The following is a 68,137-nucleotide window of genomic DNA, read 5'->3' as shown; positions in this document are numbered from 1 at the left end:
TTCAATGCTGCAGAAAAGTTTCTGAACCCTTTCCCCGATCTGTGGCTCGATACAATCCTGTCTCAGAGGTCTACAGAGGTCTACAGAAAATTCCTTCATGGCTTGGTTTGTGCTCCGACATGTACTGTCAACTATGGGACTTTATATAAACAGCTGTGTACCTTTCCAAATCATATTCAATCAATTGGACTTCAGTCAAGTTATCGAAACAACTGAAGGATGATCAGTGTGACATTTGCGGCGTGGAAGAAGCAAGAGGCGGGGTCGCAACAAAGTGCTCTTTATTTTCCATTGGCATCTAGCGATGATGACACTTAAACCAAAACTCAAACGGTAGGTCTCCTTTTGGTGAGCACAGATCTCAGACTGGCATCCTATGTTCTATAATGTGCAGCTCAGTCTCTTGGGATCTGTGAGTTTAAATAAGCAGATTATAATTACAAACAGGTGAGTTCAGTCAGTACTCCGGTGATTGGTGAGGGGTGTGATCCCTAGCAGGAGCGGGCATGTCCCTCCTGCTATTCAGCCGACCAACCGTGACAGAACCCCACCACCCCGAAAACCCCGCCAGCTTCCTGGTGCGCAGCCTTCCGAGGAGCAGGCTTCTGAGGGGCAGGCTTCTGAGGCTCTGGTTCCCATCTTAGCGCCGCCTCGGGTTCCCATCTTAGCCTCTTGGCTGTTCTGCAGAGTAGGTCTGTAAGAGGTCTAGCCACTGTACTAAAGGACTTAATGAAATACCTATAAAAGTTAGTAAATCCCAGGAAGCGCTGTAGCTCCCTGCGAGTTTGAGGTCTAGGCCAACCCTTTCTTGTTTCTACATTGCACGGTTGCATGTATACACTGCCCTCGCGGATGATATACTACAGGAAACTCACCTCTTTTTGATGGAACTTGCATTTCTTCAGTTTGCAGTACAGGTGGTTCTGCAGGAGGGTGTGGAGGACAGCCCGTACGTCACGCACGTTGGTCCCGGGAGGAGGAATAGATCAGGATGTCATCTATATATGCGACAACAGATCTACCCAGGTATTCCCATAGAACCTCATTGATATAGGCCTGGAAAACAGAAGGGGCAGTGGCTAGACCATACGTGAGCACCAAGTATTCGTAATGCCCCGAAACCGTGCTAAAGGTGGTTTTTCACTCATCGCCCTCCTTGATCCAGATGAGGTTGTATGCGCTGCGGAGGTGCAACTTTGTGAATATCCGGGCTCCCCTCAATTGCTCAAGCACTGCGGGGACAAGGGGGAGGGGCTACAGATAGTGCACCAACAGTTTATTGAGTCCCCGATAGTCCACACAAGGCCTCAACCCTCCGTCCCTCTTCTTAAAAAAGAAGACACTTTTAGATGCCGCGGAGGTGGGGGGTTGGACGAAGCCTTGCTGGAGGGCTTCCTTCATGTATTGCCCCATTGCTCATCCCTCCTCTTGGGAGAGGGGGTAAACCATACATTGGGGAGGAACCGCGTCCTCCTTCAGCGTGATGGCGTAGTCCCAGTCCCGACACGGAGGCAGCTGTGCGGCTCTCATGGGGGTAAATACCTGCACCAGGTCGCTGTATTCCTGGGGCACGGTGAGGTTGATCTTGGCTTCAGGACTCTCGATAGACGTGGACTGTAGAGACACCATCTGGTGTCTCCATCCACTGCATGTGGGGATTGTGTGTCTCTAGCCATGGGAGCCCTAGCGTAATCGACTGAGAGAGGGAAGGAAGGAGGTAAAAAGCATTCCACATGCTACCTTCACGAGGAGTAATATGTTATGAACCCTGACCCGACGAGTCCCCCGTTAAGTGTCTGCATGCTTAACTGAGTGGGGAGGGTAATAGCTCTTATTCCCAACCTCTTGTCTGCACCAGAGTCCACCATAGCCGACGTGGAGAGTCAACGACTCCGATATACCACTGCAACTGACACTTTGAACATAGAAAGGGTCAGAGAACGATTCACCAATTTGCGGTTCTTCCCTTGGTTCCCCGGTTTGTCTTTTACCCTGGCCTCACCTAGCTGTATGGGCTCTACCGGAGCTTCCACTTGCACCACCTCTGGTGCAATCTTTGCTCCTGTAGGAGATGGTCATAGGTGATAGCCAGATGAACCACCTCATTCAGCAAGGCGGCTTCCTGCTTACATGCCAGTTCCGCCTGTAGATCAGCACTTAGTCCATTGACGGACATGTCTACCAAGGCGGACTCGTTCCAACGAGCTCCTGCAGCTAGCGTCCGGAATTTCATTGCGGAATCCACCGCTGTTCGGATTCCTTGCCTTAGGCGGAGCAAGGAGTGCCCACAAAGACTCCCCTGACCTGGATGAAAAAACACAGCCTTGTGAGCCGGGAGATTACAAAAGCAACCTTGGCGTGGTCGGGCAGTCGGGGTTGGTATCCAAAGAAAAGCTCACACTGCACAACGAAGCCCTCACATTCCTCTGGGTCTCCTCCATACATCTCGGGGGTAGCGATGAGGCATTTTATCCCTTCCGGTACAGGAGGGGTAATGGGAGGAGTTGCTCGCTGTTCGGGACTATTAGCCAGGGGATTAAGAAATTGCCCGAGGTGCATAACAAGTGAGCGTAACTCCCCCATCTCCTGCGTCTGTTGCTCCATTGCTACCTTCTGGGCAGCCAGCAGTTGAGCCCAGTCAGGGCTACCTGCGTCCCTTCCAGGTGGCTGCACATTTTGTGATGTTTGCGGCACGGAAGAAGCGATAGGCGGGGTTGCAACAAAGTGCTCTTTATTTTCCATCAGCATCTAGCGATGATAACACTTAAACCAAAACTCAAACGGTAGGTCTCCTTTCAGTGAACACAGATCTCAGATGAGACTGGCGTCCTATGTCTTATAATGTGCAGCCCAGTCTCTTGGGATCTGTGAGTTTAAATAAGTAGATTATAACTACGAACAGGTGAGTTCAGTCAATACTCCGGTGATTGTGAGCGGGGCAGGTGAGGGGTGTGATCCCTAGCAGGAGTGGGCATGTCCCTCCTGCTAGCCAGCCAACCACCCGTGACAATCAGTGGAAACAGGATGCACCTGAGCTCAATTTTGAGTGTCATGGCAAAGGCTGTGATTTTTTGTGTTTTTTATTTTTAATACATTTGCAACAATTCCAAACAAACCTTTTCCACTTTGTCATTATTGGGTATTGTGTGTAGAATTTTTAGAGAAAAAAATGAATTTAATCCATTTTGGAATAAGGCTGTAATATAACAAAATGTGGAAAAAGTGAAGCGCTGTGAATACTTTCCGGATGCACTGTATAAACGTCACGGTAATCATGTCCCGTGTGAAGGACGGCACAGGAACAAAAGTCCTGTTTCTTTGGAAACTGTGTACTACACTGCAACTGTCAATATCTCTATACAGTTACTCACCTAGAATCTTTATATATATGTGTGTCATGGTTAGTCCCTCCCTGCTTCCATGTTCCATGTTTTCTCTGTCTTGTGTATTTTAATTCCATGCCATAGTTTCGTTTTCCCCGCCCCTCGTTTGATTGCTTACACCTGTCCCTCGTTTCTACCTTGTTACGTTCACGTATTTATACCCTGTTGTGTTTCCTGTGTCTGAGCTGTTCATTGTTTATTTGAATGGTTGTGTTTCTTGGAACACAGTGCGTTTGATGGTTGCATTTGTGTTAGGTTCATTGTGTTTGGTTTAATGTCTGGATTTTTGAAAGCCTGTGTATGCATGTGTTTAAGTTTGTACTCTGAGACTTTGCATTTCCTAGCTTTTGTTATAGCCTGCTTCCCCTGTTTGCCATGTGTTTTGTTTGTTTAATTAATCATGTATCCCCATGCTCTCCATGTTGGCTCTATGACCCTGGACTGCTACAATGACTCTGATTTTGAATTTGCCCATAATAAATATCGCTCTTCTCCGCACATGCATCCGCCTCCTGGGTACAGGAGTGGGTACACGGGAATCTTGTCGTTCCCAGAAAAAGCAGGATCACGTCCTGATCCAGCTCCTCTTCCCGGCGTGAGAGACAATGACCGTCCTGATCCAGTTCCTGTTCCCGGCATAGTGGATGCCGCCTGTCCTGTTACCAGGTCTGTTCCTGTGGTCAAACATCTGGATCCCCTGGACCCTTCAGCTCCAGTTCATGGAATGGAAGAAGCCTCTCCACGATCCCCCGTGCCTTATGCCAGGCCTGTCCCCATGCCTCGTGCTAGACTTGTCCAACTGGTTGTTCCTCGAAGCTCTCCTGTGCCTCAAAGGTCTGCCATTGCCATTTCTCCAGTCTCTTCCATGTCCTCAGACCTGCCTCCTGTCTTGAAGGCTTCATGTTCCCTGCCAGTCCCAACTCAACCTGCGTCTCCGATGTTGCCTGCTCCTGCTGCCCTGTTGTTTTTTGCCTTGTCTATTGCCTGGTTTTGTTTTTGCTTCTGTTGTGTTGTCTGTCCCTGTGCTAGAGAGCATAAAGATTAGACTTTGGAGCAATGGAAGAAGGTCATGTGGTCTGATGAGTCCAGATTGACCCTGTTCCAGAGTGATGGGAGCATCAGGGTAAGAAGAGAGGCGGCTGAAGTGATGCACCCATCATGCCTAGTGCCTACCGCACAAGCCTGTGGGAGCAGTCCTATGATCTGGGGTTGCTGCAGTTGGTCAGGTCTAGGTTCAGCAACGTTATGCGCCCAAAGAATGAGGTCAGCTGACTACTTGAATATGCTGAACGACCAGGTTATTCCATCAATGGATTTTTTCTTCCCTGATGGCACGGAACTATTCCAAGATGACATTGCCAGGATTCATGGGGCTCAAATTGTGAAAGAGTGGTTCAGGGAGCATGAGACATCATTTTCACACATGGATTGGCCACCACAGAGTCCAGACCTGAACCCCATTGAGAATCTTTGGGATGTGCTGGAGAAGACTTTGTGCAGTGGTCCAAATCTCCCATCATCAATACAAGAATTTTTCTTGGGGGAAAAATTAATGCAACCCTGGACAGAAATAAATGTTCTGAAGCTTGTGGAAACGATGCCACAACGAATGCGTGCCGTAATCAAAGCTAAAGGTGGTCCAACGAAATATTAGAATGTGTGAATATTAGACTTTTTTTTTTTTTTGCCAGGCAGTGTATATCTCAATTTTTTTTCTCACTGCTTTTTTTGTTACATTTTTTATATATATTTTTTGTATTATTAAAAAGTTTTGTATAGGTTTTATGATAACTCCACCCCAGATGTTTGACAATGTCAAACTAGTTATTGTAGTTTCCTTCTCCCTGCTGGCTATGAAGAAGGCGGAGCCACAACTCCCAGACCACAACACACCCAGGACACAGTGCAGTGACACAGTTTGTGTGTGTGTGTGTGTGTGTGTGTGTGTGTGTGTGAGAGACGTGAGCACACTCACAGTGGCACAACATAAACAACTCCACCATATGGGTTAGACTATCATACACAGAAGCACACGCACACACATACGTTGTTGTTGTTTGGCGGTTGAGTGCGGATTAAAAAAATGTACCGCAGAGCTAAAAATATATTCGGTAATTACAACAAGCTGAGAGAGAGAGAGAGAGAGAGAGAGAGAGAGAGAGAGAGAGAGAGAGAGTGAAAGGGCAAGAGATATAAACACCATCATTTGAAAGGAAGTTTACAGGGACCGAGAAAACACACCATGGGCAGAGAAAGGAAGAGCAAGCAGATGAAGGCGGAGGCTTCAGAGCGCGATAGCATGCGACACTGAGGATAAAGACAGTCCAGACCTCCGTCTGGGACACCGGGACGCTCACGGCCCTCCCTTATGGTAAAATCATTATCTGACGTCGGGCTGTTGTGAGGGCAGACAGGCACGGCGTGTTTACGTACAGTTACGTGACTGGACCACATGCTTATGACCAGAACCCGGGTGTCTGCGCCTGCGCACAAACCTCAGCACTGCTGGGTGTTCATCCTTCTATTCAAGTCGGCGTGGCCCCAACGGAACCACGATGACAGCGTGCTGGAGAGATCAGCTCCGGGCACCGCACCGCAGAGTGAGAGGGCGCCCTCTAGTGCTACATGCGCAGAGGGACATGCGACATTGTCACAGTGACTCAAACAAACAAACACAAACACACTAGCAGGATCGCCACAGGAGACGAGACCACCCACACACGCCTCACTCTGACATTTACCTCTCTACCAGCCCAGACAAAGAGACCCTGTCACCAAACACTTTAAATACAAACACTTAATAATAGATATATGAGGTCCTCATATAAGACAAACATGTATGTCTGTTAGTGCGGTGTGTGTGTATATGCAGTGATGGTTATTGCTCTGTGTATGTATGTCCAGTGGTGGTTGGTGCTGTGTGTGCGTGTGTATATGCAGTGGTGGTTGGTGCTGTGTGTGGTTCTCTAGCTTGGTCTTAACCTCCTCCCCTGTGGTTTCTGATAGAGAGTACGCTGTGTGGAAATTGGTTGCTGCTTCTCATGTGTGTGAGTAATTTGACTGTAAAAGCTGATTTCTGTCTGTAAAGTGTTCTTGAGTTTTAGAAAGATGCTATATAAATGTGACTAACAATACTACTACTACCACTAATAAAAAAAAATATTATTAATAATAATGTTTGATTTAAACAGCACTATTATATAAATTATATAAATACATTTAAGAATATTTACATTAACAGTGTGTGTTAACAGTTAACAGAGTGTTAACATTGTTACGTGTGTTAACAGTATGTGTATTAACAGTGTGTGTTAATAGTGTGTGTTAACAGTGTGTATTAACAGTGTGTGTTAATAGTGTGTGTTAACAGTGTGTTAATAGTGTGTGTTAACAGTGTGTGTATTAACAGTGTGTGTTAATAGTGTATGTGTTAACAGTGTATATTAAAGTGTGTGTTAACATTGTTACATGTGTTAACAGTATGTGTATTAACAGTGTGTGTTAATAGTGTGTGTTAACAGTGTGTGTTAATAGTGTGTGTATTAACAGTGTGTGTATTAACAGTGTGTGTGTTAACAGTGTGTGTTAGTGTGTGTATTAACAGTGTGTGTGTTAACAGTGTGTGTTAATAGTGTGTGTTAACATTGTTACATGTGTTAACAGTATGTGTATTAACAGTGTGTGTTAATAGTGTGTGTTAACAGTGTGTTAATAGTGTGTGTTAACAGTGTGTGTATTAACAGTGTGTGTTAATAGTGTATGTGTTAACAGTGTATATTAAAGTGTGTGTTAACATTGTTACATGTGTTAACAGTATGTGTATTAACAGTGTGTGTTAATAGTGTGTGTTAACAGTGTGTGTTAATAGTGTGTGTATTAACAGTGTGTGTATTAACAGTGTGTGTGTTAAGTGTGTGTTAGTGTGTGTATTAACAGTGTGTGTGTTAACAGTGTGTGTTAATAGTGTGTGTTAACATTGTTACATGTGTTAACAGTATGTGTATTAACAGTGTGTGTTAATAGTGTGTTAACAGTGTGTGTTAATAGTGTGTGTATTAACAGTGTGTGTGTTAACAGTGTGTGTATTAAGTGTGTGTGTTAACAGTGTGTGTTAATAGTGTGTGTGTTAACAGTGTGTGTTAACAGTGTGTGTGTTAACAGTGTGTGTTAATAGTGTGTGTTAACAGACCGCTATGAGTGATGGTGAGATGGTTATGAGTGAGACGGTTATGAGTGAGACTGTTAAGAGTGAGACGGTTAAGAGTGAGACGGTTATGAGTGAGATTGTTAAGAGTGAGACGGTTAAGAGTGCGACTGTTAAGAGTGAGACGGTTAAGAGTGAGACTGTTAAGAGTGAGGGGACAGTCTCTGGGACACCATTTCTGTTCTAGAAAAGCCAACAGTCTTGGCTGCTTAGAGAGCGAAGTAGCAACACCTTCTTCAGTGGCTCCATATCTTAGTTGACATCATTTATTAGAGAGAGAGAGAGTGCCAGTTTGCCTATAGTGTTGATATGGAAGATTAATTACTTTATTTTCAGTTCAAAATGACACATTGTTACAAAGGAAAGCTGACATCAAAAATGTTCAAGACAAGTTATATGCAAAGTTGCTACAAGATAATTACAGTATAGCCTTGGTGCCTTGGTCCCATGGACAGGTTTTACCTAATCCAAATTAAATTATCTGTATTCTTAAATAAATATTTACTGAAACTCTAGTCTTATTCAGTGAGACATCTTGAAAACTGTTATAGTGAACATGTAAAGGTTTTTCACCATATTCACACCTGATAGTGTGTTTCGATAATGCCCACTCAGTGTTCAGAGACTTGATAAAGAAAAGATATGCAAGAATTGTCTGTGAGAGAGAGAGAGAGATTTGTGGGATTAAGACTTGAATAGAGTATCACTCAAGTGTTTACTCCAACTGCGTGTGCTCCTGGCAGTTTGGAAAAGGCTCAAATCAACCTGATCATGATGTTCACAGCACATCTCATTTAAATATTTTAGCTATAGTTTGGCCGTGGAGAAAAAAAAAAGTTTCTAATTTGTAGTTTATGCAGTCTACGACAGTGTTGTGATTGTGTATATATATATATATATATACATACATACATACACACTTTAAATACAAATTAAAAGCACCCAGTATGAATGTGCTTATTAAAATATATAAAAGAGAAACTGTCATCATTTAAAAAAACAAAACAAAACAAAAAAACAAAAACAAACAGCTGAAGGGCAGCAGATATGTGGAGGTTTTAGTCTGGATTTAGTGACTTGTGTTCTGGCCCGTCTGAGAACTCTCAGAACTGGGTCTCAGCTGTGGTGTTTGTGACAGTGAAATACAGTGACAGTGTTACGCGCTTTGGGGGGTGGCGGGGGGTACCCTCACATTCAGTCCCTTCCATCTTCCATGTTTTCCCCGTCTTGTGTTTAGTTCCGTTCCTTAATTTTGTTTTGTCCTCAACTTGTTTGATTGCTTACACCGCTCCCTCGTTTCTAGTTTTATGAAGTTGATGTATTTAAACACTGTTGTGTGCCTTGGTCACGGCTGTTGATTGAATGAATTATTGTATGTGTTTAGTTCATTGCGTTTGTATGTTTATTCTTATGGTTGTTGGTTTGTAATTTGCGTTTCCTAGCCTTTAGTTAGAGCCTGCTTTCCCATTTCCCTTGTTTGTTTTTGTTTTGTTTACTCATGTATCCCTATCTGCATACCAAGCGTTTCTGTTTCTTCTGATTACCCAGCTTTTGACCTCTGCTTCTCATCACACTACGCCTCGTTCCTAGCCCCTTGGATTTTTCGTACCTACGAACGTGCAGTGGGAACAGTAACCACGGCTCTCCTCATTCAGACTCCCCCTGCGTCGAGAGCTGCTCAGATCTGCCACAGACCCATTCCTGTCAGTCTTAATAAACTCATGCTATTGGATCCTCACTTACCTGTGTCTGGGACTTCGTTACAGAGACATACCCAACTGGTTAGGTGTGAATTGAGGGGCGGGCTCAGCACTTATTGAACTGAGTTAAATTAGGACGACTCCACATCAACATCTGGAGAAGGTTTGGTGGTGCTCTCAATCAGTTCATCTACATCTCACCTACAGGACTTCCCAAACTCAGCTAAGTATTTTCCCATATTATCTCAATCTTTTATCTCATACATCCACAAATCAAGCATCTGAAATGCGTTTCTCAATTCCTGTCCACATATCCCACAGATCTCCGCGACGCTATCATAGACGTCGCAATCTCAGCAACCTCACTGACTCACAACGCTTCACACCATCACATATGGTGGTGGCAGGAGGGCTCTGGAACTGCCAATCTTCTGTCCAGAAGTCTGACTTCATCTCAGCATTAGCATCCCTCACTTCCTGGCTCTAACAGAAACATGGATCACCCCTGAGAACTCAGCGACTCCGGCTGTCCTGTCCTCTGCCTTTCCATCCACATGTTCTCCGAGGCGTCTCGGCGACTCCGGCTGTCCTGTCCTCTGCCTTTTCACCCACACGTTCTCCGAGGCGTCTCGGCGACTCCGGCTGTCCTGTCCTCTGCCTTTCCATCCACACGTTCTCCGAGGCGTCTCAGCGACTCCGGCTGCCCTGTCCTCTGCCTTTCCATCCACATGTTCTCCGAGGCGTCTCGGCGACTCCGGCTGTCCTGTCCTCTGCCTTTTCATCCACACGTTCTCCGAGGCGTCTCAGCAGGGGTGGTGGCTCAGGTTTACTAATGTCTCCAGAGTGGCGTTTCACTCCTTACCTTCTCTACTCTTTCCATTTCCTCTTCTGAATTTCATGCCATTAGCGTCTTTCTCCACCAAACTTCTCATCATTGTCATCTACCGGCCTCCAGGTTCCCTGGATCACTTCATTGATGAGCTTGACATCCTCCTGAATCAATTCCCCATTGACGGAAATCCACTCATTCTCCTTGGAGACTTCAACCTTCCATCAGACAAGCTGCATTCCTCCTGCATCTTTCCGCTGTTGACAGCATTTGACCTCACCCTCAACCACTCTCCTCCGACTCACAAAGCGTGCAATGTTCTGGACCTGATCTTCACCCGCACCACCACAACATCGGACATCACAGTCATCCCCCTCCACCGGCCTCCAGGTTCCCTGGATCACTTCATTGATGAGCTTGACATCCTCCTGAATCAATTCCCCATTGACGGAAATCCACTCATTCTCCTTGGAGACTTCAACCTTCCATCAGACAAGCTGCATTCCTCCTGCATCTTTCCGCTGTTGACAGCATTTGACCTCACCCTCAACCACTCTCCTCCGACTCACAAAGCGTGCAATGTTCTGGACCTGATCTTCACCCGCACCACCACAACATCGGACATCACAGTCATCCCCCTCCACCTCTCGGACCATCACTTTCTATCCTTCTCTCTCTCCCTTCTTTCTCTTTCCATCCAGTCCTCTCCAACATGTTCCTCCTCCCTCCATAACTCCTTCTTCCCTTACTTCCATTTTGTCCACCCTTCCTCACCCTGACTATCTTCTCTCTCTTTGGATAGTTACAAATACTTTCATTTCTACACTCTCCTCATCAATGAATCTTCTGTGCCCTCTCTCCTCTAGACCCGCTAAGTCCTCCCCACCTGCCCCTTGACTATCAGAAACACTTCGCTGCCATGGGAGAGAACTAAGGACTGCAGAGAGGTGGTGGAGGAAATCTCACGTAGATTCAGACCTCAGCTCATGCAAGGCTTTCCTTTCCAAGTTCTCCCTGGAAGTAACATCTGCAAAGTCATCCTACTACAGAGAGAAGTTTGAATCATCAACATCTGATCCATGCAATGCCGTAAACATAAACAGTTAGTGGCAGGATTAGAGTATTATCCTGACTAGGAAATTACTGCATATCAAGATTATTTTTCTGTTGAACAGAATGTGAACCAGAAGCTTTTAGCTACTATTAAAACTTAAATGTTAAGCAGAAAAGTGACTTTTAGCTGTCAAGAGGAAAAATACTGTTTCCTAAATATTGGACAATATTGCTGTACAAAATTATCAATATAAAAAACTTAGCAAATATTTTTATTTTGGCTTTTCCTAAATCTTCATATTCAGCACAGACACCCCTCTACCTTCCCCTGCAGACTTGGGGGCTTTCAGGACAAGTTCATGGTCGAGTTCAGCTGGGGAGCCCACAGTCTCCCACACCCTGCTCACTGCTGTGTGGTGTTGCTCTGAGGGTTCACTGGATTAGAGCACATGTTCTCCCAGGGGTCAAGACTCAAAGGAGGAGGCGTTGCTGATCAGGCGTCTTCCTTCTCTAGTGGTCTGTCCTACATAAATATCTTCCTGTACCAGTTTTTGACGAAAGTGTTTTCTAGAAACTGGCAGAGATGACAATTTTTGTCTGCAACCCAAAAAGGTCCAATGAGCTTTTTAATGAGAGCTGTGCAAACCATTACAGCTTACTGGTGTCGGACTGGAACCAGTCCTCCATGTGGAGCAAGGTTTTCTAAAATAAAGCATTAGTAAGTCAAACTATAAGCAAATACTAATGCACATATTCCTACATATTACTTTAAGATTGTAAACAGCTTTGCCATGTGTAACCACTACAAAACATATTGTGTGTGTAAGACGGTGTTTAAATACAGCTCCCTTTACTGCATGTACAGGCAGAAACAGAACAGCATTGCAAGAAAGCAGACAGTACACCCCATATGAAAAGATTAAATATTTATTTCCATTCTAAAGGACTAAAAAAAAATTTTTTTAAAAAGACATTTTAAATAGAACTCGAACGCTGCCATGAGTGAATGCCGCTGTGAATTTCCAGCCGTCAACAACAATACAAACACATGCAGTGACGTAGCTAAAGGAACAGTGCCGATGGAGCCTGTAAAGCTTTCATCAGGTGTGGAAGTTAAAACAACAACAACAACAACAAAACAGCCCATCCAATCAATCACTCATAAGAAATACTACAAAAAGGGGGGAAAAAAAAAACCAAAAATATTGGCCCAGCATCCATTTTCAGGGTCCATATGCCCGAACAGGTTCGGAACAGTGGCGACAGCACACTGAACTGCTGGGTCAGAACAAAGTGAAAGGGAGAACTCGGGGGAAGAACTTGGGTCAGAACTCAGCCCACTGCTAGCCAGGCAGTCATACCTCCTGATGGTTTCTGATTGGGTAACGGGACAGCACAGAGTCCAAAGCCTGGAGCAGAAGGCCCTTACAGCCTATGCAGACAGCCTGACTGTGCCAGCCCCTCATAGCCAGGCTGTGTGGACCGGCGGATGTGGGAACAGGAGACTCTAGAACCAGAGGGACCCTGAACACCAGAGACACACGCACCATGAATGAAGGTGACTGAGCAGACGAGTCAAACACTACTACCAATCAAACTATTCAGTAGTCGTGTGTATTTAGTAATCAGAAGGTTGCCAGTTCAAGTCCCACCACGTTGCCACTGTTGGGCCCCTGAACAAAACCCTTAACCCTCAATTACTCGAGTTGTGTTCAGTCAGAACTAAAGTCACTTTGATAAAAGTGCCAGCTAAATGCTTAAGTGTAAATGGTAGGAAATGCTTGGGGCTCAGATATGCAAGAGCCTCCACAATAAACATGGTTCCTCACGTCACCGGCCGGTCACCCTCACAGCTCTGAGTAGGAGCGGGAGTTTAAATACACCACATCCTCTTCATGGACATTGGTAATTGTGTGCCACGTCATCTTACAACCCCAGACATGCATAAGGGGTGTGTATGGACATTTGTAATGGTAACTCACCACAAGGGGTCCCAGGACCAGCGCTCGTTCCAGAACTTTCTCTGGCTACGTTTGCTTTCTTTATTCAACACAATCTTCTTAAAGAAGCTTAAAGGAAGGTTCACGCACCATTTAAACGGCAAACGCATCTTTGGAGGAGAAGAGAGGTGCATGAATATTCATACGAGGACATCAAATTAATCATTCGTGCTGACATCTAGTCTTCCTCCATGATCTGTTAAGTGAAACTGATTAAACCAAAACAACTTACCTCCACACAGCACTCTGGACACACAATCCTATCAACAAAACAGGCCATAAATAGCTTTGCATGCACCAAGCTCGGCACATCTGGTTTAAACAGAGATGGACTCATACCTACTGCAGAGAGAACACACCATGTGCCAGGTGAAATACACACTCTTTTTCTTACAACATGAACAAACCTAGGGAAAGAAGAGAGGCCATTAATTTATTTTACAGGCAAAAGTTGCCATCAGTCATGCAGCCATACACCACATACAGAAGCATTCCACTTGAGCTCAACTTTTCTGCAAACTCCGATCGTGAACGGAAAGGTTGCTACTATGCCACACCTCCTGAGGGCCAAGAGATTTGGGACACTGTGGAACCTGCAGCTCATATCGTGAAACAAACCCTTGCATTTCATTAACCACAGGTGACCAACCCCAAAACCTGGTCATGGATTTTGTGAGGTTCATGTGTGAACACCTCTGGTGCCGTACTGCACCGTCAGCCATTCATGGGGAGACCAGACACACTAGTGTCTTCCCTAAATGTTCGTGCTGGAGTCACTTCAAGGGTTTGAGCGTTAGCCAAGCAAAAAGCACTGGAGCTTACAGGACTGAACGATGTTCATAAAATAAGTCAGAGAGGGTCTGGACTAGACTGGAGTTTCCCGTTTATTGACAGTGAACCGAAAGCATTCTAGTACTTCTCATGGAGTTTCAGGACCTTTTTGGCAATGAAAGGTTAGCCACGCTACACGAGGAAGCCTTCAGATGCTGCATGTTTCCATCTGAACATCCAGTATAACACCTTGTCCAGTGAGGCCCCACCCATTGCACCCACTTACCCGCCAGTTCACCTCGCAAGCCATGGTCTTCAACTTTCCTTCCTTGGCGTAGTGCATGTTAATGACATCAGCAATCGTCATGGGGACACAAGCCCTGCTTTTCGGAGCCTTTCAACAAGAATGACCAACATCACAGCTCAATAACCTCACAGTCTGAACACACAAACTCTAAGCACGTGCAGAGCAGTCACTGGGAGGTCAAGATACCCAGAGACACTGAAAATACCCAGTGGAAACAGACACCTGAAAATACCCCAAAGAACAAAAAGACAAACAAGGAGAACACACGAGCTGGCAAAGGTCCCGGCAACTTGCGAAGGATCTTGCCCGGCGCTTTCTGTGGGAAAGCCTGCATCCCAGAGACGGATTCTGCGGAGTTGAAGACAGGGCAGGGAAGAACTTCAGATATCCATCAGCAGAACCTAGAAGGTGGACAGACAGATGTGCGTGCCCACACACCCCAAGACAGCATCCACACGTCATGTGGTGAATCTTACACCTCCATACTGGCATGCTTATTTCAGTCCAAGGTGAACTTTTACAAAACTGTGACCATTACCTGTAAAACTGTCTTGTTGGGGAATAACACCTTTACACTCTCCACCCTGTAGAAACCAGCCACGTTGGAGACCTTCCACAACTTTAATACTTTCTTGAATAACTGGCCCAAATGTCAACAGCTATACACGTCTGACATCGAAAGTCAATCATTCCATCCATGTCATTAGTCATGATTGCTCGGCCTTACCTGGGCCGGCACCCCCTGGTGGCTGGGGTGGGGAACAGGATTCAGAATGAACGAAGCCTCTTCGTTTGTAGAGTCTTCGCAGATGGTCATGAGGGAGTTCACATGTGAGCAGCTGTGCACTAACCACACACACCGAGACAGAAGGAGCCACTTACTACCGTTCCAGATGATCCTCAAACACGGTCACACTCCTACATCCAATTGCTGACCACAAACGCCTCTGGGTTTTCGTTCAACAGAACGCACCATATTGTCACTTCAAGCCCTTCTTGGGCTTGGTGAAGGGAGTCTGACATTGCGGATATTGTACAGAGCGTTGGATCCCCAGGGCTGGAACTAGGGAAGACATCAGTATAGCTGTGTACCTTTGCAGGACTGCCGTCTCTTGTGCGAGGACAGTAGCTTCACCGGGTCCACTGAGCGAATCTCACGCATGAGCAGCTCATGCAGACTTGTCTCCTGTTCAGGGTTTTGGGTTCTGGGTTTAAGGCTTCGCTCAGAGACCTAAGAGAAAGAGAGGCAAAAAGATTCATCTTCTAAAACGAGCTCCATCTGCAGCAGCTTGCAAATTTAAAGAAACCGATATTACTTTACCACTTTTTAGACTTAGAATACTTGACCTACAGAACGCAGCAAGTGTTGAGCAAGCACTGAGGGTTCAGAACCAAGCGTCACAGAAATCGCGAGGCGTGCAACGCCCAGTAACGCACCGGCCGCAGCTTGGGGCCCGAGCGTATGACCTCCAGAAGAGCCTGGTGGGGGTCGACTCTCCGTTGGCCGTGCCCCACTGCCTGTTGGCAAGAGCAGTCTCACATCTCCATTTTTACAAACCAAAACCGTTCCACGGCCACCCGAGGCCGCAGTCAAGCTCATGCACGGTTTATACACCGTCCTAGTAAATGTTACACCCATGTGTTAATCAACATAAAGGCTTGCGAGACCGTTGAAACAGAACTGGATATTGAGAAACTGGTGAACATTCCAAGACACGAGGCATTTTTCCAAGTCATGCAGTTTGAACCACCCCACAGTTCATCTCCAGACAGACAGGTGGCACTACTCACCGGGACCTTGCGGAGACTGTAGCGTCTGCGCTGGATGTCCTGCAGCAGCTGGTTAAAGGGGGACCGGTCTGCTGGCGGACGGGCGCTAGTGCTTAGCGAGGCCTTAAGGGGGCGCAAGACAACACCCCTGCTGAACTCCTCTACCAGATTCTTCCATGCAAATTCCTAGATGCCAGTCAGTCAAGGTATACAGGGAGAAGAACCCCAATATTTCTAAATTAAAAGATATCTGCATTTCCTAAATTATTGCTCTGCATGTTTATATAAATGTCATTAACTTGTACCCCATCACATGTAAACCAGCTCTCGCAAAATTGGTTTCTTTACAGTTATGCAAATGCAGCACAGGTCAGTGCCTGATAGCTGTAAAGCACCATGATCCTTGTTCAACTTTGTGTGAAGTAAACTTTGAAATTTACTCTAAAAGTACAAGAACAAGGCACTTGGGCCCTAGAAACAAAACTAACAAGAAATTTTCAGAATTCATGAATCAGACTTGTTGACTCAGGAAACAGTCCAATTGCTTACCCACTTAGTGGTCGTAAAAGGCAAGAGGCTGGTCTCTGATTCCAGGATCATTTTCTGCACACTCTGTTTACAGCAAATAAATGTCAACAATTCCCTCCAAATCCAAAAAGACAGACACCCCTAAATGTAATTGCTTCTAGATGCGATGCGCAGTATGACGGTTTTGAAACAGGTAAACAGGGTTAGAACATCCAGCACCTTCCCGGACGGTAATGGGACGTCCCACAAGCTTGTCCCCTTACACGAGCCCAGGCAGAATTAGGTTGTTTATAGTTTAGTCTTCGTCTACAGACCAAATTCAGGAACAGCAGTCAAACGTGCCCTCACCTCTCTGGTCTGCTGAATAATCTGGAGACAGTGGCACAGCTCAACGGTGTGCGAGTACAACATGGCGCACACTTGTTGGTAGTGTTGAGCTGCATGGCTCGGTTTATAAAGACGCTCTTCGCACACCTACAAGAGCATCAAATCAAAGCTTACTCCGTTTTTGCATTTTTTGTACACGCAACACCAGCGTGAGGTCATTTGTTTGGGTCCTGGAACTAAACACGTGTCTGCAGACTCGTGGCGTACCTGCAGGACCTCGGAGATGCTGCACACGGGCTGCAGGCAGTGCTCTGCGCCCAGGCTGATGTTTACTTTGGTCATCTGACACACGAGCAGCTCCAGTGTCTCATTTAGCTCCCTCTCTACGTCTGCTCCAAGGCCCCAGTCCAGACAGGAGTAGACCAGACGGCCCACGTAGTCCACAGTCTGTCAAAACAACACCCAGTTTCCCCCGGTTCCACGAGCTCCTCGGGTGCCTGAGAACCGCGAGCGGCGGCTTACCTGATCCTCAGTCTCGATCACGAACTGCTCGCCTGTTGCGAAAAGAACAAACGAGAATGTCAGCACGCCGAGCGCGGCGGGGACACGCGCACCGTTGAGCGAGCTCACCGGTCTCGCCGCCGTCCGTCCTGAGCGTGACTCTGCCGTCGCTGGAGAATAAAACCCCATCAGGTCCCGGCACGCGCAGAGTCTTCCACGAGCCGGGCTCCAGGAGCGAGCAGAGTTGGTAGCACAGCGCCCACGCCTCCTCCTCGCACGCGGGCCTGCCCTGCAGCGCGAGGATGTCGCTCAACGAGATCTGACACGCGCCGGGTGCCGAACCGTTCCGCTCCATTATAGTAGGCGCGCGGCCGCTTTAGATAATAACCACACCTGCGTCTCGAGTAAGAAATATTTCAGGCTGTGTGCGTGAATACGCAGCGATCTAAAGATCTCATGAATCCGGAGGCCACGAACCAAATAAAGGCGGAAAACGCGCCCTCTTACGCAACAGGCCGTTATAAGCGTAACCGCCGCCACCTGCTACGAGCTCTAATTAAGCGCGCGCAGACCCGCCAGCTCACGCCCACTCACCCGTTCACGGAAGCCCGGTGGACCGGAGACACGCGTGTAGCCCGGTTAGCACGCGCGACACCACTTTCTGCCTTCGCGACGGTAAACGCCCCCTTCATGACGCGACGGCGCTCTCCACGTGCAAGCGTGTCCGTTTTTAAAACCAACCCAGCGCTGCGCTTTTCCGTTATCCTCCGTCTTTACGTGCGCCTGTCCCTTCCGTACCCCTTGAACACATGCATGGGCTGGAGCCATCCTAACGTTGAGTGTGAGCTGCATGAGGCGGAGCGCTGAGCTGGGATCCCACCCTGGGATGAGGACAGCACGGCAGCGAAGCCTGAGCAAGAAGCTCAAGGAACAGTGGCGTTATCCCAAGTACTTCTGAGGATGTGGGAGAGCAATGTGATGAAAGTAATGAGCAGCACTTAGCACCCCTCTACGGGAAAAGTGCAGGGATAAAAGGAAGACCCCAGACACAGACCCTTTATTGTAACACTTTTGGTGTTCTTCTGATCTTTTGTTTTCTCCACCACCCCTGGATCTGGTCCCTGTGGAGACCCTTTTGTTTTGGGTTTTTTATTATTATTTACATGATACACGTGTGGCAGCCTGCATCAAACTCTCCGTCCGACAAGGATTAAAACATGGTTCAGGCTGATTTAAGATCTTTTAAAACTGTACCTGAACGTAGGTTAGATCGAACTGCAATCAAACAAGTGAGTGAGTGTGGCAGATCTTAGCTATAACTACATATGAAACGTCCAACCTTGCGACATCAGCATTTTATATGCAAGCGCGATTATTCACTACAAAACAAAACATTCAGATTATAGCAACTGTGACCACTTATGAAATCAAGCTTTTATTTTCCGTTTCTGGTTCATAACTGAGATTCTTGTTAGAAGGGTGTGTGAAAGATTATAGCCTACACAAGAAAAAAAACAAACACTTAGCTACCGGACATTATGATCAAAATATAGCATTATAATAGGGAGATGAGAAGTGTGCAGTCAATTACTGAACCGTGTAAAGGGACGAGAAGTAGAAAATTTAATCCAATTCTGCAATATTATTATACAATGGACATAATTGTATTATCAGGGTTCATGATTAATCCAGCATACAATAAAAACATGACACACACCATACACACAATTCTAAATAGATTACTTAGTAGCAAGGGACAAAAACATTATTTTTTAAAAACAGGTTTCTGTACATGGTTATCAGACATGATTACCAGGAGAAACAGCAGATAAAACAGTTCAAAGAAGAAAAACAAAAGTACGTTTCACAGGTGTGTTAAGCTTCATTCATTTGGACTTCCTCCTCTTTGCCTGTGTGGGAGGGGCACCAGTGTTCGATTCTAAAAAACACGAGAGAGGAAGTCAGGGTCTGATCATCTGGGTTAAACACAATTGGCTGCATTTCTTTGCATGCAGTCTGAACGTGGCAATCAGTTTGTTTGCGTTTGTGGTTCCAAAAACCAACCGCAACACACTCCAACCTTTAAAAAAAAAGCCAGCCGAGTGTGCTGGCCGGACACCTCACCTGCGACTTTCCCTGTGTTGGAAGATGCCGACCCAGGTCTGGCCGCCCTCTTTCTCTGCCCGTTGTCGGACATTTCCTCCTCGGCGTCCTTCTCTGCCCGCGAGCTCCGACGGCTGGGCCCTTTCGCCTTTTCGGTGCTGGCCCTCGTATCCCTGAAAGAGCACTGCAGTGGTGAGGCAGAGTCGCGCGAGTCTGCCCGAGGCGTGGTCTTTCAAGCTAGAGTACAGTGCGCGCTGTACTCTTAGGTAGCAGTCAACACGCAGCGCCTGGTCATCGGTATCAGTGGGTCTAAGGCTGGACATGGATTATACTAGCAAAAGGGGCCCCTTTACAAGAGAGTACTGATACTTGCTGTTTTTCCTCATCTAGCACAGATCATGTCCGTCCTCTTCACGGCCGTGTTTGCTCCCGGGCCACTGGCCCGAGCACACACTCTTGTGATCACACACTCTTGTGATCTACAGGTGTGGTATATACATACCTTGGGACTAAGTCGATGGGCGTCTTTCTTTTCTTTGCCCATCTGTTATAGAAGTGGAAAAACAGCGGTAAACTGCTTTGATGCTGGACAACAATGGTTTTTTTTCCTTAATCCCCAAATTTGAGTTGTGATTCGGTCAAAGAATGAGCTCAATGATTGTGACACCAAAGTTAGTGATTCCCATGAAATAAGATCGGCCAATCAGAGTGAATAACAACATACGGACTGAAGTTCAAGAATTAGACAAAAAGACAAGTTACAGAAACGGTTAGACATTAGAGTGTGAACACAAAAGTGAGACGGTGGTTATTGTGAAAGGGTGAAAGCAGACGATTATGACATTAGAATGAAAGGTTAATGCCTGATAGATTTTTAGCTGTTTAAAATTTGAGATTTTGTCTTACCCCTGTTCTGCCACAGACGTGGCTGCCTCTCCTTAAAGAAAAAATATACATACACAGATTACTGCCTTCAGCTACCACAGCTTCAGGTAAGCAAAAGCAGGATCTTTACACAATTGTGCAAATATTATTTGTTATTGTGGTGACTGTGTGATCATGTTAACTGTGTTTAGATGTTTATGCTGTTTACCAGGCTGGTCACTCAAACGCTGTTCTTCCTGGGTAACATCAGGCTCGGCTGGATTTAGAAGATACAACCAAAGTCTTTAAAACTTTAAAAAGTATTACAACACTGCACACACAACAAAACGATGGCCAACACAAACAACGGTTAGGCTACATACTCTTACATTTATGGCATTTAGCTGATGCCTTTATCCAAAGCGACTTACAATTATGACTCAGTACAACTTGAGTAATTGAGGGTTAAGGGTCTTGCTCAGGGCCCCAACAGTGGGAACATGCCAGTGAAGCTTGAACCAGCAACCATCCAATTACAAGTCAAGTAACTTAACCACTGTGCTACCACTGCCCACTCTTACTCACTGACTCTTAACCGTACACCTACAAGACTGTCCGGTGGCTGCTGTGTGAACAGGACTTCTACAGGAACGAAGGAAAAATATTTTCCATCCCAGAAAAATGTAAATACCTGAGAGATTTGACACTTCTGCAGAGGCCTCCACAGACTCTACTGGGCCAGGCAATGTCATCTCCATTGCTGCAGTAGGTGTCTGCTCCATGACAGGGAGCGGTGGAGACGACACTACTGAAGGGCCGGTGGAAGGTGCAATGTTCCCCGGGACAGTAGGAGGTGGTGGAAGTGCTGCTGCAGACTCACTAGTGGGGGGTGAAGTGGTAATAGGACTGGCCAGAGGTACCGTGACAGTACCGGTGGACCCAGAAGGCTTAGGTGTGGGAGAAGAGGAACAAACTTGTGCAGGGATCTGTGCAGGTGCAGGGGAAGGAACTGGGGGTGCTGGTGCTATTTGCTGAAGTGTTGTTTGTGCAGAAGAGACGGTTGTGGGAGGAGGCTGTTGACAGGAAAGGGATTCGGTTGTAATCACACGAGAAGAGACCTGCGACGTGATGTCTGCGTTTTTTCCTGCCTGGGTTGTACCCTGCTGTTGCATCTGATGGTTGTCACCACTTTGGGGAATGGACGTCTTGCTCAAAACTGTCTGGACTTGACCACTCTTGGTGATGGTTACTGTTGGTGAGAGGGGACTCCTGCGAGCAATGGATGCAGCGCCTGGGCTAGAGCAGACAGGCGGAGAGGACAGTGATATCTGAAAGGACGAAGACACGCACGTGGACGAGCCGGACTGGAGAGACGGTTGTCCCATGGCGCTCGGTTTTGAGGCAGAAGCATCAGAAGTGCTCTCTTGCATCGGAATTCCAGGGATTGTTTGCTGAGGGAGCGCGACTGTGGTTATTGGGGAAGCCTGACTTGCAGACATTTGCACTTGTATTTGTCCAATCATAGTGCGGCCCTGCTGACTAGTAGCAATGCTTACAGCAGAAGGCGGTGTTGCCATAGCGACAGGTGCTGGAACAGAAGCCGTAGCTGAAACTGGAGCAGTAGCGAGCTGAATATTTGCAGGCACTTGTATGGGCCTTACCACAGTGACAGATGGAGACACCACATTGGGGCTTGATGAGACAGAAGCAGTTGAGACTTGAAATATCGGGTTGATGAACACGGGTGCGGTAATGAACTGGGGAGGTCGGGTTTGAGTGGGAGTGGATTGGCGCATTTCTGGGGTTCTTATGTTCTTACTGGGCACTGTAGAGGCTGTGACTGGGGGCACTGCAGATGCAGTGCTGGCAGCAGAACTAATAGCATTGGATGTCACAAAGACCGTTATCTTATTTTGAGTGGGTCCAGATGATGTGGGTCTCTGCAGGACTGTCTGTGACATATTTGCCATAGACTTAGCATTGGGACTTGGACTAACAGAAGGGTTGGGATGTGGGCAAGAACTTGTGGCAGGACTAATAAGCAAAGTGGAACTAACGCTGGATACTACACAGGGTGACTGACAGCTGGGACTACTACTTTGGACCAAATTTGGACTTGGCATAGAGGCAACCTTGGGCTTTTGTTCAGGTTCACCAACAGGTAAAGTATGCCCACTTTCAATGTTCTGCAGGTTACCAGGCTTATGTTGGCATTCTTGATCTGCTAAAGATCGAGGGCTCTCTTTTTGCACCAGTTCTCCACCTCCTGTAGGAGTGACTTTGGGTGGTTTCATGGACAAGGATGGAGGGTTTGTCTTGTCCAACAACTGATTGAGGGATGTTGGGGCATCCGTGAAGCCTGGTGAAATTACAGAGCCAAGCTCCTGTGGTGGTGGATTCTGAGGTTGGTGCATCTCGTCAGATAACGGAGGCTCAAGCACATTACCGGGCTCTTGACTTTTTAGTTCCTGAGATGGTACCCGCGGACTTGCCATTCTGAGAGCGGATTGATCCCTTGGCGCCTGGACTATTTGACGCTGTTCTGGCTGTGTTGCTTGGCCCTGGCTGTCCCTCACTGCATCAGAATTACTAGCCAGCGTCTGCAGAGGATTTAGGCTCTGTTGTTGCTCTAGAGTGCCTACAGATGGCATGGGTGCACTGGTACTGGGCGGCACCGAAGAACCAGTCGTCGTCGTTTGGGACCCGGTCATTTGTTGTTGATGTGATGGTGAAGTTAGAGGGTTCTTTGTCCCCTTTTGCCTTCCTGGGCTCGGAGTGGCCGTTTTCCGGTTTGAGGCAGGACTAGATCGTCGACTGTTACTGGGACTGGCCCGCTTAGCCTGAGCCCCTCCAGGCGGCTTTTCTTGCTTCCCACCTACATTTGCTACACCACCACCTGTAATAAATGGCTGCTGGATGTTATTATTGCCACTGGTAGCAGTGTTGTTTGTAAGGGACGTTAGGCTTGGTGGAGCCTGTCCAATAGCTTTTAGAGTGGTGGGATTTAGACCCTGCTGATCAAAACCTCGATTTAGGTTAGGCTGTCGGGGTGGCAGAGGGATGTTAATCTTAGGAGGGAAAAGGCCAGCGATCGATGCATTCAGTCTCTCCGGAGAGAGATTTATCTCTGAAGGCTCAGTACTGGGCGGACGGTTGGTGGGGGTCAGAGGATGGTGATAAGGTCTAGGACTTGCTCGGTTTGGGGTCTTGGGGCGAGAGGTTTGCGAAGTTGAAGGGGCACTGGGAAAGTGAAGATTATGTGAGCTGGCGATTGGTGCTACTTGCTGGGACTGCTGCTGCTGTGCATTAGCTCCTGGTTGCTGAGGCATCGATGAAGGCACAGACTTTAACAAGTGAGTATTAGGACCTTGGCTAACAACATTTTGTTGGCTGCCATTCCCAGCTTGAGATGGTGTCATTTCTACTGATGCCCTGTCCTGCAAGTTAGGAGCCCCTGATGTTTCCTCTGTTGCCATTCCTGGGTTCCCTTGTCCAATGTCTGGATGGGGCATTCTCCTTCCTGCTCCAGCTAGCTGCGAGTTCACCATTGGCTGCATCCCCCTAGCTTTATCTGGAGAAGGAGGGACACCACCATGTCCTTGTAAATTAATCATCACTGGCATGCTGCTGTGTTGGGACACAGGCATTCTCTGTGCGGGATCACTAGGATTCACCAGATTTCTGGCGGGATGTCCGCCTTGTTGAAGAGGAACTCTGTTCTTTGCTTGTTCCTGTTGCATTTTAAGCATCATCATTTGTTGTTGCTGTTGCTGTGTTGTTGGTGGTGCTTGTTGTTGTGGCTGTTGCTGTGGTTGCTGGTGCTGCTGCAGGTGCTGTGGTGGCTGTAGTTGATGTGGATGGATTTGATGCTGTCCTTGTTGTGGTCCTTGTGGGGTTCCAGACTGACCTGTGGCAATCTGCATACCCTGCATATGCAGCTGCTGCTGTTGATGCAGCTGCTGCTGTTGTAACTGCTGCTGCATCTGCTGCTGCTGCTGCTGTTGTTGTTGTTGTTGTTGTTGTTGTTGTTGTTGTTGTTGTTGGGACATGAACTGAATAGGCATTTGTTGTAATACCCTTTGGTCTCCTGGCTGGCCAGAGAATCCTAAAATGGGAATAGATTATTAATCATTTAATAGTACAGAACATAATGAATATTAAGTGAAAATAAGATAAAATGTACCAGGCATGGGGATTAACATGGCAAAAAGCCTGTTCATCACATGCACCACATGAAATACACACTTGTGTGTTCTTTCATAAGATACTACCCAAGTGCACTTTACATGTAATAATTCCTAGATAACAATAAAGGGTGATCACTATTAGCCTGCATGCTGACAATTTTGCAGGAATATCATGAACATTGTGATGGTTAAAGCCAAAAAATCAGCATATAGTCATGAGCTCAAAACTTGAAAATTCTCAAACAATTTCACAAGAGATTAAGAAGCCCAGCAAGGTTATCATGACCTGACATTATTACTGGCCAGCATCCGTGGACTCTCTTACCTGGTCTATTGGTGAATTCTGGATGTTTTGAGTTGGAAGAGTCTATACTGACTCCTTGATCAGTGCCTGTCCCTTGCATATCTAACTCCTCAATTCCTTGAGGAACTGAATCCAGACCACTATAGAAGTGGAGAGAAAAGGATAAGTTATTTGAACATCATGACAGGAATCATTAAAATATGTCCCATAAAAGTTTCTTGCATACGAAGTGTACAGGATGCACTGGACTCTTACCCATGTCCTTCAACAGATTGCTGTCCTTCACCTACTTTGGGTTTCTTCTTACGAGGTGGTTTCTTCTTTTTTGGTTTGGCTTGGTTAACACCAACCCCACTGGCTCCTTGTTTTCCACCTGGACCAAACTGACTGGCAGAAATGTCACTCTGGAGAAGGTTGACTAACAAGGGGCTAGTCAGAGTCACATCTTTACTCACTGGAAAGACACCTGTTTGCCCACAGGGTCCACCCATTGGCATCTGGCCACCAAACTGAGGATTAAAGGGCATACCATGACCAAGAAAATGGCCATTGCCCACCTGCATGTGTTGAGGTCCTCCAATCATGCCCTGCTGCTGCTGCTGCTGCTGTTGCTGCTGCATTTGCATGTCAGGAAGGATTTGTTGTTGACCTATGTCACCTGTGCCTCCACTGCCATCTACCAGCGGATGTGGGTGTTGCTGGCCAGGCGCCTGCTGTTGCTGCTGCTGTAAGTGTTGCATCACATGCTGCTGCTGTTTCTGCTGAAGCTGTTGTTGCTGCTGCTGTTGCTGTAGCTGCTGCTGGACCAGATGATGTCCTGGAAGTCGTATCTGAGGGCCATGCATGCCCAACGTTTGGCCGGGATTGCCGTTCATTGGGATTTGTTGCGACTGCTGAGCCATTTGCTGATGCTGCTGTTGAAGCTGTTGCTGTGGCAACTGCTGTTGCTGTGGCTGCTGGTGCTGCAGCTGTATTTGTTGTTGCTGTATCTGTTGCTGTTGTTGTATCTGTTGTTGCTGCTGCTGTATCTGCTGCTGTTGTATCTGTTGCTGTTGCTGTATCTGCTGCTGTTGCTGCTGTAGTTGAGCCATTTGCTGCTGTTGTTGTGGAGTCATTTGTTGCTGAGATTGAAACTGCACCATGTTACCTTGCAAATTTGGCGATGGGCCTCGCATCATTGGACTCTGCATGACCCCAGGCTGACCTTTGGGTACAAAAGCCTGCTTGTTACCTTGCATATGGCTGGCTGTCATCTGCTCCATTGTCACATTTTGCTGCTGCTGCTGCTGCTGCTGTTGGTGGTGTTGTTGTTGGTGCTGTTGTTGTTGCTGTATCAATAAAGCCTGGTGCCCCTGCCCCTGCACCAACCCCTGCCCCTGCGGGGGCATCATTTGTTTAGGGGGGGTCATTCCTCGCTGACCTTGGCTCATGGGTCGAGACAAAACAGTCTGACCCCCAACCTGGCCTTGCACCATCTGAGCTTGGGAAGACACTGCAGGCGGAGTCTGAAGCTGTGACTGCATGCCCATCACTTGGGTTTGCAAGCCTGACTGAGACGGCCCCATGGTGCCGCATGAGGTGGCTGGCGTCTGGGGAGCCATTCCGCTGTGGTGGCCAATTCCACCAGGGTGGAGGGAACTGGACTGCATGTGGTTTGGTGTTGAGACTGAAGGTTGAACTCCTGTAACAAATAAGAGTTAGACTCTTTCTAGAACATTTTAAACTTACAAAAAACAAGACATTACGATGTCTTAATCTGCTTAACCTATAAACCAAAAAGAGATCAAGATCAATGATGACTAAATGATGGCTTTCTATGGTCTATCACAACTGACATTACAATTTAGCCCAAAGCCAAACATAAAGGAAACTGGTCCAAAGCATTATACATATTCCCACCTGGGTGTGCCACATTCTGAGTGTTCTGTAGCTGTGGTGCTGGAGCGGTCTGGGTTCCTGCTCCACTAGCCGTACCCTGTCCTTGCACAAAGCTCTGACTTACAGGAACATTTGGAAAACCCATTGGCATACGCTTCTGCATACCTGGAACAGCAGCAACAAAAATCCCTTATAGTGCTTTTCACTACACACTACAGTTATACCTTTAATTACAAAAGCAATAGGGTAGTTTTCATATTAAGAATAAGGTAGCATACCTCCCATGCCACCTTGGGGAACCTGTCCATGCTGGGGCATACCCATGAATCCTGGCTGAACATTAACCTGCTGTCCCAACACAGCCCTACCTGGGGATCCCACTCCCTGTGGGAACCCCTGTGGAGTTGTGGGACGTGGACCCAGCTGACCTGGGCCCTGTCCCATCATAGGGGGTGTTCCGGGTGAGCCCTGCTGAAAGGGAGAGGACGAGGACCCAGGGGACTTGGAAGCAAGGTTGCTTTGTGGAGCAGACACAGGAGGCAAGGGAGGAGGTGCCCTCTGACCAACCACTCCTGGCACTCCCTGGGGACCTTTGGGTTGAGGGGCTGCGAACTGGTTCGGCCCGGTTTGCTGCTGCTGTTGCTGAGCCATGGTGTTGAAGACCTGCCCAGCCTGCTGGCTGCCAAAGGGATACGGAGGTGGCGGATGGCTTGGGGTTTGTACAGAGGCCAAGGAAGGAGGGCGCTGACCCATAGGGGCCTGAGGGGGACCTTTCCTCCAGTTTGGTCCCATTGCACCCTGGGCAGGCGGTGGCTGAAGCATACCAGGGGGCATCTGGTTCCAGCCAGCAGGGCCAGACATCTGACTAGAGGGGTTAAAAGGGCCCCGAGCAACGCCTAGTTGTGCCAGCTGGGCTTGCTGCTGCTGCTGCTGTTGTTGAAGTTGTTGTATGGCAGCTGGGTTGAGCTGCCGATTTGCTTGGATGGTCTGGAGGTGGTGACCTTGTGGGCCCATGGCACTGGGGGGACCGTGGGGTACCTGCGGGCCCATGGCACTGGGGGGACCGTGAGGTACCTGCGGGCCCATGGCACTGGGGGGACCGTGGGGCACCTGCGCGTGCTGGAGCTGTTGCTGTTGCAGAGCTAGCCCTGACAGCATGGGATCCATCGAGTCTGGTAGAGGAGAAAAATGTTCAGCTGAATGGCTCAGTCTGACGTGGTTAGGGTCATAGTTCAAACTTCTGTCACCCTCTCACCTGTTTGGTTTGGTGGTCTTGGCACTCTTGGATGCATCTGCCCACTGCTACCTGGCACCATACCCTGTGCAGCCATGCCAGGTCCAGATGGCACCATCGAGGGGTTGCTCATCCTTATCCCCCCTAAAACATTTAAAACCGTAATGGAATATGATTACAGAACTTCAGTGAGTAAAACACAGTATTGTCAATCAAGGTCCCCAACCTCATTCAGCAAGGTCAGGACACACATCAACCTACTGAAAACATGATTACCATTTGCCAGAAGACAAAGTTACACATTTGAAAGCATTGTGCAGTGCCTCCTTCAGTTACCTGGTCTTTAACAAACAGATCTAACACTGTGGCAGCAGACCAATCTTAAACACTCTGACAGAAGTATGCATTTTGACCACTGCATAACTGTGGTAGTAAGTATAAAATAATAACAGAAGGTTTTTATTTTTATATTAAGGTTGGAACTTGAATATATAACTGGATACAGTTTGGAAAACTAAAATAACTAAAAGCTATAAAATAAACAAACAAATTACATAATATACATATATACATTTCAATTATTAAAGTTTTCCCCCCTTAATATTCTCCTAAGTAAAATTACCAGGGCCTTGTTGTATGGGGAAGCCCACATCCATTCTCATCTGACCAGGTGTGCCAGGTGCGCCAGGTGCAACAAGTGGCCCGTTCACCCTCATTTCTTGACCTCTGTTCTGCCCAGCTGCGACGTTGATGGGTCCTTCACCTATGTAGATAAACCAAAGACCCATCAACTTCTGCGGCAGTTTGCAGACATCACGCTAAAAATGCAACATGACTTCATAAGCAAAGTGTTAACTGTAAACAAACTAACTAAACAAACAAACAAACAAACAAAAAAAACCCAGATCTAAAACATTTTTTCACATTAAGGTTTAAAAGAAAGTATCACCACTTATACTTTGACACAGACACTTTCATTTTAAAGAGTTCCACAGCCAGCATGCATGGGCTGGCAAATACATGATGTACTGAGGACAGTGTGTTTACACAGTTCTTCATCTAGACACTGTTGAAGCTACCAGCAAATACCACAGCGCACCTTCTATCTGCACAGAGAGGATGCCCAGGTCTCGCAGCTGCTGCTGGTTGTTTTGTGCGAGGAGGCGGAGCCGTTCAGCAGCCTCCCGGGGCAAGTTGAAGGTGACGCGCACACTGTTCCATGGCTCCACTCGCTGAAGTGACAGCCTCTCAGGACCTTCTCCAAAAACCAAACAGAGCAGTATGAGTAGATGAAGAGTCCCAGGGTGAAAGGCACGCGAGCGGCAGAGCCATCTTAATGGGGGGTGTAATCAGGACAGGAACTACATATTAGAAACAGACAGGATGTGTCCTGGACACTTCTGAGATCTGGACTTCAGTTAATCCCACAAACAAATCTCTTGTTGTAGAGTAGAAAAGTGGTGCTAACTCATTGGACATCATAAATGTTAGCATTTCAGAGATCTACATATGTATATGCTGACAAAATGTTTTGAGGCCTTAAGAACCCTGAAGTGTTCTCACCCAAGGAAAGCAACTCAGGCATCCCATTCAAGATGATGTCAAGCTTCTCCTGAAAGTCACTGTCATTCAAGTTCCCCTTGAAAGCAACAAAAATAGTGGTGGCATCCTCTACATGTGGACTCGGAGGCCAAGACGGGCAGGTCTCGCCATTGCGACTGCAGAAGTCATCTCCGTCCTCTACTCCAGAGTCCTGCTCCGAGGGTAAGTGGACCCCACGAGATCCTGTGCACCAGGAGGTCTCAGACGGGCCAGGCTGCTGTGCCATCGACCTTACGTAGAGCTCTGCGGTCTCCTGAGACTCTGCTGCGGCTAGAAAAACAACCCCTTTCAGAACCAACCAGGAAAAAGGAGGAGTTCACGTTGCTTTATGATTTACCAGTAAACACAATAACATGACTCGTTACTACCAGAACTGAGCAGTAACAGAATAAGCCCGCCTTTGAAGAAGAAACAGCAATCAACTCGATTCTGATCACACAGCCTTAATTATACTCCCCTCCTTTGAACAGCCAGTGAGAATCTTAGTGCCCAAACACAAACATCCAATATTTTCACTGAATGAACCATTCAATTGATAGACAAAAACTCAAATGGTAGCACATGGGTTCCTCAGCCACACATCAAAAAAAGGGGTTAAAAAACTCTTATATAACCACTAGGTTTTAGTTAGCATATGTGCATTAAAACCATATGACAAAAATAAGGCCTGAAAATTAAAAAAATAAAAAAATAAAAATAAAATAAAGATTATCCTGTGGCTAAGGAAAAGAGATGATCAGATTTTAAAAGATGGAAATTCTGCATCTAAACAGGAATGTAGACTATATTACAAGGAGGTGCCCCATTTGTGCATGTCTTTTTAAGGTTCAGAAGCAGGCACCACTGTTTAAACTGCTACGTAAAAAGCACAGAGCAGTCGTTTCGTTGAGAGAAAACTCCCATCTTGTGGTTAAAACCTCCAAGCTACTAACCTATTCCTCAGCACGGACGACAGCCTCTTCCAAAAGTACAATACAGGAATTGGCAACAGTACTGCAAACAGGTGGTAACTACTTTAGATGCAGCCGCAAGCCAAAGAGGCATCGTGTGACTTGACAGCTAGCATTTGCTACGCAGTCTGATTAGGTTAGCTACCCAGTCTGACGGTGAAGTAACGTTAGCCAACCAGTCCGATGGTGAGGTGACGTTAGCCAACCAGTCCGATGGTGAAATAGTGTTAGTCAACCAGTCCGATGGTGAAATAGGCCGCCAGCCTTCTCGGGTGCATGTAGCTGCTGAAGCGCAGTAACCAAGCAGGTGGAGTGCGAAGACTTTAAATTAGCCAGCCATCACCGACCGGCACAAGCTAACTGCCGTATAGTCTGAGGAGAGCTTTCATCTCAGGTAGGTTAGGTTAGCGGGCTACACGACGGTTTCACAAATAATGACAAAGCTGTTCAGAAACGGAGAACAAATCCTCTCACAGTCATAGAGCAGGCTAACTAGTGCTAGGACGCATATTAGAGTGGTTTAGCTAGCGAGCAACATTAGCCAAGTTGTTTATTTAACTAGTTCTTCGTGAGAACGACTTATGCTCCGTAACGTTAGCTGGTTTAATCTCGCTAGCTGACTTGCTATCTAAACAGATATCTTAGCGTTAGCAGCGCTGGCTAACGGGGCTGAGCTCGGTCACTGTGCAGGACTGAGTTAGCCCGCTAGCGTTAGCTCGTAGCGTTGGCCACCGAAACGTCTGACGAGGCTCTCATTCCCACGGTAACCGGGAACTAACCGTAACGGTAAGCGAGTCAAAACATGGCTGCGTGGACCTTACCTTATCAGTCCATTTGGAAAGTGACTCCAAGAAAGCCGTCTATGCTAACTAGCGCTAGCGACGCGGCAGCTCGCCAACGGGAGAGATTTACAAATCGCAGTCTGAGCGAGTGGGTTTCTTTCTGAATCGAGATGCATCCGTATTCACGAAATGACTTGCGGAGTGTACGACCGTTTGTGATTTACTGTGAATACATATGAGGACCCTGTACCGTAACGCCCTATTCGCCTCGGCAACGCTACGAATACGCCGTATCTTACGGAACTGGCGGCTGCGTATGCGTAGAAATGTCGCCGTGCCACCTAGTGTAAAGGAAGGCAATTGGCTGTAGTCTTTTCTGTGACCGTTTCGTGAATCAAGGGCGTTTGAGTACGTACTGCAGATTTCACAAAGATCTGCGCGGATTTGTTTTTCTACAAATGATGGCTTCCAACATTCTGCACGTAGTCTGCTCTTATGTAACGTAGCTAGCTCGCAAAATGCCCCCAAATTGGCCTAATGGTAGAGGCTCTCGGAGCTGTCCTATAAAGGTGAGCTCAGCGCGCTGACTCCCAGCCACACACACACACAAAAAGTCCACTTGGTGGGGAAGCCGTAGGCTGTTTTAACTGTAGTCCAAAGCGTACCAACTATAGCGAGATTTACACGGCCACGAATGGGCTATAGTCACTAAACGTTTGTTAAAAGTGCGTGAATATGTTTTTCACACTCCCATCTCAAGTGAACAGGTCAGATGTTTGTTTTTTTCCTAACTAGTGAAATATTCTCTACAGGTGTGAGTGACCGTTCATTTTAATTCAGGTAAAGCGTTTATTTCTCTTTGTTCATGATCCTTACCAAGAAATTCAAGCTTTACAAATATCGCACAATCATAAATTTTAAAACACTGGCGTACAGTTGCAAATATGAGGCAATACTCTTTCAGGCATACTGGGATGGCAGAACAAGGATGTTGTAATGACTGTGACATTTTAAAAAAAGCACATTTTAATTTAAACATTTATATTGTTGATTTGGGGACCTCTCTCCCACTGTGTAAATACATCACCAGTTTAATCAGGCAGGCAGGATTCAAGCCAAAGTACCGATTACCAAGCCAAACAATTGCCCAAGTGCAACTCACATTATCAACTGACTCACTAAAAAATAATACATGATACAATCTTAAACACTACACACTTTACTAAATCTGTATACAAAAATGTAACATTTTGCCTTTTATAGTATGGTTAGTTGAATGAGGATCCCCAGACAGAGGGAAAAAAAAAACTATATAAAAAAAAATCTTTAGTGCAAATATCTACAAAAATAAAACAAGAACAAGTCATGCCAACAGTCACAAAGGTGTTAAAAGACTAATTCAATCATTTAATGGGAAAAGCAGCTGCTTTCTTTATTCAACCGTAAAGATTTCGATCTTTCCTGAGGAAAAACTTGACATTTCAGCCAGCAATACCATGACACACCCACTAAAATGACCAGCACATAATGTTTAGCATTCTGAGTGAGAACTAGCCATCACTACAAGTATTTTTACAGTGTTACAGCCATAGGAATCTTTACATGGGCTTAACTGAATGTCACTTTTTACTCCCAGCCCAGTCCTCCAAGATATTCAAATATTCCATATAACTGGTTCATGCTGAGCACAGCACACCAGTGTAGTTTGAACAAACGAATCATTTTGGTCACTATCTGTCCAGTTTCACAGGGTGTTAGTGCTCAGATCACAGAGATCATTAGAAAATGAAAAAAGTAAGCTAATATTAAATATTTCTTGATGTACACATTAAGTATTTTGAACTTGTGTGCAGTAGGTAAGGTGAACAGCATGTTAAGGGTGTGACTGTGGAGAACCATAATGTAAACACATCTGTGGCCTGGACCACACACTGATTAGCACTCAAGTGTATACACACACACACACACACACACACACACACACACACGCTCTGAACAGTATTCAAATGTATACATCCACACATTGTGTTGCATTGTGTGTGTGGGCAGCATGTGGCCCACTGTTGCATTGTGTTTCATTGTGTGTGTGTGTGTGTGTGTGTGTGTGTGTGTGTGCAGCACATGGCCCACAGACGCATTGTTACACAGTGTGTGTGTGTAGCATGTGGCCCACAGACACGTTGTTACAATGTGTGTGTGTGTGTGTGTAGCATGTGGCCCACAGACACGTTCTGTTACACTGTGTGTGTGTGTGTGTGTAGCATGTGGCCCACAGACACGTTCTGTTACACTGTGTGTGTGCGCACGCGTGCAGCATGTGGCCCACAAATGCGTTGTTACACAGTGTGTGTGTGTAGCTTGTGACCCACAAACATGTTCTGTTACACTGTGTGTGTGTGTGTGTGTGTGGCCCACAGACATGTTCTGTTACACTGTGTGTGTGTGTGTGTGTGTGTGTGTGTGTGTGTGGCCCACAGACATGTTCTGTTACACTGTGTGTGTGTGTGTGTGTGTGTGTGTGTGGCCCACAGACATGTTCTGTTACACTGTGTGTGTGGCCCACAGACATGTTCTATTACACTGTGTGTGTGTGTGGCCCACAGACATGTTCTGTGTGTGTGTGTGTGTGTGTGTGTGTGTGTAACAGCAGACATGCTCTGACCACCCTAAGGTCAAGGACACATGAAGAAGTGAGGGTTTATTATGATCCATTTCTCCTGCCTCTCTCTTCTCCACTCACAGGAAAGGCAGGGGGTGGGGCTGGTGTGGTGGGCGGGGCCATGTAAGATGGGGCGGGGTTAAGGCATGGATATGGACATAGTGAGGGCAGAGGCATCTGTGCTACGGGGATCCTTCACTCCAACGATCAGGTCATTTGTCCTCCTCGTCCCCTCTACCAGCGATATGACATCCACCTGTTCCACCTCATACCCCTTCTGCAGGAGGGCATCCACGTCTGCCTTCTGAAACTCAGCTGGTGGGAAAGAGTGTTAGGGTCAGGCAGTAACTGGCTGTCTGGATCTACCTGATCATTAAAAGTAGAATGTTACAAAGAGGGAGTACAACTGTGTAGCATTACAGTGCAACATCACAGTGCAACACTGTTTCCATGTTTCATTTCAACTGTGGTGTTCATGCTGCTGAACAGACAGGCAGGAGAACGCTTGTTAGTAGTAAAGTGCAGAAGAATAAAAGGATGGTTTCACAAAAGCTAGAACCTCTGGAGCAGTCCAGTGCTCACGTTCTGGGGGAGAAAGCAGGACTCGAGGGCAATTACCGGAGATCAGAAAACTCCCTGGAGCCGAATGAAGGAAAACGTAGGAATGAAAGACTTACCGTCCACCAGGAGAAGGTCCTGCTGTAGCTGTGGGTGGAGTCGTCCACACGCCAGACTCTCACTGAGGTTTCTATGCAATGACAGGACGTTCAGCAAAACCTGCAACAGAAAACAAAAACTGAATGAGTTTTTAATGATTCCACTTGTATGTGAATACTAACATAATTGTTATTATTGAAAATAGTTATTATTATTATTTTTATTATTATTCAACTACATTTATGTAATCTTTCATTAAGCATTGTGCTTATCATAAAATAAAAATACATAGGTTACAATTTCCTACTTTTCAGGTGACGCACAAAAGCATAACAACACAATAGCTGTAATAGCTCCCCCTTGTGGAGCCTCACAGAGCTGCAAGTTTGGACCTGGGCAATGCCACTCAGGGCTCGGTCCCCACTGGAAGACCCCAGGGCCATGTAGGTCCCACAGACGCCTAGCGAGGGTCTCACGGCCGTGGGCGTCAGGAAGGAGAGTGGCCTCTTCCCTGGCTGGATGCTGTTGTGCTGGAGATGACCACAGGGGGCAGCAGAGGCAACATCTCAATTTACAGAAAAGTAATATAAACTACTATGCTAGTAATTGTTCTGAATAGAAAGTGTCAGTATAGTGGAACAATGAGAAGGAATGACATTAAAGGTTACTTGAAATAGGCCAAATAATTCTGCAGGTCTTCTAGGCATCAGTATTGATCCCTGTATTTCTACAGTATTCTAGTTCTTTGGTATATTGGACTCTTAACCTATTGTACTGTACCAGGATGTATCTATGAGGAAATGACAAAGCACTTTTGTAAGCTGCTCAGGATAAGAGCATCTGCTAAATGCTGAACATGTAAAAATGTAAAGCTAAACAATAAAAATCATGTGTTGCCCATCGTGTTATTCACCCAGGGAAAAGTACTGGAATGGATAGACTGCAGTTTTCCAGCATGAGTTAATACTGAAGTTAGCAGAGTGAATGACATGGGTCCTGTACCGGGTTGGGTGGGAGGGAGGTTCCGGTCTTATTGGGCCAGGAGAAGTCCAGGATTTGACTGTTCAGGACAATCCCAGAGGGAGTGACAATGCGGCTTCCAAAGGGCTGATTCAGAGAGCTGTGTGAGAGAACAGGCCATTGTGGTATTGAGTACACTGCGTTAAAGGGGAGGGGCTAGCTGAACCAATCTGGGAACCAAACAAACACACAATTTGGTCCTGAGCTTCGATCTTCAAGACCAATCATGATATATCATATCACATTTTTGGAAAAATGTCAATTCAGTTGAAATCCATATCACCCAGCCCTGGTGAAATGTCAGCATTCTGCACTGTCAGAAAAGTAAACTAATTCCCAACCTTTCATTCTCCCTCACTAGCTGGTTCCACGATGTCCAAAGGGAAGCGTGGAAACCAGCTTCTGTACGCCACCTACCTCATAACAGACACTATGAAGTCATCCGGGCCCATGACCATGACCTGGCTGGCCAGAGAGGCCTCCTCCAGGGACTGGCTAGGAGGGTACTGGCCAGGCGCAGAAGCCTGGCTGTTATTGATCGTCTGTTGGTATACACTCGCCTGGCTTTTACTGGAACACAAAAACAATGTGTTATTTTCCCCACTGTGGGTAAAGTGTCCTCATTGTTATAGGATACTGGTAGCTCCTCAACGTTCAACAACAAAAGTGCTTCCATTAAATATATTACAAAATTAAAAGGAAAAGTATAAACTAAATTTCCTATATTGTCCTACATGTTCACACCTTATTGTTCGTTGTGTTTGAAGTGTAAAGTCTTTTCTCTGTATGTAAGGTGTGATGAGCTACTGTGAACATCACCTTAGCATCTGGGCCACAACTTCAGAGACAGAGGAATTGTACAAGGGGTCTCCGAGCTCACTAATCAGGGACAGGGCAATTTTAAGAGACTACACAGGAAACAGAAAACGTGACAAATAAAAGACACCGTTATCTCACTGTTGTGATTATTCAGACATGTGAACATGCTGCATTCGTGAAACTAACCATCATGCAGCACTTGTGGGAGAGCATCACATATAGGTAAACCCAAAAGCCACAGTACCTCAGCCATCCAGAGGTGGGTGCTGTTCCTCGGCATCTGACTGGTGATGTTGTAGCCTTCCAGGATGTTGAGGGCAGTGAGCAAAGCGACCCCAGCATGGGGTGGTGGAGGAGTCATTATCTGGTAATCTACACAGTACCAGATAAAAGCAGCAGTAAGCAGAAATCTTTTCCCCCTATGGCTACTCCAAACCCTGGCCTTAACAAGGAGCTACACATTCAGGAAGCAGATTTTTTAGATCTACCCTGGATAATGATGATTAAAGCTGTTATCTGCTGGTATAGTAATGGCACCCTAAGCAGTAGAGTACAGACCCTCATCAAGATGAATCTTACATGTGTCCAGTGTGTGCGTACCACGGGTTCATGTTCATATATGAATATTCATATTCCATTTATTAAGTACTGACGTGTATAAACCGTCTTCACGTTTCTGTGCATTTCGTTGCACAGCAATTACTCAAATATACTTTAAACAAACAAATATTTTCATATGTAATATAATATGGATAAACTGACATTTAAGACTCACTTGTCCTGAATCAGCATGTGCTGTTAAATGTCATCTTTACTACCTGAGACACTGGCCTTCTCATCATCTTATAATGATAACACTGCTCTAATGATAACTCTAATGATAACTCTAATGATAACACTGCTCTAATGATAACTCTAATGATAACTCTAATGATAACACTGCTCTAATGATAACTCTAATGATAACTCTAATGATAACACTGCTCTAATGATAACACTAATGATAACACTGCTCTAATGATAACACTGCTCTAATGATAACACTAATGATAACACTGCTCTAATGATAACACTGCTCTAATGATAACACTAATGATAACACTGCTCTAATGATAACACTAATGATAACACTGCTCTAATGATAACACTGCTCTAATGATAACACTAATGATAACACTGCTCTAATGATAACACTAATGATAACACTGCTCTAATGATAACACTAATGATAACACTACTCTAATGATAACACTAATGATAACACTGCTCTAATGATAACACTAATGATAACACTGCTCTAATGATAACACTAATGATAACACTGCTCTAATGATAACACTGCTCTAATGATAACACTAATGATAACACTGCTCTAATGATAACACTAATGATAACACTGCTCTAATGATAACACTAATGATAACACTACTCTAATGATAACACTAATGATAACACTGCTCTAATGATAACACTAATGATAACACTACTCTAATGATAACACTAAACTAATGATAACACTGCTCTAATGATAACACTAAACTAATGATAACACTGCTCTAATGATAACACTAAACTAATGATAACACTGCTCTAATGATAACACTAATGATAACACTAATGATAACACTGCTCTAATGATAACACTAATGATAACACTGCTCTAATGATAACACTAATGATAACACTGCTCTAATGATAACACTAATGATAACACTGCTCTAATGATAACACTAATGATAACACTGCTGTAATGATAACACTAATGATAACACTGCTCTAATGATAACACTAATGATAACACTGCTCTAATGATAACACTAATGATAACACTGCTCTAATGATAACACTACTCTAATGATAACACTAATGATAACACTACTCTAATGATAACACTAATGATAACACTAATGATAACACTGCTCTAATGATAACACTACTCTAATGATAACACTAATGATACTGCTCTAATGATAACACTAATGATAACACTGCTCTAATGATAACACTAATGATAACACTACTCTAATGATAACACTAAACTAATGATAACACTGCTCTAATGATAACACTACTCTAATGATAACACTAATGATAACACTGCTCTAATGATAACACTACTCTAATAACACACTAATGATAACACTGCTGTAATGACAACACTACTATAATAACGCTACTCTAGTGTTATCATTAGAGCAGTGTTATCATTAGTGTTATCATTAGTTTAGTGTTATCATTAGAGTAGTGTTATCATTAGACTGCTCTAATTACAACACTACTCTAATAACACACTAATGATAACACTGCTGTAATGACAACACTACTATAATAACGCTACTCTAGTGTTATTATTAGAGCAGTGTTATCATTAGTGTTATCATTAGTTTAGTGTTATCATTAGAGTAGTGTTATCATTAGACTGCTCTAATTACAACACTACTCTAATAACACACTAATGATAACACTGCTGTAATGACAACACTACTATAATAACGCTACTCTAGTGTTATCATTAGAGCAGTGTTATCATTAGTGTTATCATTAGTTTAGTGTTATCATTAGAGTAGTGTTATCATTAGACTGCTCTAACTACAACACTACTCTAATAACACACTAATGATAACACTGCTGTAATGACAACACTACTATAATAACGCTACTCTAGTGTTATCATTAGAGCAGTGTTATCATTAGTGTTATCATTAGTTTAGTGTTATCATTAGAGTAGTGTTATCATTAGACTGCTCTAACTACAACACTACTCTAATAACACTAATGATAACACTGCTGTAATGACAACACTACTATAATAACGCTACTCTAGTGTTATCATTAGAGCAGTGTTATCATTAGTGTTATCATTAGTTTAGTGTTATCATTAGAGTAGTGTTATCATTAGACTGCTCTAACTACAACACTACTCTAATAACACACTAATGATAACACTGCTGTAATGACAACACTACTATAATAACGCTACTCTAGTGTTATCATTAGAGCAGTGTTATCATTAGTGTTATCATTAGTTTAGTGTTATCATTAGAGTAGTGTTATCATTAGACTGCTCTAACTACAACACTACTCTAATAACACACTAATGATAACACTGCTGTAATGACAACACTACTATAATAACGCTACTCTAGTGTTATCATTAGAGCAGTGTTATCATTAGTGTTATCATTAGTTTAGTGTTATCATTAGAGTAGTGTTATCATTAGACTGCTCTAATTACAACACTACTCTAATAACACACTAATGATAACACTGCTGTAATGACAACACTACTATAATAACGCTACTCTAGTGTTATCATTAGAGCAGTGTTATCATTAGTGTTATCATTAGTTTAGTGTTATCATTAGAGTAGTGTTATCATTAGACTGCTCTAACTACAACACTACTCTAATAACACACTAATGATAACACTGCTGTAATGACAACACTACTATAATAACGCTACTCTAGTGTTATCATTAGAGCAGTGTTATCATTAGTGTTATCATTAGTTTAGTGTTATCATTAGAGTAGTGTTATCATTAGACTGCTCTAACTACAACACTACTCTAATAACACACTAATGATAACACTGCTGTAATGACAACACTACTATAATAACGCTACTCTAGTGTTATCATTAGAGCAGTGTTATCATTAGTGTTATCATTAGTTTAGTGTTATCATTAGAGTAGTGTTATCATTAGACTGCTCTAATTACAACACTACTCTAATAGCACACTAATGATAACACTGCTGTAATGACAACACTACTATAATAATGCTACTCTAGTGTTATTATTAGAGCAGTGTTATCATTAGTGTTATCATTAGTTTAGTGTTATCATTAGAGTAGTGTTATCATTAGACTGCTCTAATTACAACACTACTCTAATAACACACTAATGATAACACTGCTGTAATGACAACACTACTATAATAACGCTACTCTAGTGTTATCATTAGAGCAGTGTTATCATTAGTGTTATCATTAGTTTAGTGTTATCATTAGAGTAGTGTTATCATTAGACTGCTCTAATTACAACACTACTCTAATAACACACTAATGATAACACTGCTGTAATGACAACACTACTATAATAACGCTACTCTAGTGTTATCATTAGAGCAGTGTTATCATTAGTGTTATCATTAGTTTAGTGTTATCATTAGAGTAGTGTTATCATTAGACTGCTCTAACTACAACACTACTCTAATAGCACACTAATGATAACACTGCTGTAATGACAACACTACTATAATAACGCTACTCTAGTGTTATTATTAGAGCAGTGTTATCATTAGTGTTATCATTAGTTTAGTGTTATCATTAGAGTAGTGTTATCATTAGACTGCTCTAACTACAACACTACTCTAATAGCACACTAATGATAACACTGCTGTAATGACAACACTACTATAATAACGCTACTCTAGTGTTATTATTAGAGCAGTGTTATCATTAGTGTTATCATTAGTTTAGTGTTATCATTAGAGTAGTGTTATCATTAGTGTTATCATTAGTTTAGTGTTATCATTAGAGTAGTGTTATCATTAGACTGCTCTAACTACAACACTACTCTAATAGCACACTAATGATAACACTGCTGTAATGACAACACTACTATAATAACGCTACTCTAGTGTTATTATTAGAGCAGTGTTATCATTAGTGTTATCATTAGTTTAGTGTTATCATTAGAGCAGTGTTATCATTAGTGTTATCATTAGTTTAGTGTTATCATTAGAGTAGTGTTATCATTAGTTTAGTGTTATCATTAGTTTAGTGTTATCATTAGAGTAGTGTTATCATTAGACTGCTCTAATTACAACACTACTCTAATAACACACTAATGATAACACTGCTGTAATGACAACACTACTATAATAACGCTACTCTAGTGTTATCATTAGAGCAGTGTTATCATTAGTGTTATCATTAGTTTAGTGTTATCATTAGAGCAGTGTTATCATTAGTGTTATCATTAGTTTAGTGTTATCATTAGAGTAGTGTTATCATTAGTTTAGTGTTATCATTAGAGTAGTGTTATCATTAGTTTAGTGTTATCATTAGAGTAGTGTTATCATTAGACTGCTCTAATTACAACACTACTCTAATAGCACACTAATGATAACAAAGGGGCAGTGGTAGCTCAGTGTTTAAGGTACTTGACTTTTAATAGGAAGGTTGTTGGTTGAAGCTCCATCACTGCCAAGTTGCCACTGTTGGGCCCCTGAGCAAGACCCTTAACCCTCAGTTGCTCAAGTTGTACTCAGTCATAATTGTAAGTCGCTTTGGATAAAAGCGTCAGTTAAATGCCATAAATATAAATATAAATATAAATATATAACACTACACTAATGATAACATTACTATAACTCTAACGCTGGATATGAAGGCGAGTGACATTTACCCTGATACAGGCTTTGTACGGGCTGATCAAGGACAGTGGTGTAGTTGGTGAAGTCTTCCTCAGTCAAGAGTCCGCCGTTAGCTTGAACCTGCTCACAGAACCATATCCATATTCAAAGCAGGATTAATGACGTTTCACCTAGTGTGGCCTGAGAACAATCTAATCATCCAAATATTATAATAAATATCTAATCGCCTATATATATAAATAAATCAATACTTCTTGACTAGCTGCATAGAGCAACGTGCTGTGTGATTGGTCATTTACCACGGACACCATTTCCTGGGTCAGGTTTCCTTTGTAGAATGAAGAGATCCCATTGGCCGCAACTCTGTCCAAAATGGCCGCCAGGTCAGGCCGTGTGGTGAACAGACCAGGGGGAGGAGGGTGGCCGTCCGGGAGGAAGAGCTCTCGGAATGCGTCCGAAACATTCTGGTCCTTTATTTTGGACAGAGCGTCCGCTAAGGAGGGCAGAAACAAACAGATTTTGTCTTAGGTTACACTTACATTTCTGAAATCATTCTTACGAACACACGTATGTCTGTGTTTGTATGTGTGGATGGGTGTGTGTGTGGATTGGTTTATAGGTGTGGTGTGTGTGTGTGTGGTGGGGGGGGGGTGTTTTTGTAGATAGGTGCATGTGTTAAGCTCTCTGTGGGAACCTAATGTCCACATAGTGGATATACGATATACAAACATCAACATTTTGTTGTGTTGTTGGTCCCCCTGATGACAAGTGGTTTTCGAAATATTTTTCAATATTGGAAAATTTGTGTATTTGTTGCTTTTTTATAAAAAGAACATTAATGAACAATCTCTGATGACACTCCTCAAAGATAAGTTTTATAAGTGTGTGTGTGCGTGCATGTGGGTGTGTGTGTTTAATGTAAATATCTATTACAGACTACTCACCCAGATCATGGGTAATGTTGAATCCTTTCCTGGCGACCTCTGCAGCCATAGCGATGACCTCTTCCCATGGCTTTCTGCAGGAGACGACAGCAGTGTAAGAGTGTCAGTCTGACTTGACGTTTCGTTTAACGACCACAGACAGGTCACCTGCTCCTAGTTCTGCTACAGCTGGTGTAATGGTCTTTATTCTTAAACAAGAATGTTCTTTATTGTCCAGAGCCTGGTCTTGGCCTGAATCACAGGTCCAGTAAGTCACGGGTGAGTTACTGAAAACCTAAAAGATATCCGATCTGCAAGATACATACTGTTTCAGATTTTTGGGGACAGTTGTGCAAAAGACTCTACGCACAAAACAGGTGGGAATCCACAGTTAACAGATTTCCTGTCCAGGTCATTAGCAGTGACACTGCATTTCCTGTTTATTATAAATAGGTCGATTATCAGCAAAGGCAGTGTGTGTGCGTGCGTGTGTGTGCGTGCGTGCGTGTGTGTGTGTGTGTGTACCTTCCGTAGAGCTGATGTGCCTGCAGAAGGCCACTGAGCATGCCCGGAACAGCCACCAGCACACCTGGCTGGAGGAACACAAATAGAAGAGTCGTCACAGCGGACACCCTACGGCATGGGGACGCACCAAGCTCCCCGAGGGCCAGACACACATCAGCCAACTCAAAAGACAAGTTCCATTCAGGAGGTCAGAACAACTAGAACTGCGACCTGTAAATTAGGGCTGTATGCTACTTTTACAAATTTAGATTTTTAACTGGGGCCGTGTAGGTCCCAGAGTGAAACCTCATATCGTGTCCTGAGTTCAGCTGAGGTGCGTCTGAACCTTTTCCTTTCGTTTATTTTCTTGTCACTGAATATCTGACAACAGCGCTCGCGTTACCTGCCGCTCCAGATTCAGCAGCATCTCCTCCCGGACACCAGAGGGCGCTGTTTCGCGGAAGTCGATGACGCGGCTCTTGTTGTTCCGGATGTCATGAACCAGCATCACTCCCCCACTGCGCAGCCAGAAAAGCAGACATTTAGCTCCGCCCTAAAGTCGCCGCTTCCTCCCTGTACGTGTGCCGCAACGCACCCTGCCCGTCACACGCATCAGCAGGTTCGTTCTGGCCGACATGGCCGGTTTCGATGGTGCGGAGCCCTTTTCTCACGTACCCGCCGATCCCGGAGGAGTGGGGGTGCACGATGCCCAGGCAGAGCGCAGCAGCGATGGCCGCGTCCACACTGGAGCCCTGCTCCGCCAGAACGTCCAGGCCCAGCGACGTACACCGGTCGGCGTCCGTTACCACGGCGCCCTGGTGAAAGATCTGACAGAACAAACAGTGTGAAAACTGAACACAAGCACAGCTCTATGAGCATACGTATATTACATACAATGCAAGTGCAATATAATGTGATATTTGCTGCTGATTTTTGGAAAATGACTTTAAAAGACATTTCATAGTTTAATTGCACGTGTTTTGCAATGATCATGACTCCAAACAGGAAGTAGAAGCACAAAACAGTTCCTTCAGTCTCCAGTCCAGTCGGTACCTGAGGGTCTCCGAAGTAGATCTGCATTATGAGGGCAACGGTGACCCCTGTGGCAAAGGTCAGGCAAGCCATGATGATGACCGTGAGGCCGTCTTGAGTGCAGGTGCAGTCTTGAGCCAAGGGGTCCTGCGTGGTCTCCTGCAGGGGCAAGCTGTCGGGGCTTGCCAGGTCCGAGGCGGAGGAGGCGAGTCGCTGCAGCCGTGCCGACTTCAGGAACAGGTCCGGCTCTGAGGAGACACATGCGTGTGTGACACCATACCGGACCGAGGGAGACACCCGTGTGCGACACCATACCGGACCGAGGGAGACACACGTGTGCGACACCATACCGGACCGAGGGAGACACATGCGTGTGTGATACCATACCGGACCGAGGGAGACACCCGTGTGTGACGCCATACCGGACCGAGGGAGACACATGCGTGTGTGATACCATACCGGACCAAGGGAGACACATGCGTGTGTGATACCATACCGGACCGAGGGAGACACATGCGTGTGTGATACCATACCGGACCGAGGGAGACACACGTGTGTGACGCCATACCGGACCGAGGGAGACACCCGTGTGTGACGCCATACCGGACCGAGGGAGACACACGTGTGTGACGCCATACCGGACCGAGGGAGACACATGCGTGTGTGACACCATACCGGACCGAGGGAGACACATGCGTGTGTGATACCATACCGGACCGAGGGAGACACACGTGTGTGACGCCATACCGGACCGAGGGAGACACCCGTGTGTGACGCCATACCGGACCGAGGGAGACACACGTGTGTGATGCCATACCGGACCGAGGGAGACACATGCGTGTGTGATACCATACCGGACCGAGGGAGACACCCGTGTGTGATGCCATACCGGACCGAGGGAGACACATGCGTGTGTGACACCATACCGGACCGAGGGAGACACCCGTGTGTGACACCATACCGGACCGAGGGAGACACACGTGTGCGACACCATACCGGACCGAGGGAGACAGGACCGAGGGAGACACACGTGTGCGACACCATACCGGACCAAGGGAGACACACGTGTGCGACACCATACCGGGCCGAGGGAGACACACGTGTGTGACACCATACCGGATCGAGGGAGACACCCGTGTGCGACACCATACCGGACCGAGGGAGACACCCGTGTGTGACACCATACCGGATCGAGGGAGACACCCGTGTGCGACACCATACCGGACCGAGGGAGACACCCGTGTGCGACACCATACCGGACCGAGGGAGACACCCGTGTGCGACACCATACCGGACCGAGGGAGACACACGTGTGTGACACCATACCGGACCGAGGGAGACACCCGTGTGCGACACCATACCGGACTGAGGGAGACACCCGTGTGTGATTACCCATCTGGGTCTGGGGAAACACGTGTGAGCAGAGTGTGACCCAGGCTGTACGAATGGAAAAGTGCTGAGGTGTTTTGGTTTTCTATGTGGCTACATACTGCTGAGCACATGAAGCTAAACAATTTCTAATAGTACTAAACTGAACAATTCAGCCTTAAGTAAACCACTGGTTAATAAATATATAATATATATTAATAATATTTTAACTCATATATAATGACAAGGCATTGATGTTTCAACTTGAACTAAACAACTCCAGCAAAAACACAAAAAAAAAACAAAACCACAGACCACTGCAATGAAGCCAAACTTGTTTCGCCTGTTGCGTCTAACCCTGTGGGTGTGTCACTAAAACACAAAGGCATTTTTTGGTGAAGGAGCCTCCTTCCACGCAGCAGTGTCGTTTTGAAATACATCTCTCTACTCCTACAGTGTCAAAAACGGTCTACGCACGAACCCACAGCATCTTGAATTCGGCTAGTGGCTCATTGCAGCATGACGAAAACATCTCACGCGGAGCTGACTGGCTGCAGTCCTGCCAAACTTGCCTAATTTGCATAAAGTTGAGAAAAGCTTAACTTCTCCATCCTCTCTTTCCTTGGTTTAGCGTCTCTACGCTCTCTTCAATGTGCTCACTCCCACAATCCTCCACACACGACCACATCTCTTCAAAGACGCAACTCTGATTGCTACCAAGTAAAACACACGGTTCACACACATCCCGTGGTTGTTGAGTTCCTCCCACCTCACCATCCCATCACTTTAAAAACTAAAAGGTCAAGAATTCATACAGCTTGCAAACATCAAATGCTTTAGGCAACAATTACAGTCAAAATCTTCTTCATCATCATAAGGCTATAGCCTGACTTGGCTTTGCCAAAAAGTGCAGCAAAAAAGAAACATATACTGTGTGCAGTTATTATGGAAGATGTATTTTTGAGGATTCGTTTAGTTATTGAACAACTACAGTGCTCTTGGTCAGTCCAAAATATTAATAAACCTCAAACCTGAATATTTAAGAATGTCAAAGTGAGGTTTTTGCTTTCTTAGGAGAATATATGTGTGTGCAGAATTACTGGGCAACTATTAGAATTATCATGCAACTAAAGGAAATACAGACATTTTTACATCTCTCTTGTTTATTTTCATCTGTTAAAGTGAAAATAATAAATAAACAACTCAAAATTTACAAATAAACATTTCTGACATTTAAAAAAAACTGACCAATTTATGGACCCTTCCATTTATGGAGTCTGTCAGTTTCTTAATCTGTTGACGATCAACTTTTTGTGCAGCAGCAACCACAGCCTCCCAGACACTGTTCAGAGAGCTGCACTGTTTTCCTTCACCGTAAATCTCCCATTTAAAAAGGGCCCACAAGTTCTCAGTAGGGTTTAGGTCAGGTGTGGAAGGGGGCCATGTCATTATTCTTTCATCTTTAAGGCCTTTACTGGCTAGCCATGCAGTGGAGTACTTCAGTGTATGCGATGGAGCATTGTCCTGAATAAAAATCATGGTCTTCTTGAAAGATGCAGCCTTTTTCCTGTACCACTGTTTGAAGAAATTGTCTTCTAAACAACTTCTGGAGTTCATTTTGAATCCATCTTCCATCTTCTAGCTCATCTTTAATAATGCCAGCCCATAGCAGTACCCCACCTCCACCTTGCTGACATCCAAGTCGAAGTGGAGCTCTGTGCCCATTACTGATCAAGCCATGGGCCCGTCCATCAAGAGTCACATATGTCTCATCACTCCATAAAACCTTTGAAAAATCTGTCTTCAGATATTTCTTGGCCCAGTCCTGACATTTCACCTCGTGTGTCTTGTTCAGTGGTGGTCAGGTTTCAGTCTTCTTTACCTTGGTCATGTCTCTCAGTATTGAACACCTTGTACTTCTGGGCACTCCAGGTAGGTTGCAGGTCTGGAATATGACAGCACTGGAGGATAACGGGTTCCTGGTCGCTTCACGTTTGATTCTCAAATCTTTGGCAGTTAATTTGTCTTTTTTTCTCAACACATTCCTTGCGACCCTGTTGACTATTTGCAACAAAACGTTTGACAGTTCTGTTATCACATCCCAATATCTTAGCAATTTTAAGAGTGCTGCAACCCTCTGAAAGCCTTTTCACAATTTTTGCCATTTCATAATCAGTTAAATCTTTTTTTGGCTCAGTCTTTTTTTGGCTCATATAGGGCGTTGATCTCCTTAGGCCACACCCTCCCTCATTACACAAATACACATCACCAGATGTGCTTAAAGCCAATAAACAGTCAAGTTTATACAGCTTTGGTTGGAAAATATGCATAGAAATGATGATATGGCTAAAATACTCTCTTGCCTAATAATTGTGTACAAAGTGTATGAAGTCACTGGATCTTGGTGGAGCAGCAACACAGACCTGCTCTGAGGCAGCACCAGTAGGGCGCGTGGTCATATGGGTTCTGAGGGGGCACCGCTAGGGCGCGTGGTCATATTGGCTGAGGGAGTACCGGTAGGGCGTGTGGTCATATCGGCTCAGGGGCAGCACTGCTAGGGCGCGTGGTCATATCGGCTCTGAGATGGCACCGGTAGGGCGCGTGGTCTTATCGGCTCTGAGGGAGCACCGGTAGGGTGCGTGGTCATATCGGCTCTGAGGGAGCACCGGTAGGGCGCGTGGTCATATCGGCTCTGAGGGGGCACCGGTAAGGCGCGTGGTCATATCGGCTTTGAGGGAGCACCGGTAGGGCGCGTGATCATATCGGCTCTGAGGCGGCACCGGTAAGGCACGTGGCCATATCGGCTCTGAGGGAGCACCGGTAGGGCACGTGGTCATATGGGCTCTGAGGGAGCACCGGTAGGGCGCGTGGTCTTATCGGCTCTGAGGGAGCACCGGTACGGTGCGTGGTCATATCGGCTCTAAGGGGGCACCGCTAGGGCGCGTGGTCATATCGGCTCTGAGGGAGCACCGGTAGGGCGCGTGGTTATATCGGCTCTGAGGGAGCACCGGTAGGGCGCGTGGTCATATAGGCTCTGAGACGGCACTGGTAGGGCGCGTGGTCTTATCGGTTCTGAGGCGGCACCGGTAGGGCGCGTGGTCATATGGGCTCTGAGGGAGCACCGGTAGGGCGCGTGGTCTTATCGGTTCTGAGGCCGCACCGGTAGGGCGCGTGGTCATATGGGCTCTGAGGGAGCACCGGTAGGGCGCGTGGTCTTATCGGCTCTGAGGGAGCACCGCTAGGGCTCGTGGTCATATCGGCTCTGAGGCGGCACCGGTAGGCCGCGTGGTTATATCGGCTCTGAGGGAGCACCGGTAGGGCGCGTGATCTTATCGGCTCTGAGGGAGCACTGGTAGGGTGCGTGGTCATATGGGCTCTGAGGGAGCATCGGTAGGGAGCGTGGTCTTATCGGCTCTGAGGGAGCACTGGTAGGGCGCGTGGTCATATAGGCTGAGACGGCACTGGTAGGGCGCGTGGTCTTATCGGCTCTGAGGCGGCACCGGTAGAGCGCGTGGTCTTATCGGCTCTGAGGTGGCACCGGTAGGGCGCGTGGTCATATGGGCTCTGAGGGAGCACCGGTAGGGCGCGTGGTCATATCGGCTCTGAGGGGGCACCGGTAAGGCGCGTGGTCATATCGCCTTTGAGGGAGCACCGGTAGGGCGCGTGATCATATCGGCTCTGAGGCGGCACCGGTAAGGCACGTGGCCATATTGGCTCTGAGGGAGTACCGGTAGGGCACGTGGTCATATGGGCTCTGAGGGAGCACCGGTAGGGCGCGTGGTCTTATCGGCTCTGAGGGAGCACCGGTACGGTGCGTGGTCATATCGGCTCTAAGGGGGCACCGCTAGGGCGCGTGGTCATATCGGCTCTGAGGGAGCACCGGTAGGGCACGTGGTCTTATCGGCTCTGAGGGAGCACCGCTAGGGCACGTGGTCATATCGGCTCTGAAGCGGCACCGGTAGGGCGCGTGGTTATATCGGCTCTGAGGGAGCACCGGTAGGGCGCGTGGTCATATAGGCTCTGAGACGGCACTGGTAGTGCGCGTGGTCTTATCGGTTCTGAGGCGGCACCGGTAGGGCGCGTGGTCATATGGGCTCTGAGGGAGCACCGGTAGGGCGCGTGGTCTTATCGGCTCTGAGGCCGCACCGGTAGGGCGCGTGGTCATATGGGCTCTGAGGGAGCACCGGTAGGGCGCGTGGTCTTATCGGCTCTGAGGCGGCACCGGTAGGGCACGTGGTCATATGGGCTCTGAGGGAGCACCGGTAGGGCGCGTGGTCTTATCGGCTCTGAGGGAGCACCGCTAGGGCTCGTGGTCATATCGGCTCTGAGGCGGCACCGGTAGGCCGCGTGGTTATATCGGCTCTGAGGGAGCACCAGTAGGGCGCGTGATCTTATCGGCTCTGAGGGAGCACTGGTAGGGTGCGTGGTCATATGGGCTCTGAGGGAGCATCAGTAGGGAGCGTGGTCTTATCGGCTCTGAGGGAGCACCGGTAGGGCGCGTGGTCTTATCGGCTCTGAGGGAGCACTGGTAGGGCGCGTGGTCATATAGGCTCTGAGACGGCACTGGTAGGGCGCGTGGTCTTATCGGTTCTGAGGCGGCACCGGTAGGGCGCGTGGTCATATGGGCTCTGAGGGAGCACCGCTAGGGCGCGTGGTCATATCGGCTCTGAGGCGGCACCGGTAGGGCGCGTGGTTATATCGGCTCTGAGGGAGCACCGGTAGGGCGCGTGGTTATATCGGCTCTGAGGGAGCACCGGTAGGGCGCGTGGTCATATCGGCTCTGAGGCGGCACCGGTAGGGCGCGTGGTTATATCGGCTCCGAGGGAGCACCGATAGGGCGCGTGGTCATATCGGCTCTGAGGCGGCACCGGTAGGGCCTGTATACATTCATTTTGTAGAATGAGTTGTCGGACCATACGCATCACTGACTCGCTCGCGTTCAGTGATACTGAACGTAGGCTCACGGGCGTTACCTGTGTCCTGCTCGCCGAGCACGTGATCTTCGTCCTTTCTCGACTTGAGTGCGTGCTCTCCGGACACCGCGTCATCCTCGGGCAAGCGAGGGAAGCTCGTAATGCTCATGTAGTCGACCGGCGAGTACGCGCCTCCCAGCGTTGCCTCGAGCCCGGCGTGTTCATCGGCCATGGCGCCGATGGAGGAGCGCTCTCCGGCAGCAAGCGGCGGACGCGTGCGTGCGTGCGTGGAAAACCCTAGAGCTCGCGATCACAAAAGGACCAAACGCAAATACGTCTCGTGCGGGGTTGCTTCTTTTAGTAATCCTCAACAGGACGTCGTTAGATTAGACGCCCAGGGAAAGTGCGCCAGGCTCCGAGCCTCTTCCGCGCAGCCTGTGATTATGACGGCGTTTACAGCAGGTTTGTCAGCGCGAGGAACCGGTGGTTGGTCTGGCGACGCTCGTTTCGCTCCACGTGACATCAGACGTGACTCCCCCTGGACAGCGCAAACGCGTCGGCCTGTGCACAGAGAGGGAAATCTCTTCAATTCCGTGCATTCGTCTATAATGACGCGAGCTGGTGAATGCCACACGTTCCCTGCTTACGCGTTGCGCGAGATGAACGTAAATGCAGGGTGTCCCGAGGGCAGACGCACGCTATTTCCAAAACAAACTGCACTTGTCAATTACAAAATCATACTAAAATTAATTAGCGCCGGTCACGTTTACAAGCAAGCATGAACTCTCTTAACGCTCCTGTAATCTGGCCGACAGACGCGTCTTGTGCAAGGTATGCTCATCGCATGTCGACTCTGGCAAAAATAAGCAGGATCCACGGACTAGCTTTGCTGCAGGCGCTGCATTTAGGTTCTGTCATGGTGAAAAGCTGGAGCTATACAGCGATGCAGTGGTCACGTTAAAGACCAGACATCATCGCGCGTGGCCTCCTTAAAGGCGCAGCTGTCGCGCTAACCTCGCGGCTCTCGAATGTCATCACTCCGAGTCTATCCGCGAGAAACGTGTAAACGTGTATGGGGTGTGTGTGGTTAGCTGAGGAGAGAGGTGGTGTGTATAGTGTATGTGTGGTTAGCTGAGGGGAGAGGTAGTGTGTGTGTGTGTGGTTAGCTGAGGGGAGAGAGCGGGTAAAGGGATTGACATGCGTCTTCACAGCTGATGTAGTGATACTGAGCGCACAGCTTGCATTTAAAGTTGCAGCTCCAGTTTTACTGCAATCACAGGGAGTTCTCGTATTTCGTCTTGAACGATATTCAGGACATACTTCTTATTCAACTCGCACACACACGCATGCACGCACGCACACATCCCGATGTGGGGTGTGAAAAATGAGAAAAGCTTGAAGTTTCATCCTGAGTGCTTTTTATTATTACATTTTTTTGTCTTGTACCTGCATTTCTGAATGGATTGTTGAGCCCCATCTTTGTGGTCTGCACAGGTCTCTACTACAGACAGACCTACCGACACAGGCCTCTACTAGTTACAGACCTATTGATCACACTCCACGGGGATAAAAAAGTCAGCATATCACAAAAACCATGCAGAACAGTGAAAGGCACAACCACCATAAATATAAGATACACCATTCTTTTTTTAAATATAATCTATTTGTATTTTTTTTCAAGGGGGTGTACTCTTTGGAGGGGATACCTCCATACAGGTGAACCCTTACGTTTCAAAAGCTGCCATAGTTTCAGGGTGCAAGGATCAAACAGAAGAGCAGTCTCCTTATTTGATAGTCCACCCCCCTGTTTTTGACAATAGAATACAGTGAACTGTTCTAATAATATGGGATAAAATACAAGCACATAAACTTTCTTTTTTTAGTTTTCTTTTATCAGTATGTTTTGTTATATACGTTTTAAATTCACCCCCTCTCCGTTTTCACATCACACTTCACTGCCCCCCCGCGATTTCCCCAGCAGCGTAGACCGCTGCCCCGCACACTGCGTTAACCACGTACGCACAAAGAGACAAAACTAAATCTCCAAACACCACCAGCAGTGAACGCGGTGTCCCGGGCTGGAGGACGCAGGCCAGCCGATTCCAACCGCAACGTTAACCGTGCTGGGCCGTGCTACCGCCCGTCCTACTTCGCTTCCCTTGTGATGTCTCTACACTCGCATACAGCTGTTACACCAGCAGGTGAGAAGCACCATGTGACAGGAAACGGAATTGATGTCTCGACTAAAAAACCCGCCCATGACAGTCATCCCTGTAAAATAAACATCCATTTCATACACTTATTTTCAAAGGAAAAAAAAATCCAAAAATATATATTAACTAAATGCGTTTCATACATATAAATGTAGTTATTGGATATTCTTTAGGTGTTCCATTACTTCCTGACGTGTCTGAAGGCGTCAGCAATCAGGGCAGGTCATTACAGTACAGGACACGTGGGAGCTCTCGGTCTTTCGCTAAAGGTTCACTAACAGGCTGGTCACAGGACTTTAATCTCTGACCGTTAAGGAGTAGGTTCACTTAATAATAAGATCTCTAGGTAAGCGAAGCGGTGTTCAGGGAATCTGACCAACCGGTTCAGCTCAGTTCTGCAGTCGAAACATGGTGACATCATTTAGCGCTAAAGTACGTCAGCACGCACGCCATTCAAACGCTGCACTTTAAAGAGCTCCGCATTATGTACATTAATGCTAGTGATTTCAAATCGTTTGTCTTTTAACTACTTTTCTAACTCATGCACCTCAGCATCTGCAGCTACGTTCCAACCTCTTTACCGCTTGTTAAAAACAAACCAACAAAAAAAAAAATTGCACACAGCTAAAAACTGATTTACCATAAAATGTAAGACAGTGCAAACGTACATCCAAGTCTCAACAATATACAGACAGTAGTACAGTATATGTTCATATACCTTCAGCACCAGAGTTAAATAGAACCTGTGAGGATGACACTGAGGCGGAAGCGCGATGTGGAGAACACTGAGCCAGGAAGGACAGCAGGCACGCGCGTGTGTGTAGCACACCAGACTGTGCACGAGGACATGCGTGTGTGTGCAGAGCACACCAGACTGTGTATGAGGACACGTGTGTGGGCAGAGGTTTCCAGCTGTCAGAGGTGGGCATCTTCCCTGCTAACACTAAAGTACACGCGCGCACTAAGGACACGTGTGTGTGTGTGGGCAGAGGTGGGCATCTTCCCTGCTAACACTAAAGTACACGCGCGCACTAAGGACACGTGTGTATGTGTGTATATGTGTGTGTGTGTGTGTGGGCAGAGGTGGGCATCTTCCCTGCTAACACTAAAGTACACGCGCGCACTAAGGTTTTCTGGAGTACTCTTACTCTGGCGTCTGACTGCATGGATCTTTAACATGGATGTCAGCCCGGTGACAACTGGCTCTGCAATGGAGATGGAGCTGCAATGCGATGGCGCTCCAGTGTTGCTCGACAAGCTAGAAAAGAAGTAACCTTTCTCCTCCAGCTCCTCCTTGAGTGATCACAGTGATTTTTGTGAATTTTACTTTTTGCTTTTTTTGTCGTTGGTTTTTTTTGTGTTTTGCACAGGTGAGGCCCTCTAGTGGTGAGAGGAGGCTATGACCTGCTCGACAGTGACAGCAGCGGTCCGAGGATGGAACAAATCCCAAAATACAACACAACAAAACATCTTAGAGTCGCTGTCCATTAACCATCCTGCACATATGTACCACCACACCCTGTAACCCATAGCAACCTCTGACTGTCCCTGGAGCAGATAATGTCTCTGTTTTCTCAGTACACTCATTAAAGTGTACTATCACTGTTTCACTGTGTCATAACAATACTCTGTCTCAACCAAAAGCCTTTTTAGTACAAATGTTTTCAGAGTAGCACAATGTGAAATGTTTTGGGGCCTTTTGTTGGAACAGTGTCTTAAGGGAAATATTCCACCCAAAGCCGTCTTAAAAGAACACGAAACAAAAGAGCCAAGCTAATATACAGTTTCAGTCTTTAGTCAAGCGGCAAGTGTGTAAATGCTCAGGTTCGGATATGTTACTGAAGTATATCCTCTCTAATTCTGCCTCCGTGCCTGCTTTCCCAATACTAAAGTCCTTTTACATTCTATCTCTCTCTTCCATTCAGTGTGTTGAGAAAACGTGCCCACTTCTCAGTGTTAGAAGTTAAAACATGCACCTGAGTTGATCCAGAAGTGTTAAAACTATACTGTTTTATATATATATGCGTTTCTACACACACACGCACACACTTCAGGTGGATTTGGTGTTAGGCTTAGACGTTCTCTCACCACTAGAGGGCCTCACCAGGCCAGATGGTCCTGGCCAGGAACTGAGCATAAACAACATGAGAAAGATACCACAGACCTGCTACTGTTTATGATGGAGCAACATTCACTAACTGGAAAAGCTAAAAAGGTCCTTGGTGATCAGATGTGTGTGGCATGATTGGGAGAGAGAGAGAGAGAGAGAGATGAGACCTTAATGAATGGTTTTGAGTGCTTAAACTAAAACTCCTAAATTATGTGAAACAGTAATATTGTGGGCTAAGCTACTTCACCATCTAAACAGAGGAACATGAGAAGGTAAGAAGAGGAGAGACACGGTGGGTGGCGTGGAGAGACCACGGGGTGTCTGGGAGGAGGATGGTGTAATGCCCCCAGTGTGAGGCTGGCGCTCGTTAATGGCAGAGACCTCGCTGGCACGGCTGGTGCAGGAAGGCATTCCGGGTGTGTGCGGAGTGGCGCGGGATTTGCTGGCAAACGTGGTTTTGTCTCTGCATACGGTGGCGTCCCAGGGGACGGCGCTCCACGCGGGCTTTGGCTCTCTGCACGCGGGACGCCTGCGTCACCTTGGCGAGCGCTTGGTGGGCAGCTCCGCGGGCCATCCTGGTGGGCTTGCTGCTCCTGGCCACAGGGGGCAGTGCTGATTCAGACATCGTGCTGTGAAAGACAGAAAGAAAGAGGAAGATGGAAAATAACATGGGAAAAGAGGAGACTGAGAAGTTAAAAAAAAAAAACTAACTAAAAACACACATGTAGTGAGAGATCTAGAACAAAACACACAGCGTCCCTGGGACAGAGATATTTCAGGGCTAACAGCGCCCCACTTGTGACAAATTATGTTCAACATGAGTGAGTCAGAAACGGGCCAAGTCCATGAAACCATGATAGACACACAAGTTCAGACTGTAAAGAGATTACATGGTATACAGCAATATTGCAGTACATATAGTAAACTAATGATAACAGTATGTCATATGACATGATATTGCCGTGATACATGTACAGTGAAAAAGATATGTAAAGGCATGTGATGGTATAACATGTGTAACAACATGTGTAACAACATGTGTAACAACATGTGTAACGACATGTGTAACGACATGTGTAACAACATGTGTAACAACATGTGTAACAACATGTGTAACAACATGTGTAACGACATGTGTAACGACATGTGTAACGACATGTGTAACAACATGTGTAACAACATGTGTAACAACATGTGTAACGACATGTGTAACGACATGTGTAACGAAATGTGTAACAACATGTGTAACAACATGTGTAACAACATGTGTAACAACATGTGTAATATTAGGCCACGTAGAGGGACGTGTTCAGGAGTGGAGTGGGCGCCTACCTCACGCTGCCAGCCAAGCTGGCTGCACTCTGTTCCACCACCGACAGGTTTCCAGAGGCGACATAGACGGACATGCTGGGGTGCTCGATGAGGAGGTCCTCCATGGGGCTAGCCTGGGCCGGAGCGCCCTCTGCAGTGAAACAGGGGGGAGGCGTGATAAACCAGCTCTCGTCCATACAGCCGCGGGAGCCCGGAGACACAGGGGCGGAGCCCCGCATGCAGCGGGCGGGGCCGGACAGCGCATTCACTGCTTCCGAGACGTGAGGGGAGGGAGAGCCAAGGCAAGGGGCGGAGCTGGGGGAAGGGGAAGGAGGGCGGGCCGCCAAGGCCCTGCCCACTCTAGTCCTGCGGCTCCTGCACCGGGAAGGGGCGGGGCCGTGTGTCCGAGAGGGATTGAATGCGTCACATTCTGACTCCGCCCTCTGGAATTCACTGTGGGGAAGCGACTGTGCTATAGCTGGTGCCCCTGCCCCGCCCTCACCCAGCATGGTACAGTCTTTACCTGGGCACATGGTGCAGGGTGGGGGCGCAGAGGGGTGGAAAGAAATTGGGGGTGTGGAAGGGGTGGAGCAAATAATACACGGGAAAATATGGACAAAACCATCATAAAAAGCCATGCGGGGATAAAGCGCACATGCACACACCAGTCACGGGATATGAGCGAAATATGGAGCAGGGTTGGAAGAAGGTAAAAAACAAAAACAGGACATAAAAACATAGGAATACTATCATTAGTTTTATGTACGTATGTCTACTTTGCATACATCTTGGGTAAATATTTCATGACTTTGAAGATGTGACATGCAAAATAAATAAGGAAATCAAAATCCACACTAAAACCTTTTCATACATAAACTTACATTATAGTATGAACCCTACTGACTACATTTCCCATGGTTCCTCACACACTTACCAGGTAGATTTACTAGGAGCCATCCTTCCTCATCAGCCTCAGTGACGCAGGGCTTGGGCCCGTTAAGGTCAGCGGAGACGACCTCCACCTCACCAAACAACAGGTTACTTAGGCGCTGGAACATTGCTGACGCTGAGGTCAAAGGGCAGAATCCGAAGGCGTCCTGAGCGTGAGCTGCCGTGGAATTTTTCTTAGAGAAAAAAATGCAATAACGTATTTACAGTCACTGGTTTTTGTTGGTCTTCTGAGGCTGTTGAGTGGCACGGTGTGTTGGACTGGATGCTCGTCAAGTCTCCGAGGAGTCCTGGAAGAGTTGTCCAACTGTCAAAGTGCAAACTTATGGTCTTTCTTTTACTACAAAGGCCTGCAGGAAGAAAAAAAGACAAACAGCAGAGAAAGAGCAAGTGAATGGAAATGATAGCACATTCACATGTCACACCATCGGAATTGTCTGTGGGCTGGAATGTAATTTCCCTGCTACTGGAAACCGCTCTGGTTCTGGAAACCCGTAAAAACAGAACCAGCATCCAGTTCTAGTTTGCCCAGCTGTGGTTCAGGTGATCTAATCAGTCTATGGTGAACATGTTCATCTTGTGTCTGGAGCGGCGTGGGCGTGTGAGGCACCACCCAGTCTAGTCCTGCACGCTCTCATGGAACATCACTAACAACCAGAAAGAAAATCAGTAAGAAAAGACATTATATTTCCACTGCGATATCTTGTGTGGCGAATTCTGTTTCCCGTATAAACAGGAACATCTGCTCTTGAGTTTCCTCCAGGATGTGTTTGTGGGTTTACATTTATCATCTCTGACCTTTTTTAAAATGTTGTTACATTACACCAACGCAGACACGTCCTACCACACATATTATAGATTATATTAAAGAGATCTACTGCAGTATTATAAGAGCCATTAAATACAACCATCCATTTACATAACTTTTGAGTAAGCAACACAGATTTTCTGTCTTTTTTTGTGTGTCTTTTTCTGTCATGACCTAAAAGTGCACTCTGACCTTGAAGTGCAAACAAGCACAGTGGAGGAACAGCCATCTCACAAGAAAGAGAAACAATCTCTGAATCTCAGACACTGTCCATGTATGTGTTTAGACACACTGTTTAGACCCACCCCCACCCCCCACCCCACTGTGTATAAATAAACTGGCCAGTCAGGAAAAGTGTCCCAGGACGTATACTAACAGTTAAGTTATTCATAAATGCTATCAATATTTTTGGTCGCCAAGGTCACAGCGCACACCCACATTACACATGTTGGACCTGCCCCTGAGATACACAAATACCAGCCACAGCTTATTAAATTATGCTTTGAATTGATCGACATCATGGCAGTAGACAACAGTAACAGTAACACTATTGTTTACTTCAGTAAGAGAAGGAAACATCTCAACTCAGATTCTCTAACCTCTGAACACAAGTAACGTAGAGGACCTCTGAACATCTGCTAAGTGTGAGACTGTAGGCTGACCACTAGTACAGTGGCTAACTGATCTATATTACGGCCTGACACGGTCCGATCTATATAGCGTCTTACATGGAATGACAGTAGAATGTCATTGTTTACTGTTCTGAGCTTTGCGTCTTCATGTGAAGTTGTAACTGCCCTTTATGTCAACCGAATGTAGGACGTCCTCTCATGCTGGCCTGCTAAACTATTTTTTGTCATTCCCTCATGTCCAGAAGAACAAAGCTGTCTTTTCTTTTACTGGTCATTTTTGGGGTTGGTTCTGTTGGCGCACGTCACTTATTAATTAGTTTATTCTTTAATGACAGTTCCTAATATCTGACATTACATCTCATACATAAACTATGGTATCCTCCTGTGACGTCAGACAGAGATGGCGTCATTTGTGCGTCATGAACCCGTATCGCTAATGACTAACGCGCACGCGTTCGCGCGCGCGTCCTGTTCCGAGCGTGCGCCGTGCTCGTGAGGTAAACATGTCCATGTGTGATTTGGAACGCCTGTATCAGCTGTCCATCAATTCACTGGCCTATCGTCACTCTCGAAGGCGTCCGTGTAAGGCGGAGCCTACGACGTGGACGGGGGCGGGGCGGGTGCGCGTTTACGTCACTGACGTGGTTCGCGCAGCTAGGCCCCGCCTCCTCAAGACCGGAGGACGGAAAAATACACGACAAAAGAAAAACCTGGACCGGACTTCACCGGACCGTGTGCTAACGGGTCGTGTTAACGGCGTTTGGACGCCAGAGCCGTCGAGTCGAGAGGTGTAACGACTGAAGTGTCGAGGGAAGCCTTGGGCTCGAGTGACAGACAGGGAAAAGCACAAACAGACGGGACGCTGTCAAACGACGGAAATGAAATGGAAACGACGCGATAGAAAGCCGCATATCCACGATATGGAAGTGGGAAGGCTACACAGTGACGGGACTCGGCTCCGAGCGTGGGCTCTGGACCGCATCCAGGCTCGGGCTAGGGGCTTTAATTAAACCCCAGGGTGGCCATCACAGCGAGCAAAACAATAGGACGCGTCAAACACTCGATTAAACACCAGTCATACCCACACGTCTATCATTCACCAAAATAAAATCTACTGTTTCGGAATCTTTAGCCTGAAATTAAGGAAAAACAACATGCATGCAGCAGTGTAAAGTTAATGTCGGACGAGGCTATTGTAGGGCAAGGCAGTGACGGTATCAGAATGACAGAGCTGACCTATAAAAGGTATGTCGACAAACGAAATCCTGCCCGACCCATCCATTTATGGTTAGATTCTTAATGGCAGACGTTAAAAAGAGCGTTCGACCCGTACATTGAACGTTTACGGCCAGGATATTATACTAGAGTTCAGTACTTTTCATCTAGATGCATTTACATCGGGGCCGTTAGAATACAAAACCATGTTTCACACGACTAGACACAAAGAAACTGGAGATCGTACACATCTTACCTGCCTTTGTTAAAAAAATAAAAAATAAAAAAAAAGTTGTAGCTAAACGTGTGGACGAAACACAGTAAAAAGGACTAAATAAATCTTAAAGCATAGCTTTAGGAGAGGTAGTAAGTGCCCCACGATAAAAAAAAAAAAAATACAACGGCGTTTCTTCTTAGAAGAAGTGTTCCGTGTAAACGTTAAACTTTACTAGAATATCTGCAGTTTGTATCCGCCAAGTTGATGTTTTTCTGCAGATGATTTTCCTGCTGTTATTGCTTCGCCCAGCTGATCCCCGGATCAGAGCACAGAACGCACAAAACAGCTGATTGTGAGGTCACAGTGCCCTTAGCCACGCCCCGTCTCCGCCCACCGGGGGTGGTAAGCCAATCAGAATTTTACACAAGATCCCGACCGAGCCCCAGGGTAACAGGGTGGGGGGTGGGACACTTGTCACCGTGTTCACAGGGTTGATAAGATATAAACTAGGATTGATTCACTGTTGCTCATATAAGCAGAGGCACTGTAAGGCATCGCCCTGTATTTCTCACGCTCGTTCCGTCGTTAGCACGATTTGTGGTCGCTGCAGTTCCCTTTGATGTGTCTGCGATACTATACTGTGTTACCAATGCCAGCAAGGCGGTCCAGTGACTCCAGTACAGCCAGTGGGACGTGTGTCCTGTCTCTTTAAGTGCTGTTTGTAAATATCGCTTGTCCCCGCCCTCTCCACCCCTTCTTAGCGAAGGAGGAGCTTTCGCTGCCACAGCGGCACCTGCAATCGGCCAATCACAGCACTATGATCCGTATGCAGTATTTCAACAGCCAATAGGATTCGCAGGAATTTTAAAGCCCTTGGTTGCTGACTTCGACTATCCACAAATACATTAACGAGGCCATTCAAAAATTCATTAACCTATTGTTTTGCTGTAAATAATTAAGGAATGATACATCAAAGCGATTTAACCTCATTCTGGAGTGTGGAATTGTGCAGATAAATGGCATGTTTTTTTACACAGTGGAGTAATACAGTTAAAATAACAAGAATGATTAAAAATTAATAAACATCTCTTGAATATGCATAGACCCCACTTGAAATTCAGGGTACGGCCCTCTGATGTAAAACGAAAAAATGTCTGTTGGGAAAAAAAAAAAAATTATAATCTACAGTGAGAATGTTTTCATGTCTCAGCGAGATCTCCTCACTTTCATCTCTCATCACAGCCGCCCTACACCCTGCTGGAGTGTGTCACCGGACCTGGGTGGATGCTAATCGCAGTGTCGGGCTGACACAGACGCTGCCCTCTTACAGCTCGTGCAGAAGGGGGTGCTGGGGTGTAATTCTGTAGTGAGTGGGTAGAGAGCTGACTGACACAGGGCTATGCTTGTTACCTGAATGTGGACTGTCTTAAACAAAGATACATTTCCTCAGGGCTGACCTGAATGCAAGGTATGCGATGGGTGCATGTTTGTGACACCCTGTGATGTTCCTGAACATCTGACAAAAATACCAAGGATGCGCCCTGATTGGTTGTGTTATTTTTGTAAATACTTGGTTTAGGAGTAACACCCTTAGACTGCAGGACGAGCTCCTTGTCAAGCTTCATGGCTGTTGGAGACACGTACGTCTCTACACGCTTCAACCTACGAACCTGTTTAATCCGTCTGCTAACCCTCGTAACTCAATATAGGGTCATGGGGGGCGGAGCCACCGCGGCAGTACAGGGGGAAAGGCGGGACCCGACCCCGGTCAGGACGGCCGTCCATTGCAGGACCCTATTTTAAGCTTATTTTACTTATTTATTTAAAGAGTTTTTTACAACAGGCATAGTCTTAAGCAGCCTAAAATGAACTCTCCCTCTTCATTTCCAAAGTCATATTCAGGGTTAAGATGTGTTGGAAAGACCTCGACACACCTAATGAGGTATATACTGTGAACATATGATACACGTGTCCAGGTGGTTCCAATGAATACCTGAGATCCTCAAACAGTACAAATTTGAGTGCAAACGCACCCAAACAGGTTATTACCCCTACCACACCTGGATTTAAACTTTTAGCGAACGTGACGTCAGTCGTTAAAAGAGCAGGACACCAGCCCAGCTGAACTTCGCATCAACCTCCTCGCCTGTGGAATGTGATATTCAAGCTCGAACTAATCAGCTGGCCGACTCTGGCCTCTATGGTTACCAGGTGCAACACAACACCAGCAGCTAGCATTCCTCTCTGTCAAGTTCATGGCATAATGGCCACATGGAGTCTGATCTGGGACCATATCTAAGGCTCTCCTAATTACAGTGGAGATCAGAGTGTGTATAATGGAAACTGATCCCATATCAGGGCCAAAGGCCAGTTTCTAAATGGGGCTTGGCCAAACATGAATGTAAATGGTGATCCTGGAATCCAGCTTTAATGGTATTAAAATCATCTTCTGCCCTAAACCCACAGCACAGCATGTGCCAAACTAACTGTGTATATATTGATAATGGATAACTGTATACATGATAATGGCTATTAACTGACCAAGGTGATCCTTATGACTGCTAAATAGATGTAATAGTTGTTTTGTCTCAGTGTTGTAACGATTGGCCACCCTCCTGACATCCCTGTTTCCAAAGTTTCCCTGTCGTGTCTGTTTTCCTTCACTTTCTTGTTCTCTTCCTTGGTTTCGTTTTCTCCGCCCCTCGTCTGTTCCTCAAGTCCAGTCCTTGTTTTGGTTTTCCCTGGTCATATGTTCACCTGTGTCTGGTTAGTCCTTAATTGTTTTGGTTATTTAAGCCCTGGGGTTTGTCATCCATATTGTCTGTTATTGTGGTAAGCTAGGTTTGTTCCGTCATGTTTAGAGTACGCTCGCTATACTGTCCTCGCCCGTGCGTCTGTTTGCTTAATTCATGTGTTATTTTCCTCAGTGTTTTCCCCTTGCTTCTGTTTATTAGCCTTCAGTGTTTTTGTTACTCTCGCTCATTAAATAGTCTCCTGCATTTGCATTCTGCCTCTTGCCTCTTTCTTGCCTGAAACATTACAGTTGTTTTGTTTCAGTGTTGCTTTGTCTCGGTGTTTTGTCTCAGAATGGGACATTCTGTACCAGGGCTTTCCAATGGTGCCAGTGAGCCAGAGACTCCATGCCAGTGACATCCTGCCATGTAGTCCAGTGTAACACACACACACACACACACACACACACACAACATTCCAGTAAATACCATTGCTACTTAGTTCTGTAGTAACAAGAGAGAGAGAAGTGGGGAGAGGGATATATTTATGTTGCCTCTTCTTCGGTCAGGAATTACCTTTGTTGGAATTACCTTCTCCAGAGGAGCAACTGTAAACACACTGGCTGTTGCTGACTCAACGAGAGTGGTGTAGATCCAAGGTGAGACACACACACACACACACACACACACACACACACACACACACACACACACACACGATCCCGGATGAGACAACATTAAAAATCATGATGTGTGTTTACATAAACCAAACACAGTCCCAGCTGAGGGACTCTGAAGCAGCAGACAGCACGGAGTCTTTAAAGAGGAGAGTGTAGACACGCACACATGTACACGCACACACACGGAGAAACAACTGGAACAGAAACTAAAACTGTGCAGAGGGCTCACTCTGTACTCTGTGGGAAGATGAACTTTGCGAACCAAAACACTGTGTTTGGGTTAAAAATAACCCTTCGGTGAACAGAGAGTTTCCCTTCGTTCCATCAGTCTGTGTGCGCTTTGCATTTTATGTGTTTTTCTCAGTCTCTTACACACTCTGACTGAGCCTATTAAGGAAACATCTCAACCCTGTATACTCACGACCTACACCCCTACAAAGCCCTGAATAACCTCGATCCTTCACACCGGTCTGATCTTCCTCACAAACCTACTCGCATGCTCAGTACTCAGCTGGGCTGTGCACTGTTCCTTCCTCCACCCTACACCGCCATGGTGAACAAATTATTATTAAACCATGATGCAGCCTACCAAAAGACAGAACCAGCATATATGTAGGACAAGGAGATGGATAGTTTCTTGTGAGTTTTGTGCATCTCTGTTGGACCATATCCTTGTCTATGGGATGTAACGGAAGCTGAGTGAGGATCTGAGCCAGTGGAATCTGTACCAGTCTACTGCCTACTGTAATGTTGGCGTGCTGCACTCTGTGCTATTACAACACATACATGTACAGTGAGCGGTTTGCTCTGTAATCCTGTGTGCTGTCTGAAATTCATATCACATACAGTCCATTTGGAGTTACAGCATGCTCTTATTTTGTAAAATGCCTGGTTTACTGGACTTCTGTTTTAGAAGAACTGAGAGACAGCCACGTAATGGAGGAGCTGGAAATCATCAATATGATCATTGATAACAACATCCATCGTGTACAAGGGAGACAGAGGAGAGTTGCTGAGGATCAAGGACTGGTCCAGGGTGTTGTTGCAGTCAGCATCTCAACCACCGACCACATTTTTCGACGGATCAAGTTGAAAATGAATCGGGCCTGTCGTGTTCCTTTCCAATGAAACGCCAAAAGTTAAAACCCAGTGACTGAAGTATGTGCAAGTGTAGTTTCTCAGACATGGTATCAGGTGTCTGAGTGCAGTTGTGTATCACAGCGCTATGCACTGTAGCGTAGGCCGTGTGATGGCATCTGGGACAGTATCAGCTAACACCTGTCTGCACTGCGTCCTGGTTCACGACTGAGGCTGCATTCACTGGCATCTTTCTACCTGTGTTCTCTCCCCTCCGAACCCTGGAGAGCGCTCTCCGTTCTGGCCTGGTGGTGGACAGTCCACGACCGAGTGGCCCTCTCCTCTGGGCCTTGCAGGACGCTGTGGGGCGGTGTGGAAGCGTGGGGGGTTTTACCCCTGCCTGTCTGGATCTAATGTTGCCTGTGGTGTTAATGAAATTCTCTGGTTTGGCAGGTGAGGCAGAATAAATGCGAGGTTCATTATGTATGTACTGTTTGTCTTTGGTTTATGTAAATGCCTGGAGATTATTTTCCCTGAATTCCATCTTCTTTATCAGCTGTCTTTTACCCAATTTCAGTTTACTACAGTATATTGAGGAATTAGAGATTTTGAAAATTTGTACACGTTGTGTTTTTATACCGCGTTCGTCATGTAAAGAGGTTGTTCTGGATCGTAGTTTCTGTTACTCGCTGTAGCAGTAGCAGGTTGTTGTATTGATCTCACCAGTGTGTTGTGGGCATGTATTTGTGTATTTTATGGCCTTTCTGTGATATCTGAAGACAGTTTGGTGTAAATGAGAGGTGACGTGGTTGTGAGTGGAGAGTTTGATGTTTGTGGATAGTTTGATGTTTGTGGATATGAGTGAGCAGCTGTGCATTTGTGCTTAGTTTTTGGGAAATGGACCATAATTGTAAGAAATGTGTCTTGGCAATCAAAAATAACTAATCTGCTTTAAATTCTGCTAACAGGTTTGTTCAGCATCTTAAATCAAGCACAAGGTTGAAACTGTTCCCTGTCTTATCATGAGAAGAACAAACTTCCCTTTGTTTTCTGAAACATGAGTTAACAGTGGCCACCAAGAGCCAACATGCAAAGTAGCTAAGCAAATTTAGCACATGACTACGGGTTACGTCCCCTTCGCAACACACACACACACGTGCATGTGAGCAAACACACAAAACTTAAACACACTAACAAGTGGCACGAAGGTCTGAAATTACATGACTGCCTGTCTGTCTCTTCCTGAAATATTTTCTGCCTCCCAGTTTCCCCGCCTTCGCCCGCTCCCAGCTCCATCTGCATACCGGCCTGATTCCTACCCACAAGCGTGCTGCAGGCTATAAACAGGTGTGTACGCAGGTGTGTACGCAGGTACAGAGGGGCTTCTGAGTACGCTCACAAGCAGGGATCTACTCATGAAGTAGAATAATGTGTTTGAGGAAGGCGTGAGAAGGGCAAACCCTGTGATCATTACACTACTGATGATTAACCTGACCGGCCATACCGGAAACATGTCCATCGCCGTGGTAACGTCGGTACGAAACAGGACACTCGCGCCTCCTCGCGTGCCTGTCATACTAAAAGCTCTGTGACCTTCCGATATGCAAGACGTACAACCTGATCAATATACTGACGCGGCACGAGCCCAAACATGCAAAACTAAAGTTATGCGCGCTTGCAGAAGCTTTAATTAGAAGCGCGTGCTGTTCAGGTCACGTTTCACTGACAAGAAACGCACAGCACGCGGTTTCCCAGAGTGCTTTACAAGAGGATACAACAGCAATAAAACAAATCTAGAATAAAATGACGATAAATAAATTACGAAAATACGGAAAATAAAAGATAAAGCAAAGAATAACATACGATCAAATGAAAGGTAAAAACCAAGCATGGAATGAAACAGAAAAGAGACTCGCTGAGAGACGCAACACCTCACGAGCGTCTCTGTGTAATCATATTTTGTGGTTTTGATGCCTCCTAGTTGTCAAAAACGGATGTTACATTTATCTGCCAGCAGATGGCGTAACACTGCTGAGAAATAAAGCTCATCCCATAGTCTGGTCCCTGCTGGATCCATAGTGTTAGTAGTGGCTTACATACCGTAACCATGACAACAGTGGTTTATCAGCACCCCTTTGCCACTATAGACAGTGATGAGTAGCCAGAGGTCTGAGAAGGACATCCCAAAACAGTGGTCTCAGACATAAACATGAGAGGCACTGAAACATGTACAGCTATGGCTAAAACTTCCTGGAGTCCAGTGGATGTCAGGAGGGTTCACACTTCAACATTCCCACTAGTCCTCAGAGAGAGTCTCAGAGTTTAACCAGACATGCCACCTGATATGAGAGAGTCTTGTGGTTTGCACAAACAGTCTCTCTTTTGGCCAGCAAAGTTCAGGTCCAACCCTAACCTAACTCACCTGATCCAGGTACCTAACCTAACCTAACTTAACAGATCCAGGTACCTAACCTACCTCATTTGACCTTGCTCTGACCTTGTCTGTGGTCTTAGTCAGTCTCTGACCCTGTCTGTGGTCTTAGACACTCTCTAATCCTGTCTGTGGTCTTAGTCAGTCTCTGACCCTGTCTGTGGTCTTAGTCAGTCTCTGACCCTGTCTGTGGTCTTAGACACTCTCTAATCCTGTCTGTGGTCTTAGTCAGTCTCTGACCCTGTCTGTGGTCTTAGTCAGTCTCTGACCCTGTCTGTGGTCTTAGACACTCTCTAATCCTGTCTGTGGTCTTAGACACTCTCTGACCCTGTCTGTGGTCTTAGTCAGTCTCTGACCCTGTCTGTGGTCTTAGTCAGTCTCTGACCCTGTCTGTGGTCTTAGACACTCTCTAATCCTGTCTGTGGTCTTAGACACTCTCTAATCCTGTCTGTGGTCTTAGTCAGTCTCTGATCCTGTCTGTGGTCTTAGTCAGTCTCTGACCCTGTCTGTGGTCTTAGACACTCTCTAATCCTGTCTGTGGTCTTAGACACTCTCTAATCCTGTCTGTGGTCTTAGACACTCTCTGACCCTGTCTGTGGTCTTAGTCAGTCTCTGACCCTGTCTGTGGTCTTAGTCAGTCTCTAATCCTGTCTGTGGTCTTAGACACTCTCTAATCCTGTCTGTGGTCTTAGTCAGTCTCTGACCCTGTCTGTGGTCTTAGTCAGTCTCTGACCCTGTCTGTGGTCTTAGACACTCTCTAATCCTGTCTGTGGTCTTAGTCAGTCTCTGACCCTGTCTGTGGTCTTAGTCAGTCTCTGACCCTGTCTGTGGTCTTAGACACTCTCTAATCCTGTCTGTGGTCTTAGTCAGTCTCTGACCCTGTCTGTGGTCTTAGTCAGTCTCTGACCCTGTCTGTGGTCTTAGACACTCTCTAATCCTGTCTGTGGTCTTAGACACTCTCTAATCCTGTCTGTGGTCTTAGTCAGTCTCTGACCCTGTCTGTGGTTTTAGACACTCTCTAATCCTGTCTGTGGTCTTAGTCAGTCTCTGACCCTGTCTGTGGTCTTAGACACTCTCTAATCCTGTCTGTGGTCTTAGTCAGTCTCTGACCCTGTCTGTGGTCTTAGACACTCTCTAATCCTGTCTGTGGTCTTAGTCAGTCTCTGACCCTGTCTGTGGTCTTAGTCAGTCTCTGACCCTGTCTGTGGTCTT

The 68,137-nt window shown here is 46.2% G+C and overlaps 4 protein-coding genes and 1 long non-coding RNA gene across 10 annotated transcripts; 1 reads left to right on the top strand and 4 right to left on the bottom strand.

Moving 5' to 3' along the window:
- Positions 1-12,078: 12,078 nt before the first annotated feature.
- zgc:114123 (protein spire homolog 1) lies at positions 12,079-18,370 on the bottom strand. 2 transcript variants are annotated; one of them, XM_035522268.2, is made up of 16 exons: positions 17,503-18,370; positions 17,395-17,426; positions 17,140-17,319; positions 16,894-17,019; positions 16,567-16,629; positions 16,039-16,203; positions 15,685-15,765; positions 15,340-15,478; positions 14,975-15,093; positions 14,786-14,831; positions 14,515-14,648; positions 14,227-14,334; positions 13,509-13,576; positions 13,402-13,429; positions 13,152-13,279; positions 12,079-12,693 (listed from the first exon to the last, which is right to left on the bottom strand). In XM_035522268.2, the coding sequence occupies exons 1-16, from the start codon at positions 17,726-17,728 to the stop codon at positions 12,525-12,527; spliced, it is 1,812 nt and encodes a 603-aa protein (XP_035378161.1). In that variant the 5' UTR covers positions 17,729-18,370; the 3' UTR covers positions 12,079-12,524. The 2 variants fall into 2 exon arrangements, with proteins under 2 accessions (XP_035378161.1, XP_035378162.1); XM_035522269.2 differs by lacking the exon at positions 16,567-16,629.
- Positions 18,371-18,785: 415 nt separating this feature from the next.
- ncoa6 (nuclear receptor coactivator 6) lies at positions 18,786-31,459 on the bottom strand. 4 transcript variants are annotated; one of them, XM_081706745.1, is made up of 15 exons: positions 31,317-31,458; positions 29,507-29,815; positions 29,043-29,201; positions 28,566-28,706; positions 27,965-28,087; positions 26,988-27,881; positions 26,731-26,874; positions 25,087-26,512; positions 24,853-24,971; positions 21,032-24,445; positions 20,570-20,617; positions 20,383-20,413; positions 19,979-20,020; positions 19,498-19,649; positions 18,786-19,312 (listed from the first exon to the last, which is right to left on the bottom strand). In XM_081706745.1, exons 2-15 carry the CDS (start codon positions 29,769-29,771, stop codon positions 19,260-19,262), a joined length of 7,011 nt encoding a protein of 2,336 aa, XP_081562871.1. In that variant the 5' UTR covers positions 29,772-29,815; positions 31,317-31,458; the 3' UTR covers positions 18,786-19,259. The 4 variants fall into 4 exon arrangements, with proteins under 4 accessions (XP_081562871.1, XP_026881072.3, XP_081562872.1 ...); XM_027025271.3 differs by having other exon boundaries at positions 29,043-29,198; XM_081706746.1 differs by having other exon boundaries at positions 29,507-29,830; positions 31,317-31,426.
- Positions 31,460-31,638: 179 nt separating this feature from the next.
- Positions 31,639-32,328, top strand: LOC145653416 (uncharacterized). Its single transcript, XR_014119693.1, has 2 exons — positions 31,639-31,846; positions 32,090-32,328. It is a non-coding gene; the product is annotated as an uncharacterized LOC145653416 (long non-coding RNA).
- A 1,656-nt stretch (positions 32,329-33,984) lies between these two features.
- On the bottom strand, positions 33,985-51,667 carry ggt7 (gamma-glutamyltransferase 7). The gene is made up of 15 exons (XM_027025275.3): positions 50,612-51,667; positions 44,292-44,518; positions 43,914-44,065; positions 43,642-43,756; positions 43,260-43,327; positions 42,756-42,829; positions 42,111-42,304; positions 41,844-41,931; positions 36,677-36,804; positions 36,433-36,521; positions 36,031-36,183; positions 35,596-35,713; positions 34,986-35,123; positions 34,614-34,713; positions 33,985-34,251 (listed from the first exon to the last, which is right to left on the bottom strand). Exons 1-15 carry the CDS (start codon positions 50,781-50,783, stop codon positions 34,076-34,078), a joined length of 1,992 nt encoding a protein of 663 aa, XP_026881076.2. The 5' UTR covers positions 50,784-51,667; the 3' UTR covers positions 33,985-34,075.
- A 285-nt stretch (positions 51,668-51,952) lies between these two features.
- Positions 51,953-60,348, bottom strand: tp53inp2b (tumor protein p53 inducible nuclear protein 2b). 2 transcript variants are annotated; one of them, XM_027025297.3, is made up of 4 exons: positions 60,045-60,348; positions 57,120-57,483; positions 56,207-56,708; positions 51,953-55,503 (listed from the first exon to the last, which is right to left on the bottom strand). In XM_027025297.3, exons 2-4 carry the CDS (start codon positions 57,241-57,243, stop codon positions 55,242-55,244), a joined length of 888 nt encoding a protein of 295 aa, XP_026881098.2. In that variant the 5' UTR covers positions 57,244-57,483; positions 60,045-60,348; the 3' UTR covers positions 51,953-55,241. The 2 variants fall into 2 exon arrangements, with proteins under 2 accessions (XP_026881098.2, XP_026881100.2); XM_027025299.3 differs by having other exon boundaries at positions 56,207-56,336.
- Positions 60,349-68,137: the final 7,789 nt, after the last annotated feature.

This window comes from Electrophorus electricus, chromosome 24, assembly GCF_041902795.1.
Source record: "Electrophorus electricus isolate QZ-2024a chromosome 24, ASM4190279v1, whole genome shotgun sequence".
Taxonomy (NCBI): Eukaryota; Metazoa; Chordata; class Actinopteri; order Gymnotiformes; family Gymnotidae; genus Electrophorus; species Electrophorus electricus.
The sequence above is the reverse complement of the archived record's forward strand: the minus strand, read 5'-3'. Positions and strand labels throughout refer to the sequence as shown.

Coding starts and splice junctions, on each gene's coding strand:
- zgc:114123 (XM_035522268.2), bottom strand. CDS start 17,728: ATGGAGCGGAACGGTTCGGCACCCGGCGCGTGTCAGATCTCGTTGAGC. Junction 14,832..14,974: donor ACCAGGGGGTGCCGGCCCAG/GTAAGGCCGAGC, acceptor TGGTTTCTACAG/GGTGGAGAGTGTAAAGGTGT. Junction 13,430..13,508: donor GTGTGTTCTCTCTGCAGTAG/GTATGAGTCCAT, acceptor TTTTGTTGATAG/GATTGTGTGTCCAGAGTGCT.
- ncoa6 (XM_081706745.1), bottom strand. CDS start 29,771: ATGGCACAGCAGCCTGGCCCGTCTGAGACCTCCTGGTGCACAGGATCT. Junction 28,707..29,042: donor CCTCTCTGTGCAGATAGAAG/GTGCGCTGTGGT, acceptor TTATCTACATAG/GTGAAGGACCCATCAACGTC. Junction 26,513..26,730: donor TCAGAATGTGGCACACCCAG/GTGGGAATATGT, acceptor TATTTGTTACAG/GAGTTCAACCTTCAGTCTCA.
- ggt7 (XM_027025275.3), bottom strand. CDS start 50,783: ATGGCCGATGAACACGCCGGGCTCGAGGCAACGCTGGGAGGCGCGTAC. Junction 43,328..43,641: donor TGCTGAATCTGGAGCGGCAG/GTAACGCGAGCG, acceptor GTGTTCCTCCAG/CCAGGTGTGCTGGTGGCTGT. Junction 36,184..36,432: donor GTTGTGGCCCAGATGCTAAG/GTGATGTTCACA, acceptor TTTGTGTTCCAG/TAAAAGCCAGGCGAGTGTAT.
- tp53inp2b (XM_027025297.3), bottom strand. CDS start 57,243: ATGTTCCAGCGCCTAAGTAACCTGTTGTTTGGTGAGGTGGAGGTCGTC. Junction 56,709..57,119: donor GCTCCTAGTAAATCTACCTG/GTAAGTGTGTGA, acceptor CCATGTGCCCAG/GTAAAGACTGTACCATGCTG. Junction 55,504..56,206: donor AGCTTGGCTGGCAGCGTGAG/GTAGGCGCCCAC, acceptor TGTCTTTCACAG/CACGATGTCTGAATCAGCAC.